At 39.0% G+C, this 72089-nt stretch overlaps 1 protein-coding gene across 2 annotated transcripts; it reads left to right on the top strand.

Annotated features, from left to right (window-relative positions):
• Positions 1–19075: 19075 nt before the first annotated feature.
• NDUFAF6 (NADH:ubiquinone oxidoreductase complex assembly factor 6) lies at positions 19076–60360 on the top strand (the record flags this gene model as incomplete). Of its 2 annotated transcripts, none has more annotated exons than XM_082674936.1 (9): positions 19076–19272; positions 23938–24037; positions 36281–36403; positions 41189–41245; positions 45004–45106; positions 48346–48479; positions 49534–49635; positions 52154–52210; positions 56831–60360. In XM_082674936.1, 9 exons carry the CDS (start codon positions 19076–19078, stop codon positions 56957–56959), a joined length of 1002 nt encoding a protein of 333 aa, XP_082531062.1. In that variant the 3' UTR covers positions 56960–60360. The 2 variants fall into 2 exon arrangements, with proteins under 2 accessions (XP_082531062.1, XP_082531061.1); XM_082674935.1 differs by having other exon boundaries at positions 19225–19272; positions 23938–24041.
• Between the last annotated feature and the right edge of the window lie 11729 nt (positions 60361–72089).

The following is a 72089-nucleotide window of genomic DNA, read 5'->3' as shown; positions in this document are numbered from 1 at the left end:
GTTTCTCCCCCAAATGCGGAAGCCTAGGTTTTTCTAAGCTCATTTTTATAGGTATTGGTTTGCTATGTCTTATTTAGATCACAAGCTCCTTACAGAGAAACTCTATCTTACTAAAAAGGCAATTAATACTATTGGGTAATTCCTATTTAAACTGTTTAAGATTTAAACAGAAAAACAATTGTCTGTTTATTATATGGGCGACACTAAGATTTACACACGTATATTTATAGTTGTGGGAATATCCTGAACCCCATGCTTCTGAACACAGACAGCATCACTGTTAGCCAACATATAATACACATATACACACATACATACATATATAAGTAAATATCATTCACTCAAGTGATTGCCTTTGATTTAAACAATTCTGTCTCAATTTTACTAGCACAGAAAAGATACTTGACCATCTGCATGTAATTTGTAGCTGAAACCACCCTTTTGTGTAGACAAGTTGGCTGTTCCATGGGGTCAATAGAAACCAGATATGGTTGGACTTAGATCATCAGCCATTTTGCCCTGGGAACTACTAGGTCAGTGGGTCATAGAAGAGAGAGGGCGGATGGTGCAGCAGGATCCTCAAAGCAGCAACTGAAATGTCTAGGGACTTTGGTCTTCCTAAGACGCTGAGAAATCTCACCATAACCTCATAAGCTCCGGGCCAGCGCAGGTAGAAAGCCGATTAATGAAGGTTAAGCAGCCTGGGTCTGCAGGTGAGCTTCTCCTTTTTGTAAAGGAGAAAAAGCCAAGTGGAGATGTAATTTCAGCAGAGATGGCGAAAGAGGGCAGAGAAAGGAGTGTTTAGAGAATAAACGGAATTGACAAATATATTCCCTTAATAAACACTCAGAAAAACCATTTTGAATGTCAGCTTCCTCCTTGATGTATTTAAAAGTTTATTAAACAAGTAATAACTATCTGTTTCTTTTAAAAGTGACAGATTTTTAAGCTGTTTTGCTCTTCTTAACAAAACACAGAATGCCCCTCCCCCAATAAATACACTGCACTGAATTCATATGATTGCAATTTCCCCAGCACATAGACCAGAAATGCCAAGTGGCCTCACGTGTTGTTTTTCTGAAAAAGAAAATGGAATTGCCCCTTTAACAAATACAATCGGTAAGTTGAAAACAATGAAAAGAAAAATATATCCAATTGAAAAAAACATTAGATCCTAAACACTGAGCTTTATCTACTTTAATAACATAAATGCTAGTTTATCTAGATGGGTGTTACCACCTAGTATTACAGTAATTCTGAATAATGCAAACCCAAGTTATAATTACCTGGAATGTTAACTGTTTTTACTAAGACAGTCGCAAAGTTTTTTGTTGTTTACTTGTTTACTTTTGTAACTGGAGATCTAGATTACAATTTTCAAGGGCTCTGTGGACCAACCGTCTGATGCAAAGCTAGGGTCTTTAATTAGGATAAACTGGGTGGTCCTTTTTTATCCTAAAGTTAGGACTCCACTGCTCATCAAAGTTAGAAGTTTTTGTAACAACGTTTGCAGGTTTTCTCCCCCCAGAATTTCTTTCATTTCTCTTTAACAACAAAAAAAGAAAAGGAATGTATTCCTGAGGGAATTTGCGATTGTTCCCCCAGACAAAGCCAGTCATCAGCTTAAGTGAAGCAGTGACTGTGTGGGGGAGACAAACTGGCAATTACTTGGTTTTAATTCCTGAACTTGAAATTAAAATGAGAAGTATTTCCTTTCAGCGTCTTTTAAAAGAACACTCACTGGTGTGAAACTTGGGCAGCGGCAAATGAGGGGTCTCTGGCAGTGCCAGCCAGGCTCTCCAGGGGAGCAGGTACTGACAGAGGGAAGGGGTGGGAAAGGGGAGGGAAGCCGGCTGGGCAGGGGAGTCATCCGACCCAGGCGGACTTGACAAAAGCTTTGTCAGGACCAGGGGCGCTCAGGCCACCGCCTGCACGGTTAAGTAGTCCTCTATCTGGTGGAAACATCTGGGCCCTGTGCACCGCCCGCCTCACTCCCTGCTGGAGCGGCTGGGGAAGGGCTATCAGCCCCCGCGCTGCTCCGTGCAGGGCGCATGGGAGCACGGCCGCGGCCTCCGGTGTCCCGCTAGCCGAGGGGAGCCTTTGTTTTCCCTCCCAAACCCCTCAAACCTCTCTTGTTTCCCCGGTCCTCACCTCCTCCCTATCCCTGGGAAAAGTCTAGATTTTTCTCACTTTGTTAGGCAGAGCACTTCAGTATGATAAAAATAACTTTTCTTTTTTAGTGGGAGGAGTCATCTTTTCTATTCAAAGAGGCCAACCTGGTATCTTCCCTGGATATAAATATAAAATATTAAGCTACTCCCTTAGTATGAGAAAATAGTTGTGTCAATTCTTGTTCTAAGTAGCACCTTCCCCTTTTTATTATACACACAAACAACTAAGGATGCTGGGAGCAGAGTGACATTTGGAAGCAAAAGCAGAGACTTTTACTGCCTTACATGCATGCCCATTTGACTTCTCACCTTCTAAGCTCGCTTTTGGGGCTTAATCGTTCATGTACATCAGAGACTGGTTTAGGGTGGTTTAGACCGGTAGAAGCTGAGGAGTTACTTTCTTAAATAGTCATGACTAAACAGAATGCTAGGGAATCAAACCACACCCTTTGCCTACAACAACACCCTACAAACAACACCCTTTGCCTACAGTTGACATTTGATAAATGTTGCTTTTCTATTTAATTGGTAATTAATTCTGTTGAGAGCAGGAACTTTACTACACAAACTCAGAAGTACAAAAATATCATATTCTTGATTTGTTTAAAACCAAATGGTAGGACTTTCCCGGTGGCGCAGTGGTTGAGAGTCCACCTGCCGATGCAGGAGACACGGTTCGTGCCCCGGTCCGGGAAGATCCCACATGCCGCGGAGTGGCTGGGCCCGTGAGCCATGGCCGCTGAGCCTGCGAGTCCGGAGCCTGTGCTCCGCAACGGGAGAGGCCACAACAGTGAGAGCCCGCGTACCGCAACAACAACAACAACAACAACAAAATGGGACCCCTATGTCTTTCCCATGTTGAAATTCTGGAGCTTTATTGATATGTATGATCTTGAAGCTTGCCTTTTTTGTAGGATAGATTCCTAAAAGTGGGATTTTTAGGTCAAAAGGTCAGTGTATTTTGAATTTGAACATATAGTTCTGTGTACTATCTCACAACAAGAAGTATGAGAATGACTGATTATCCACACCCTCACCAGCCTGGAAGTTATCAATCTTTTCAACTTTTGCCAAGCAGATGGGCAAAAATTCAATTTTGCTATTATTTTAATTTGCATTTCCCTGCCTACTGGCAGCTGCACTTCCTTTGATCCATTGACTCATCTGTCTTCTTATTGATTTCTAAAAAACCTATGTAAGTAAGGGCTCTTAACTCTTTTTGTGTATGTGTATGCTGCAAATACATATACACTTAATTTATCACTTGTCTTTTGACTGCCTGTGGGCTAACAAAGACACAGACCCCTACCCCTCAGCTCATATTCCAATGGGGGCATCAGATGAAAAACAGATAATGATAATACAACTTGATAAGGTTGTACACAGATAGTACATCTCAATAAATGCCTGAGGGGGCACTTCTAATATCTGCAGCAGGCAAAATTTGTTTTCACATTAATATTACTTTTCAATTGGTAATGGAAACAGTGTAACTCTATTGAAGGCCACTGGCTTGCATTTATCATGAAGTCAGGCCAAAAGGTTGCTACTGTTAATTTTGCCAGAGCTTGACCACTCTTAACCTTATTCAACTTCTAACACTTCTCACATGTCCTCTCTCAACCTATCACTCCCAAATTCCATTCTTCCTCAGAGTGTTTCTATCCACCCTTCTATTTTCATAGGAATGGTATTTGCTAGTTTGTGATATTTTTTTAGACATCTCCAGTGAGTGTTAGACTCTTAATATACACATTAAAGCCATCTAAGAAGCATTAATTTCTTCAAATAGCTGACTATCCAAAAAGAAGTTTCAGACTTTATATTTTAAAATAGGAGAGCCCATTTTCCTGTATAGTATTAACTTATTTAACAAAGTTTGATTACTTACCTCCTGTATACTAGGCACTGTTTTAAAAACTGTGGTTATAATATTACATCTACATGTTCATGGGACTTATGCTGAGGGAGAGAGAGACATTAAATCAGTATAAACATAAGTTCATAATGTCAGATACATACTATAAAGAAAAAATAAGATAGCATAAGAGAGTGTTATGGGTTGAATTGTGTCCCGCCAAAAGATGTTGAAGTCGTAGTACCTGTGAATGTGACCTTATTTGGAAATAGGATCTTTGCAGATGATCAAGTCAAGATGAGGTCATTGGAGTAGGTCTTAACCCAATATGACAGGTGTCCTTATAAAAAGGGGAAATTAGGATACAGTCAGTGATAGACACTCACACAGGGAGACTGTCATGTGAAGATGAAGGCCAAGATCTGAACGATGCTTCTGTAAACCAAGGAACACCAGTGATTGCCAGCAAACCACCAGAATCTAGGAACAAGGCATGGAACAGATTCTCCCTCACAGCCTTCAGAACAAACCAACTCTGCCAACACCTTAATTTCAGACTTCCAGCCTCCAGAACTGTGAAACAATAAATTTCTGTTGAATCAGCCACCCAGTTTGTGGTACTTTGTTATGGAGCCCCTAGGAACCTAGGACAGAGAGGGAAAGTAAGATTTTTAGATGGGGTGATGAGGGAAGTTCACATATGAACAGAGAACTGGGAGAAGCATGTACCAGGCAGAGGGAACCTCAAGTGCAAATACCCTCTGGTGGGAGCATGCTTGGCAGGTATAAGGATCACCAAGGTCAGGATTCTCTTTTTTTTGCGGTACGCGGGCCTCTCACTGCCGTGGCCCCTCCCGCTGCGGAGCACAGGCTCCGGACGCGCAGTCTCAGCGGCCATGGCTCACGGGCCCAGCCGCTCCGCGGCATGTGGGATCCTCCCGGACCGGGGCACGAACCCGTGCCCCCTGCATCGCCAGGCGGACTCTCAACCACTGCACCACCAGGGAAGCCCAAGGTCAGGATTCTTGATGCACAGTGAGCAAAGCGGGGGAAAGTGGGGAGGAGATAAGGGCAGACCATGTAGGGACCGACTGGCCACGTGTGGACTGTTGGCTTTTTCTCTGAGTAAGATGAGAAGCCATTGGAGGACTGTAGGCAGAGAAATGACATCATTGTTGTCACAAGTAGCATATTTAGTTTCTGTTAAGTAGAAAACAAGGTCCAAGTTCCTAATTTATGGTTTCAGTTATGTATCTGTATTAGCCAGTAGTCTTGGAGTTGTAAGTAACAGAGGTTCAACTCAAACTCAACTAAGCAAGGGAGGGAACTTATTAGATCACATAACCAAAAAGCCCATGAGTAGTTTAGGCAGAGCTGGGGATCAACCCCTATCATCAAAAATCTCTTTCATTTTCTCCTTCTTTCAGTTCTGCCTTCCTCTATGTTGATTTCACTTGCAGATAGGTTTTTATTGTTATGTGGCAAAAGAACCCCTAGCAGCTCTAGACTTTCATGCTTCTTAGTATTGGAAATCCCAATTTATATATAGTCCTACAGTAAGCAATCGTGATTTCTAGAGAGAGCTTTTTGTTTTGTTTTGTTTTGCGTTACGCGGGCCTCTCACTGTTGTGGCCTCTCCCGTTGCGGACGCACAGGCTCAGTGGCCATGGCTCACAGGCCCAGCCACTCCACGGCATGTGGGTTCTTCCCGGACCGGGGCATGAACCCGTGTCCCCTGTATCGGCAGACGGACTCTCAACCACTGCGCCACCAGGGAAGCCCCTAGAGAGAGCTTTTTGATCGACTGGATTGGATCACATGTCCACCTCTTTGGCAAGGAGCTGACCCACAGGTTGAATGATATGGTGGTTGAGGAGAGTTTACCAACAGAAAGCGTTATGTCAGGGCCACCATTCTGCACAGCTTCAGAACTCTAATTCATCTTATAGTGTATGTGAACGGGACCTCTTGGAGTTGGGGAGTGCACAACCCAGGAGAGGCCACAGATGGTGGTCCTTGGTTCTGTAACCTAAAGAAGGGAGAAAGGAAGCTGTGTGGACAAAACCAGCAGGTATACCCTAGTACATCTAATTATAACTTTAAGAAAGGACTTATGTTTTTTTAAAGACTATTTATGGCAAGGTCTTGGCTGAGCTTTTCCCTTCCTGGAACAAAATATGACTCATAAAATGCAAATCTACAGTAGATATCTAAATACATTTATTTTAACTTATCTAGGGACATACTCTTGAACTTAAGGAATGCCAATAATCCACCTTTGATAACAGCAGTATAAATCGACTTATAATTCATAAATTCAATGGCTCTTCCTTTCTAAGAACTTTGTGCATTCATTTATTACATGACTATTTGTTGGGCCCCTAACATGGATAGGCACTGTGTTAGGAATTGCAAATATAGTGCGGGAACCAAACAAACTTGGTTTCTGTGCTCATGGGTGAGATGGACATTGGACAATGAACACATATATAAATATATACTTTATGTTGTGATAAGTATGAAAAAGGAAAAGAACTGGGTTCTATCAGAGAGACCTGACAGGAGGTGGGAGGTTAATTTAGATTAGGATCAGGGATTTATCTGAGGTTGTGACATTGAAGCAGAATGCTGAAGGGTAAATAGGAATTAGCCAGATGAAGAGTGGGAGAGGCAGGGAGAGTATTCCAGGCAGAGGGAATGGCATGTGTGAAGGCCTTAAAGAGTTTGGGTATCGCCAGACATCCCTGGCCAGCCTCAGGGACATTAACACAGACACTTATAATTCCATTGTTTGCTGCTTTCCATAAATTTCTTTTCTTTTTTTTAAAGTCTTTATTGAATTTGTCACAATATTGCTTCTGTTTTATGTTTTGGTTTTATGACTGTGAGGCATGTGGGATCTTAGTTCCCCGACCAGGGATTGAACCCTCACCCTGGAAGGCGAAGGCGAAGTCTTAACCACTGCACCACCAGGGAAGTCCCCGTTATATTTCAAATTAAATAAATCACACACATTCCCTTTTCATCATTATATGGTAGAATGAATATTTAGATTTCCCCCTCTGATTATTATTTGCATATATTAGTGTATTAAAATATGAAGATCACAAAGTGACAAAAAGTGATCAGAAGGTAGAATTTATTAAAGGATGATTGTAATTATATCATGCTGACAATATGTTTTCAAGTGTTTCATAGTAATTTAACATTTTGGCTTCTATAACTTTGTGGTAGGAAAGAAGATGATAAGATTTAGAAAGGAGACTTACCTGGTGGCGCAGTGGTTGAGAATCCACCTGCCAATGCTGGGGGACATGGGTTTGAGCCCTGGTCCGGGAGGGTCCCACATGCCGTGGAGCAACTAAGCCCGTGCGCCACGACTACTGAGCCTGCACTCTAGAGTCTGCGCGCCTAGAGCCCATGCTCCGCAACAAGAGAAGCCACTGCAATGAGAAGCCCACGCACCCCGATGAAGAGTAGCCCCTGCTCGCAGCAACTAGAGAAAGCTTGCACACAGCAACGAAAGCCTAATGCAGCCAAAAAAAAAAAAAAAACGTTTAGAAAGAGCTGAGGACACCAGGTATATACAGGAGTTTAGTATTTAAAGGTAATTCTCTGAAGTTCTCTCCTGGCATCTGCTAAGTGAAGGACAGAAACCTGGGTACTAACCACTGGTGAAGAGGTAGAACTTGGACGTGTGGTCTAGGCCCTTGATTAATCAGACTCCCAACGGAAGACAGACGGCACACTCAGAAGAGGCTAATTTGGGATGTTTTATATACAAAGGGACTGTTTTCAAAGGTGTGTGTGCGTGCAGGCATCTGGCTCTTCTTTTTTTTTTTTTTTTTGGTACGCGGGCCTCTCACTGTTGTGGCCTCTCCCGTTGCGGACGCGCAGGCTCAGCGGCCATGGCTCACAGGCCCAGCCGCTCCGCGGCATGTGGGATCTTCCCGGACCGGGGCATGAACCTGTGTCCCCTGCATCGGCAGGCGGACTCTCAACCACTGCGCCACCAGGGAAGCCCCTGGCGCTTCTTAATGAGCCTTTAATACCTAGGCCCAAAGAGATGAGGAGAAGAGATGTTTCCTGGACCCAAGAGACAGACACAGAGAGAGAGACAGAGACAGAGACACAGAGTCATGTAGCGCTGCCACTCTATATGAGAGGAGCAGTGACCTTTATTTGAGAAACACAGCCAGCTGGAGGCAACTTTATAGGGAGGAAACAAAGGAATTAAGCAACCTGACCTCCTTCTCCTTCCCTTCCTTTGACTTCTAGCTGAACCCAACCAGAAAGCAGAGTCATGAGCAGCTACTAATGTGGTCCATACAGGGTCAATATTCCAGGCAGAGTGTAGGATGGAGAAGAGGAAGAGTAGACCTGTTTGGCCTGAAGGAGTAAACAGAGATATTTTTCCGTAGTTCTCAACAGGCTTTCTACCAACCCCCAGGTATATAGCTAGCCAATACCACGCTGCCTAGATCCATCTAGTTCTTATTAACTATATTTCATAGTTCATAGAGGCTGGATATGTATTAAAAAATACCAGAAGTGCTTACCTGCTGATTCCTAGGATACGCTGCAAACTGGACAAGTAGTGTCAACTCCTGCTTTTCTAGGTTGACAGTTATTTGCTGCTTTTTTTTAAATAGGTAGCCAGTCAACTCCTAAAAATGCACAGTCCAATAGACTTCTGCAATCATGTGCTCTTAGAACAATTCCCTAATTAAGTGATGAGATCTTTGAAGAAAGGCATTTTTATCATAATGCTACCACCTTCATTACTCATCCTGGCTTTTAAATATTACAGAAAATTTCAAATATGAAAAATATTATGGAGAATAAGATAATGTATACTCATGTCTACCACCCTAATTTAGAAAATGTTAATATTTTGATGTTTGTTTCGGAATTTTTAAATAAACCATCACAGAGTGGAAGGCTTCTTGTCACTCATTACCTCCATTCATTCGTTAATGCCTTCATTCATTAACTTTCATTTTAAAAAGACGTATTGAGCAACTACTTACTCTACTATAAATCCAGGGAGTAAAAATAAATAAGATCGAGACTTGTTTCCTTTCCTGAAGGTGCTCCCAATCTAGTAGTGTGGGAGCAGATAAGAAAACACCTGGGGAGAATGTGTGTGGAAATGGGAAAGAAGGAATGTAGATCCCAGACACCGGGATCAAAACACATGTGTAAAGATGCTCTTTAAATACAAATTGTATTGAACTGATCTTGGAACAGTTGTGGGTGGCAACCCAATGTGGGTGCCAAAAGAGAAAAGAAGAAGAGAAGAAACAGGAAGAGATGAAGAAAGAAGACAAGAAGAAAAATAAATGACATCATAAGCTCTTGGGGTACTAACTATTTCCCCCTACCTATCCATGGCATTGTTCACAAATACGCCATTCCCACAAGGGCGCTTGATTTAGGGACTGTGGCTTAGGAAGGTATTTGCAATTTCTGGTACAAAACTGAAACTCCATTCTTTTCTCTCCTATATTGGAATGACATTATCATAGGGATAACCTGGAATCATCTCTAATATATATGAAAAGCAAACTATTTTCAAACTTTGATTTTTTAATTCTGATTCAAAATAATTTGTGCAGAGGCAACTCACCATAACCACATGACAACCATGACAGGTCATGTCTGCGTCCTGTGCAGGGGCCACCATCTATCTTCCTTCTTCACAGACATAATTTTGTGGAGTATTTAGCCGTGTTATCCCCAGAACGGTTGACCGTATATTTGTGGTAGGTGGGTGAGAACACAGAGAGAAACAAACAAACAAACTAAAGAATCAGCAGCTTCTGCGTTGAAAAATTGGCAATGCGAGGCCACAGTGGAAACTGAAGAGTAAAATGGATAAAACTGCAATTGCACTAACACAGTGACCATTTTGCCTCTTATTTCTCCTTTGTTTTGTTTTTTGTTTGACTTTGGCCAATTTGATTACAATCTCTAGTGCCTAGTCCATAGTAAGCATATAGCCAGCATTAAAATGCTCAGAAAAAAAATCAGTAGATAACTTTCTTTCAGGACTAAAACTGTATAGTTGTGTATTTAAAAAAATAGTAATTGAGGATAAATACACTACACTGAGAAGCATGATGCATTCAAGTTCTTCTTCCTCGTAATTGACAATAAGTTCTCCAAAATCAGGTTACCGGTTGACTATTAAATGAGTAGTGGAAACTTTTCACAAGGGGAACTATTCCTTTCAAGCTTGAATTTCTTCACATTCTGCCATTCTTAAAGTGGCTGGTTTGCTCTTCCAATAAGGAAGAGTGCAAGTCTATACAGCATCTTGGTGCAAATTAGGAGATGCCCCCCTCGGGGCTCATGCAGTCCTGCCACATTGTGCCTGTGTGAGAGGAAGGCTCCCTCACTCTTGGCAGCCCCAGACCGCCATACACCAGCCCCACTCACCCCCACTCCCAGGCATGTTTACGCAGTGCACGAACTGCACAACCAGGTGCCTTGATGCCAGTGCCAAAAAAACATGGCACTGGCATCAGAACAATACACTGAACACCTCCCAGTGCTGGGCACTCAGCCAGGTACTGGAAATAAAAAGAGGAATAAAACAGAGTCTACTTTTGGAGACTGGGAAGAGGGCCATGTAAACAGATTACCACAATAAGACCTAGTAAAGTGATCAAAGAGAAACACACAGAGATTGCTGTTGAATCACAAATGAAAGAACCACTCATTTCTCTTGGATGTTCCTGCGGTCAGGGAAAATTCAGAAAGGAAGAGGCATCTGAATTGGGGTTCAATGTGTGATGAGTGGACGTTTATGAGGTGGGAAAGGGGATTGGGACTTTTGGTGATGAGGGCGGGCTCGAGAGTTTTTTCTGGTACCCACAAACTCAATTAAGCTGCAGTTGCAGCTTTATGCTTTGATCTAGGTCTTGGGTCCCACCATTTTTGTTGGATTTGTCTATGTCTCTTTTTGCCTTTGAAGTGATCCAGACAAGCTCAGCAGTGGGGCTTGTATAAACAGAGTAATAAACAGTGTTCATTGGCCAGGACTGTCCCCCTGCATAGCTCTCTCTCGGGCACCTGAGGAGGCAGCAGGTGACTGGTCAAAGGCTGGGGGTTTGGGAGCGTGGCCAAATGGCCTCCTTGAAGATACAGCACACAAGGACGTTCCAGGAAGAGGGAGCAGCATAATCCCACAGTATTTTGTTTGCCAGATGGAAATATCCTTAGTGACAAACATTTAATTTGCCTGCAGGTGTGACCTTTGGTTATGCAATAGAATTGTGGATTAGCTAGAATGTAATTTTTGAAAGCCCTAGACTGCTGTTTCCCTAGAAGGATCAGTAAGTTTTGCCCAGAAAAGCTGTTCCAAGACCACAGATGACATTTCTAACTCTAGTAAACCTTTTCCCTTGTTAGCACATGCTACTGGTTGCTAGAAAACACAGCTCCACGCAAGCCACTGTCGCTCTCAGAGAAGCAGCTCTCTGTGTGTCCTTTTGGCAGGAAGTCAGGGATGTCTTTTCTGGGTCATTAAGGGAGAGCAGTCATACACAGGCATCAGACTGATTGTACTGGGGTGCAAGGGTCAGAGGCAATGAACTTACTTTCTTCCCCTAGAACTTTATTTCTTCCTCTGACATTGCCATCATGTTCTGAAATGACGGTGTTCTCTGAACCTGTTTGTGGAGTTCAAGGCAGACTAGAAGCTTCACTGGGCACTGTTCTGTACAATAGCAACACCAACAATAAACCCGCTGACGCCGTTTTTACTGATTAGCTCCAGACTAGCTATTCCAGGCCACACACTCATAAACCAAGTTCTCCTTTGATGACCCTAATGTTGAAATAAAAGATGGCGGTGAGTCATACAGCACCAGCTCTCAGGAACTGCCCGAGGGCCCTCACTGCAAGAGGGCAGCCACAGAGAGTTGAGGGGTGTGTCAGTCCATATTTAAGGATGTTGCTAAAGGGGATCACATGTTGACGAATATCGTTGGGAAAGTATCATATACCAAAATACCCTTAATCACTCCATAAAGACTTCACATTCTTTAGCTCAGGAATGTGAAAAAATACCCCCATTCCACCAGTTGCTTATGCCAAAAATCTAGGCCATGATTTATTTCTCTTTTTTCTTCATTACCTCCCCCGATTGATCAGTCTGTAAGTCAACCTCCAAATTACATACTGATCTCTCCACCTCTTTTTATCTCTGTGCTACAATCCCAGTCCAAGCCACAATAATCTCATGCCCAGACAACCTCAGGAGCCCACCTACTGGTTTCTCCATAGTCGCTCTGCCTCCCCTCCACCTCTGACTTCTGTACGGGAATGTCTTTCTAAGTATAAACAAATGGTTCTGTATTATTTAATTTATTCAGTGAATATATGCAACTTTTTTTTTTTTTTGGCGGTGCCACGTGGCATGTGGGATCTTAGTTCCCCGACCAGGGATCGATCCCACACCCCCTGCATTGGAAGCGTGGAGTCTTAACCACTGGAGCACCAGGGAGGTCCTATACAACTTTTAAAATAAAAAAATTACATACAATAAAACATGCTGTAAACAACTAAAAGTAAACAAACTGGAAAAGTATTTGACAAAAATATGATAAACACTTAAAATAGATTTGATAGACATAATATATATAAGCTTCTATGCTCGAAAAGTAAAACATTAAGACCATCAGCATTAAAATGCATAAGGAAAGTTGTACTTTGAAATAAACTTTGATTTTTAACCAAAAAATGGGTAATGATGTTAATATCAAATCACTGAAAATTAAATACAAATAGGTAGCAAACAAAAAATTTTCTATCTCACTAATAATCAGATAAGTGAAAATTAGAAGTGAGATACCACTTTTTCCCTATGAGAGTAGCAAGGCTTTTTAAAATATTTAATAAATCTATCATTTTCATCCACAGTTTGTAGGAGTATATAATTTCTTTGGTAAGAATTTTGGCAATGACAGATATCTCAAAAGCTCACCTTTTATTTCTAGGAATTTATCATAAGGCAATAATCACAGCTATGGGAAAAGATTCAACTAAATATAATGGCTTATCTAAGAATGATTTATAAAAACAAAAATCGGAGAAAATATAAGTTAGCTACAAATTTAACATAATTCCAATCAATATATCTTCAGAATTTTTTTAGTAGAAAAAACTGATCCAAAAAGTCAAATAAAAAAATAAACAAGAATGGCCGGGAAAACTCTGGGAGGGGATAAGAGCAATGAGGACTAATAGTACCAGATACATATGGGAACATATTTTAAGCCGTCAATGGTTAAAAGAGTGTGGCACTAGAATGTTAATGGAGAGACAAATGGAAGAGTATAGACAAAAAACACATACATGACTTTACTCTGTGAAAAAGGAAGCATCTCAAATCAAAGGAGGAAACGGTGGGCTACTGAATAAATGATGGTAAGACAGCTAGATAGGTATAAAGAAAAAAGTTGGATCCATGCCTTTGTAACATTACTCCCTCCAAAATACACACACACACACACACACACACACACACACACACACACACACACACATATAAATTGGACCTGTAGAGCCCTGTAGAAGGAACCAAAGTACTAGAAGAAAACAAGAGAGAAAAATTATTTAAAAAAATTTAAAATCAGGAAGGCCTTTCTAATGATGACATAAAAGAAGCCATAAAAGTAAATATTGATAAGTTTGACTATATAAAAATATATTACAAAATTTCTACATGGCAAGATTCCACAAGAAAAACCAAAAACAAACTGGGAAAAAGCTGTGATCTACCATCTTAACCATTTTTAAGCATACAGTTCTGTAGCATTAAGTATATTCACACTGTTGTGCAACCTTCGCCACCATCCATCTCCAGAATTCTTTTCATTTTGCAAAACAAACCCTGTACCCATTAAACAGTAATGCCCCATTCCTCCCTCTGCATTCTACTTCCTATCTCTATGAATTTGACTACTCCTGGTACCTTGTATAAGAGGAATCATGTAGTATGTGTCCTTTTGTGACTGACTTATTTTGCTTAACATAATGTCCTCAAGATTCATCCATGTTGTAGCATGTGTCAGAATTTCCTTCTTTCCTTTTTGAGGCTGAATAACATTCCATCGTATGTGTATACCACGTTTTTAATCCATTCATCAGTCAGTGAACATGTGGGTTGCTTGGCAATTTTGAAAAATGCTGCTCTGACTATAGGTGTACAAATATCTCTTCAAGCCCTTACTTGTATGTATATATTTTTTATAGGAATGCAGATGTTGGTCCCCAAGAGAGAAGTAATTTGTCTCTCTCTTTTTTTTTGAAATTTATTTTATTTTTGGCTGTGTTGGGTCTTTGCTGCTGTGCGCAGGCTTCCTCTAGTTGCGGCTAGCAGGGGCTACTCTTCCTTGTGGTGCGCAGGCTTTACATCGCCGTGTCTTCTCTTGTTGCGGAGTATGGGGTCTAGGCATGAGGGCTTCAGTAGTTGTGGCTCGGCTTTAGAGCACAGGCTCAGTAGTTGTGGTGCATGGGCTCAGTTGCTCCGCAGCATGTGGGATCTTCTCAGACCAGGGCTCAAACCTCTGTCCCCCGCGTTGGCAGACGGATTCTTAACCACTGCGCCACCAGGGAAGCCCACTTGTATATTTTTATTTTAATTTTTTTGCGGTACGCGGGCCTCTCACTGCTGTGGCCTCTCCCGTTGCGGATCACAGGCTCCGGACGCGCAGGCTCAGCGGCCATGGCTCACGGGCCCAGCCGCTCCGCGGCATGTGGGATCCTCCCGGACCGGGGCACGAACCCGTGTCCCCTGCATCGGCAGGCGGACTCTCAACCACTGCGCCACCAGGGAAGCCCCCTATTTTTATATTTAAAATATTTTGCACCATGGAAATTGCATTAGGACTCAACTGCGGAATAACAAACCACCCCAAAACTGGATGACTTATAACAACAGCGATTTATTAATTCTCCTGGTTTTGTGGGTTGGCTGGGCTGTCCTTCTGCTTGTTCACCTGGCCTCAGTCATGTGGTGGAATTCGACTGGGAGATCTGGTGGGCACAAAGGTCCAAATGGGCTTCATTCATATGTCTGGCAGTTGGTCTTGGCTCTTGCCTGGTTTTCTTCCATGTGACCTCTTCTCCTCTAGTAGGTTAAATCAGTTTCCTTAATGGCAGACTCAGAGAAGTGTTCAAGAGGGGAATTCACAGGGGTCTGTGACCTTGAATAGGAAAAAAAAAAAAAAAAACGACATCTGTTTTTACTAACTGCTAACTAAAATTTAGAATTGGCTTCAGTTATGAATATAGGCAACAAAGCACAAAAGTATTGGGAATAACTGCGATCTTGTCACCAAATGAAATCACAAATTGTTTTTCAATATTGTTTATGTTCATCACCACTATGAAACTTGAAATTAGACTCACTGCTAAATCTTATTATTTAACAGTTAAAGAAGCACATATATGCCATGGCACAAAAATGATTAAGGAACTCCTATCTGAAAGAGAAGGGCATCTTGCCCCTTCCCCTTTCACTCTCGCTGCTGGCTGGCGTGTGGAACTAGCAATGGGCCATCTTGGACACGCAGGTGAGAATTACACCTCTTCAGATGATAGAACAGCCAGACTGGAAGAGCCTATGTCTCTGGGACCCTGGAATCTCCATGCAACCCCGAATTGCTTACACCCAAATTGCTACTTCAAAGAAGAATAATGTCTACTTTGTTTACAGCAGTGTTATTTTGTGTCTTTATTTGAGCAGCTGAACCTATTTCCTTATTAATACAACAGCAGTTATCATATTTTGTAATTATATATTGATTTGTGATGATTTTTGTTTGTTTAAATGTCTTTACCAGTAAAGAATAAGTTCTTTGAGGACATGGTAGGTATTTGTTCACTCTGGAATCCTAGCAACTGGTACAGTGTAGGCACAGAGTAGATTCTTAATAAATGTTCCAAAATGAATGAAATAATAGCATAAGAAAATGTGTATGAGCATATTAGGCTAATCAAATAACATTGTACAGGCAGTATGTAAAAACAAGCAAAAAGCCTCTGCATAGAAAAAAGGTTGGAAGAAAATACAAAATGTGAATAGTAACTGTTTGAATTATAGGTTTTAGCATGATGTTTTCCTACTTTTGCCTATATTTTCCAAATTTCCTTTAATGAGATTTAAGAAAAAGAAAACATATATATAATAAAAAACATATAACAAAACAAAATGGACCGAGGAGAAGTTAGTTGATCCCTGAGGGCCATGGAGAAGTTGGAGGAGGTGTGTGGAGTATTCTTGTCTGGGGAGATTTAACCAGCTGTGGTCTGGTGCAGACCCTCTCAGACCCTTTAGATACTCAAGGTGTCATATAAAAGCCAACAGGCCAGCTTGACTCTTAACATAAAGAATGAAACTCACTTCTTAACAGAGGCCATGGAAAAAGTAAGAGGTGGAGCAATATTCTGGAACAATAATGCATAGCTCTTTACAACGTAGCAACAACCATAGGACAATCTTTATTGGGCTAAAGCTTGGAAATAAATTTTATTATATTTCATTCACATTACACAGATGAATCAGTTATAGTCACCATGAAGAGAGTCATAAACTCAAAGATGACAGAGTAAGCAACTGCCACAGCTAAAGGCCAAGTTAACAAATTGTGCTTCTGTGGGCATTCATTTCTTAATGTTAATTTTTTGGTTAAGCACTGAGCTTCTGCCTTGATTATAACCTTGATTGAAGAAAAGTGTACGCATATTTCAAATACACTGATTTTAATACCAAGAAATTATACTAAGGAAGTATTTTCATGTATTCATAATTCTAAACAAAATTAACTTCAAGATTGGCAAATAATGGATGTTCAATAAATGTTAATTGGTGACAGTGTGTTATCCATAGAATAATTTTAAAGGTTCTTAACTTTTCCTCTATTGCCATTAATTGAAATTCTGCCTTCAAGTTTAAATATCTAAAGGCTCATAACATCTTTAGTATGCATTTATGATTATGTGAATTATTAGAAATGGCTATATTTTTTGATATAGATTGACTGGCCTGGAGACAAGAAAACAAATGAAAGAGGTCCATCAGAAAGATGTGAAATTGGGTACAGGAAATAAAACAAGAGAAGTTAATAATAGCCAATGATAACTGTTAAGAAATAATTTTTAACAAAACTGTATAGTCATGATCTCATACAGCTATAAAGTCCACACATGTTAAAAATTTCATTTAACTCATTAATTAGTGGGGGAACCAGTAAGATTTTGCAACCAATTCAAAGAAGTATTAAAAAAAAAGTATTCAAACTACTAGACATCTATAGGCAGTCAGGAATGCTTAAGTAAATCTGCTTAATAGATATGAAACTGGCAAAAACAGATAATATCCATAGAACAATAATCAACTGAATCTCCTATGGATATAATTTGCATAAGTTATGGACAAGAATTATTTGCATTATTGTCAATATTCTGCAACTTACAGAATTGTAAAATAGTTCAAAGACAATGAAAGGCACAAAAACCCCATAAAATCAGATAAACTGGACAATGTCTAACTTTCCCTTAAGACACCCAACAATCCTTTTGGTCCCTTTAAACAGCCTTTCTTCATGGTTTCCCTACACAGATGACTTGTTTTGAGTGCTATTTATGGGCCAGGCATTGCCCTAGATGCCTTGAAGATATTAACTCATTTAATTCTCACAAGAACTTTATGAGGCAGGTTCTATTACTATTACCATTTCACAGGGGAGGGATCTAAAGCACAAGAAAAGGTAAGTCTGTCACCCAAGGTCACAGTGATAGTAGGAGGTAGAACCAGGATCTGAATCCAGGTAGTTTTGCACAAGTTATGCTGCCATGGATGTGACTATATGAAGATAAAAAACTTCACAGGACCTGACAAGTTAGATAACATTAGATATAGAAGCAAGAAGAGGTAATGGTGACTCCAAAGTGTTTCCCCTGGTTGTGAGAAGGGGGACGCTGTCCAGATAAAAAGACTAAGAAGAGGAGTTAGTTTAATTTGGTTTTTAGACATATACTTTGAAGTAATGGCAAGATGTGGAGATGGAAAAGTCCAGCTAGGCAGGAGGCCATAACTAGAGATGTAGATGTGATTTTTTTTAATTGAGCATGTTTATTAAACTTTGGTATCAGAAACACTAGTGTGTGTCTGTCAGAACTAAAGGACAGAAGCCCAGAGAGAAAAGAGAATATTATGCAGGAGGGACTGAGGTCCTGCATAGGCTGAAGAGAGCCAGTGTCAGGGAGTAAAACCAAAGCAGGGTGAATTGGCTGGAGTTCTTAGGTCCAGACAACAGAGTACTCTCCCATGGGTTTAAGGAGAAACATTAAAATGGAGTCACAAATGCAGATAGCTAGGGTTGAGGCTGAAAGGTAAAAAGAGGCTACTATCGTGGAGGAGCTTTATCCAACACGCAGTAAAACTGGTCAAGCAGGGAGGGGTCATGATCAGAGACACCCTTTAGAAAGAACAAGTGTGGCTGCAGCGCGAAAAATCTGGTCAAATCTGGAGGCAGGAGGTGTTACTGGGATCCAGATGTAGGCAGCTGCTGGCTTGGACCAAGTCAGGTCGTGGCAACTAGACCCAACGATAATATTTGAGGGGCCTGATGGTAAGAGTGCCAAAGGAGGCTCATACACCATGTGAATAAGGGTTTAAAAGTTATAAATCAAACTAGTAAACCGTCAAATTATTCTCTTTCCTACTGCCCCTCGATGAATATCAATACATCTTCAGAAGGACCTGGAAGGAAAGGGGAGAACCCGGGCGAGATCCGTCGAATTTAGGCGGGGCTTTCCTGGAACCTATAAGGCCGAGGAGCGAGGCGGCGGCGGCGCAGATGCAGGGGACCACAGCGACACCTGTCTCATCTCCGACGGGAGTCCCGCGGTCTCCTTCCCGCCGCTAAGAGGTGCGCGGACAGAGCTGCCGGGGGCGTGGCGCGGCGTGGCGAGGAGAGGCGTGTCCGCGCGCTAACAGCGCGAGGTTGAAGGGCACGGCGGCGTCCCTGTCATGGCGGCCTCCACGCTGCTGTCGGCGTGGGGCCCTCTACGGCCCGGCGTCCCCGGCCTGTGCCGCTGCCGGCAGCCCAGGGGCCTGTGGGCGCACGCATGGCGGCTTCCGGAGCCCGCAGGGTCCGGGCGGAGCGTGGCCGCGGTCACCGGGCCTGGCATCTCGGGCACTGACCGCTACTGCTTGGAGCTGCTGCGGTGAGCGAGCCGGACTGCCCCCGGCCGGGAGGTCGGGGAGCAGGCCGAAAGGGACCCTGGTGGGCGCGGCGGGCCTCGGGGCGGACCTGCACCTTCCCTGTGTCCCTCAGCGTGTGAGCTCGGGTGTATGGGGGAGTGAGGCAACAGGAGCTTTCACACTGGTCACAAATTTGTGGCAAAACGCCTTCGTCTGTCACCTTGCCCGAGCCTTAACTTTACCTAATTACACGCTTTGCATGAATAGCTTTTTAAAATTCGAAACATGGCTAGTAACTAATTTTAATTAAGCAGTAGTTAACTTTGAGTTCTTCCTGTGTGTCAGGCACTATGCAAAGTAGTTTACAAGTAAATTATCTAATTTTCGTTACAAAGTATGAGGGAACAGTTGTAGACCTACCACTTACAGTTATGTGGATTAGAGCATTTGGAACAACGGCAACATTCCCATGCATTTCAGTATTTTGTTTCGTTTTTAATCACTTTTTGAAATAGTGTTCCTACCCCACCTTTTTTACTTGTTGATTGCTTGTAGGAGAAACAAGGTAGCATTAGTGGAAATCAGGTCATTAAGAATTGTAAAAGCCAAAAAGATTATATTCATCTATATAATTTTTAAGTTATCATTTTTTGATGATAAGACATTTAAATTACCAAAACGTATACCATCCATATCCACTCATTCAGTGCAATTTTTCTTTGACACCAGTAGTATCCTAACTTTCCTATCCAGGGTTGAATCACTCTTACTAATTTCTTATATATTCTTTTAGAAATAGTCTGTGGATATCACATAACAGCTTTCCTCAAATATATATTTATAAATGGCCAGATCCTTAATCTGTCCATATTGGTATTTAAGTGGAATGGAGACTGTTGACTCTAGCGATTTATCGAAAAGCAGGCAGCAGGCAGACCTTATCTGAGTTTATTAATCCTAGCTCTGTCACTTGGGAAAATTAATTACTTTAAGAGTCAGCTATTTCCTCATATGTAGATTTCTACTTCTACTTTATAACATGGTTGTGAGGATTAAATTACATGATGTATATAAAAATGCTGTTACATAACAAATGCTCAATAGATAGTTTAAAATAAAAACAAAATGAACTTGAAAGGAAGATTAGAACTTTTAGCTTCTAATTGTCCATTAATCTTTGCAAGATTTGGCCTCGAAATTGTGTGTGCAGGGTTGTTTTGGACATGTATCTTATGCAAGGCCTCCAAATATCAGACAAGATACTAGACTATAACTTCAGATTAGCCAGCCGAGGATCTTCTAGGAATCAAGGTTCCTGGGAAAATCTCAAGCCTAATTTACATAGGCTTCTTGGGGTTTGGTTTGAGGAGCACCACCTCAGGCCTTGGGATTAGTGTTATAATAAGATGAGGAGGTGGCAGTGGTGATATCTGGAAGTGCAGTTCTCCAGCCTCACTGAGGAACCACTTCTTCTTTTGTGCTTCAGTGGCACAGGTCCATGGAATTAGCATAGCAGTCCTAGCACTAGATATGCTTACTTCTCATATGTCTGTCTCTCCCTGCTAGATTGAAGTCTATACCTATCTTCAGTGTCTAGCGCAGTGCCTGGCACGTGCTAGGCACTGAATAAATGTTTGAATGAATGAATGAATGAAAGGTTATTGACCCTGCTGCTGTATAAAGCCATCATAGCATAGCATTTCTCATTATGTGGAACAGTTCTTAGGTAACTGGACCTTGGTTAGCTATTTATAGGTTATCTTTGTATACCAGTAATCAACGTTGATAACAGTGATCCTGATTGATGAAGAAATGGTTAAATAGTATATCCTATTTAATGTAAAGAAGAGGGTAATATTGTTTAGAAAAATTCCCAAAGTATTTTAAAAATTGTTAACAGGGCAAACCATTAGCTGTGTAGAATATCTTATTTCCCAGAGACTGTTACAGTTCTGTTATGTCTTCATTTCATTTTTCATTTTCATGTAAGAAACTTGAAGTACTTCACATGTTGATTATTTTTAAGGAGATACGAAACAGGTAGACTATCAAGCCTCATTTTTCAAGTTAGGAAATAGACATGACTGGTATCATTTCTGTCAATAACTAGTTGAATGATGGAAATTAAGATTGTAGTTTGATTCCTATTCAGTGTTTTCTTACTGTCTCATATTAACTTTCACGTGTTTTAAACACTTTTGAAGTTTAGAGACTGTTTATAATAAAATAAAATTTAGAAATGTTTACATCTATATATATTTACAAGTATAAGCTATAAAGTTTTGTCTGAACTCTCCATATTGTAGCTGAAACCGCATACGGTGAGATTTTTTAGTAGAGCTGTCTTGTGATAACAAGGTTACTGCTATCCATTCATGATCTCTCCCTTTTGTTTACGTGGAAGTTGGGGGAATTGTGAAGGTTTAAGTTCTCTGTTAGCCGCAGGACAAAGTGTGAACCAATTGAAAAGTGGGAGTAGTCTGAATTTCAAACCTAAACTCCGTGGAATGAGGTTGGACCCATTTTATACTGAGTACTGTTTTATAGGAAATACTGTTATATTAAGGTTCCAGTGTATTACAGTGAAAGTAGCCTTGTCAATAGGCAGTCTGGTAAGCACTTTATATTTATGTATGTATGTATGTATGTATGGCTGCGCTGGGTCTTCGTTGCTGTGCGCAGGCTTTTCTCTAGTTGTGGTCAGCGGGTGCTACTCTTCGTTGTGGTGCATGGGCATCTCATTGCAGTGGCCTCTCTTGTTGCGGAGCACCGGCTCTAGGCACGCGGGCTTCAGTAGTTGTGGCACATGGACTTCAGTAGCTGTGGCTCATGGGCTCTAGAGCGCAGGCTCAGTAGTGGTGGCGCACGGGCTTAGTTGCTCCGCGGCATGTGGGATCTTCCTGGACCAGGGCTCGAACCCGTGTCCCCTGCATTGGCAGGCAGATTCTTAACCACTGTGCCACCAGGGAAGCCCTGGTAAGCACTTTATACTTAAGTCATCCTAGAATGAATATAGTTAAGGATTATATATTTTAACTTTTCATTTTAAAGTAATTTCAAATTCACATAAAAGTTACAGAAATAGTACACAGAGCTCCAATGTACTCTTCACCCAAATTCCCTCACTGTTAACGTTTTGAACCACTTGAGAATAAGATGTAGATGCCCCATTACCCCCCTTATTATTTTGGTTAAAATTGATCCAGTATTACCATCTAATCCACAGACTCCATTGACATTTTGCTAATTAGTCTGTTATGTCTTCCGTGTATCCAGGATCACGTGCTACATTTAGTTGTCACGTGTCTTTAGTCTTCTCCAATCTGGAACGGTTTCTCAGTCCATATCTTTCATGAACTTGACTTTTTTTTTTTTTTTTTAAGAGAACAGGACAGGCTACTTTGTAGACTTTCAGTTTGGGTTTATTTAATATTTACTCATGATTTACACAATTTTTGCAGGAATATTACAGAAGTTATGCTGTTCTTTTCTCAGTATCATGTCAGAAAGCACATGGTGTTGATTTATCCTATTACTGTGGAGTGAACTTTTTGTTACTTGGTTCTCAAGTGTCTTTCAGGTTTCTCCCTTGTAAATTAATAAGAATGTTAGCAAATAATATTTATTTTGTGAGAAGATACTTTAATACTATGTAAATATTCTTTTTCTATCAAACTTTCACCTGTTTAACATTTTCAGACATTTAGTGATATTTGCTTGAATCAGTTTTTACTTTGATAGTTATCAAGTGGTGATTTTAAAAATTCAATCATGTCTTCTAGGTTTATCAGTTGGCATTATACTGGTTGTCAAATTTTTCCTTCTCTTTGCATTTATTAATTCATTTATATTGGTATGAGCTCATGGGGTCCTGTTACAATCTTTTACTGTCATTATTTTTTTGATGCTCAAATTGTCCCAGACTTGGCCAATAGAACTTCATCAAACCAATTTCTTTGTCCTTTTAACAAGTCACTCCATTCTTTGAACATTTGTTTACTTTCTGCTCAAGAAGATGTTTCAGGCTTATTTGGTATTTTCCTTCCACTGGAGAATTTGGTATTTGGTATTTTCCTTTGGTATTTTCCTCCACTGCCCTGGAGACAGTCATTCCTTCAAGGAGCCTTAGTTTCTTTCAGTGGAGAAATCAAGGTGTGTTCACTGATACTGCAGGTATGGGGGCGGATATCATTGTTTCTAGGCTTTGTCAGCAGATGCTGTAGGGAAATAGAAGTAAGTGTGAGTGTGTGCGCATACACACAGGCGCACCCTCCCACACACCCCCCATATTGTTCTCTGTCTTTGTCTTATGTATATATCTATCTATGCATTCAAAACCGTGAGTTCATACCAATACTTGCTGGCACTGTTTTCTTGATTTCTACATCTGTAACTCATTTGAATTCTTACTAAAACCAAAGTGATTCTGAAACAGTTAAAATTATATATATATATATATATATTATATAAGTCAAAATAAATTAATAGAGATTGATGATTCATTTTAACTGGTCTGGGATTGGAAGCAGATAAATGTTTTATAATTGTAGAGAAACAGATATAAAATATAGGAAACTTGGGGGCTATTTTGAGTTGAAGCCTTGTTTTCGGTTCATTTTGGTCAGTATTTTTTTGTGTGCAGTTTGGAAAGTGAAAAGTAATTATCTTTTTTTGCTTATTTATTGTAGGAAACGAGATTATGAAGGCTATTTATGCTCCCTGCTACTCCCTGCAGAATCCAGAAGCTCTGCTTGTGCACTGAGAGCTTTCAATGTGGAACTGGCTCAGGCTGGTATTAAAATACCTTAAAAATTATTTGTAAAAATAGTGATGTAATATGTTTAATGCTGAACAATAAAGAAATATAGTAGTAATTTATATGTTAGATGTGTTTAAGGTTTCTGCTGGTGATTTCTTTCTCCTGCTTAACAGTTCAATTCCAACAATAAAACTAGCTAATGAACTTAATGTTTTTGGAAAGACCATCCTGGAATTTCTTTTTTTAAGGATATTATAAAACTATTCAGTTAACATTGCACATTTGTTAATTGAATAGGTTAATCAGAGTATTACTGCTTATTCTTTACACATTTGCATAATTTACTTGTATATAGCAGTTCTTCAAAGCACTTTTTAAATTGAGTTTTTAGCTTTAAAGTGAAATGGAAATTGAAGCAATTATAGCAAACCCAGACCTTATATCATACTAACTTTTCTAAAGAATTACAAACAAAGGAGCGACTCTTCTTTTTCTTAGACTGGAAAGAATGTGTGCTGATATAAGATAAATTGAAATGGAGAATGTAAATGAGGGAGTTGAGATAGAATTGCATTGATCTTCTCAGTAAATGAAATGGAGAGGTTGGTTATTGAGAGTGAGGGAGCACGGGACGGTTTGGAGTCTTCAAGAGTATGACAAGTTTTGACACAGCCTCTCTGGTGAATATGCTAGGACGTGAAGTAGGAGCACATGAAAGGATGTGAGTATAGTACTGAGGCATAATTGTGGTTAAACACTATAAATCTGCAGACAGTAATAGAGTCTGGCTGTTTGTCCTTGGTGTATTTCTAGAAGTCATGGGTCTATATTTTTTTACTTCATCCTTTTTCAGGTATAAACTATACTTCAGCATCTTAAGTCAGTCACAATTTAACGATAAATAGTACCCAATGTGATCTTCCATTATAACTGTAAAATAATTAAAATTCCATTTTTAATAAATAAATCTTCCACATTTTCCCTGATTCTCTGTCACCTTATAGGAATGTCTTGCTTTTTTTTTTAAATTTAAATAAATTCAACTGTGCAGGTAGCCTTGCACCTGTGTGCCACTCCAGGCAGTGTCCACCTGGCTTCCCCTTGGTCCCACTGCCCTGCACAAGATGCCACTTCCGTCTCCTGATGGCTGTCTGTCTTACTCCTTTTTTGTACACAGTCTTGTTCATTCATTCATTCAACAAGTATTGTCCAAAATATGCTAGGCACTATTTTCAGTACTGGGTTATAGCATTGAATAAAATATACAAAGTCCCTGTATTCAAGGAACAAGTAAATACTGTACAGAAAAATTAAGGAGGATAGGGAAGGCTAGGTATAGCAGGGGTTCCTGTTTTAAGTAGGGTGATCAGGAAAAACCTCACTGAGACGGTGGCATTTTAGCAAAGATTTGAAGGAGGCAAGGGAGTGAGATATGTGTCTGAAGAGTCTTCTAGACAGAAGGAGCAGCAAGTGCAAAGGCCCTGAGATGTAAGTGTGCCTGACATATTCAAAGACAAGAAGGCCAGTGTGGCACAACAAAGAAAGGAGGGAGAGTGTGGGAGGAGATTAGGTTAGAGGTATCTGGGACAGAAAAGTAAGGTCTTGGAGACCACTTCAGTCACTTTGGCATTTACTCTGAGTGAGATGGAAAACCATTGGAAGGTTCTGAGCAGAGAAAGACATCACATCTTTGTCATGTTTCTAAAGGATTACCCTTAAAAAAATTTTTTTTATTAAAGTATAGTTGATTTACAATATTAGTTTCATGTGTACAACCATGGTTCAATATTTTTGATAGATTATGCTCCATTTAAAATTATTACAAAGTATTGGTTGTATTCCCTGTGCTGTACAGTGTATCCTTGTATCTTATTTATTTTATACATAGTAGTTTGTACTTCTTAATCCCTTATCCCTATCTTGTCTCTCCCCTCATCCTTCTTCCCACTGGTAGCCACTACTTTGTTCTCTATATCTGTGAGTCTGCTTCTCTTTTTTTGTTGTTTTATGTTTATTCATTTGTGTTATTTTTTAGATTCTACATGCAAGTGATAATGTATATTATTTTTGATTAATTTGGATATATATCCAGGATTGGAGTTGCTGAATCATATGGTAGTTCAGTTTTTAGTTTTTTGAGGAACCTCCATACTGCTTTCACAGTGGGTACACCAATTTACATTCCCACCAACAGTGTACTAGAGCTCCCTTTTCTCTACATCCATGCCAACATTTCTTAATTTGTGGTCTTTTCCATGACAGCTATTCTGACAGATGTGAGGTGATATCTCATTGTGGTTTTGATGTGCATTTCCCTGATGCTTAGTGATGTTCAGCATTTTTGCATATACCTCTTGACCGTCTGTATATCTTCTTTGGAAAAGTGTTTATTCAGGTCATCTGCCCATTTTTTAATTGAATTGTTTGTTTTTTTTAATATCGAGTTGTATGAGCTGTTTATATATTTTGGATATTAACCCCTCAACAGACAAACCATTTGCAAATATTTGCAAATGTTTTCTCCCATTCAGTAGGTGGTCTTTCCACTTTGTTAATGGTTTCTTTTGCTGTGCAAAAGCTTTTAAGTTTAATTAGGCCCCATTTGTTTATTTTTGCCTTTGTTTTCTTTGCCTGAGGAGAAAGATCCAAAAAAATATTGCTATGACATAGGTCAGAGGGTGATCTGCCTATTTTCTAGGAGTTTTATGGTGTCCAGTCTTACATTTAGGTCTTTAATCCATTTTGAGTTTATTTTCATATATAGTATGAGAAAATGTTCTAATTTCATTCTTTTACATGTAGCTGTCCAGTTTTCTCAGTACCACTTATTGAAGGGACTGTCTTTCCCCATTGTATATTTTTGCCTCTTTTGTCAAAGATTAATTGACTATAAATATATGGGTTTATTTCTGGGCTCTCTATTCTGTTCCATTGATCTATGTGTCTGTTTTAATGCCAGCACCATACTGTTTTGATCACTGTACCTTTGTAGTATAGTCTGAAATCAAGGAGTGTGGTATCTCCAGCATTATGCTTTTTTATCAAGATTGCTTCAGCTGTTCAGGGTCTTTGTGGTTCCATATAAATTTTAGGATTATATGTTCTAGTTCTGTGAAAAATGTCATGGGTATTTTTATAGGGATTACATTAAATCTGTACATTGCTTTGGGTAGTATTGACATTTTAACAATATTAATTCTTCCAATCCATGGACATGGGATATTTTTCCATTTCTTTGTATTATCTTCAGTTTTCTTCATCAGTATTTTTTAGTTTTCAGAATATAGGTCTCTCACCTCCTTGGTTAAATTTATTCCTATGATTTTATTCTTTCTGATGTGATTTTAAATGGGATTTTTTTTGCTTTTTCTTTCCTATAGTTCATTATTGGTGTATTAGAAAGACAAAAAATTTCTGTAGATTAATTTTAGATCCTGTAACTTTACTGACTTCATTTCTTAGTTCTAATAGCTTTTTGGTGGAGACTTTAGGATTTTCTTTCTTTAGTATCATGTCATCTGCAAATAGTGACAGTTTTACTTCTTACCTTCCAATTTGGATGCCTTTTATTTCTTTTTCTTGTCTAATTGCTGTGACTAGGACTTTCAATACCATATTAAATAGAAGTGGTGAGAGTGGGTACCCTTGTCTTGTTCCTGATTTTAGAGAAGAAACTTCTCACCATTGAGTATGATGTTAGCTATGGGGTTGTCATAATTGGCCTTTATTATGTTGAGATGTTTCCTCTATACCAACTTTGATGAGCGTTTTATCATGAATGCATGAATGTTGAATTTTGTCAGATGTTTTTTTTCTGAGTCTATTGAGATAATCATGTGATTTTTATCCTTTGTTTTATTAATATGGTGTATCATTAATTGATTTGTGGATATTGAACCATCCTTTCATCATTTTAGTAAATCCCACTTGGCCATGGTGTATGATCCTTTTTACATATTGTTGAATTTGGTTTGCTAATATTTTGTTGAAGATTTTTACATCTACATTCATTAAATATATTGGCCTATAATTTTCTTTTTCTGTAGTGTCTTTGTCTAGTTTTGGTATCAGGGTAATGGTGGCCGCATAATTGGGAATCTTCCCTCCTCTGCAGTACTTTGGAGTAGTTTGAGAAGGATAGGTATTAGTTCCTCTTTGTGTATTTGGTTTAATTCCCCTGTGAAGCTCTCCAGTCCTGGACTTTGGTTTGCTGGGAGTTTTTTGGTTACTGATTCAGTTTCATTACTAGTGATCTGTCTGTTCAGATTATCTATTTCTTTTGGTCTAGTTTCAGAAGATTGTAGTTTCTAGGAATTTATCCATTTCTTCTAGATTGTCCAATTTATTGGCATATAACTGTTCGTAGTTTTCCCTTCTGATTTTTTTTGTGTCTGTGGTATCAGTTGTAATTTCTTCCCTTTTATTTCTTACTTTGTTTATTTGGGTTCTCTCTGTTTTTCTTAATGAGCTTGACTAAGGGCTTATCAATTTTGTTTATCTTTTCAAAAAACCAGCTCTTGGTTTCATTGAACTTTTTTCTTTTTTTTTCCTGGTCTCTGTTTTATTTGTTTCTGATCTAATCTTTATTATTTCTTTCCTTCTGCTGACTTTGGGCTTTGTTTCTTCTTCTTTTTCTAATTCCTTTAGATGGTAGGTTAGGTTGTTTATTTGAGATTTTTCTTGTTTCTTGAGATGGGCCTGTATCACTATAAACTTTCCTCTTAGAACTTCTTTGCTGTGTGTCCTATAGATTTTGGAAGGTTGTGCTTTTATTTTCATTTGTCCTGAGGTATTTTCTGATTTCCTCTTTGATTTCTTCATTGACCCATTGGTTTTTTAGTCTCCATGTGTTAGTGTTTTGCCCATTTTTCTTCCTGTGATAGATCTCTAGTTTCATACTATTGTGGTCAGAAAAGATGCTTGATATAATTTCTATCCTCTTAAATTTTTTCAGACTTGTTTTGTGGCCGAGCATGTGATCTGTCCTAGAGAATGTTCCATGTGCACTTGAAAAGAATTTGTATTCTGTTTTTGTATGGAATGTCTTATAGATATCTATTAATTCTAACTGGTCTAATGTGTCATTTAAGACCATTGTTTACTCATTGATTTTCTTTCTGGATTGTCTGCCCTTTGATGTAAATGGGGCATTAAAGTCTTCTACTATTTCTGTGTTTTTGTCAATTTCTCACTTTATGTCTGTTGATATTTGCTTTATGTATTTAGATGTTCCTATATTACGTGCATATATGATAATGAATGTTATATCCTCTTGCTGTATTGGTTCCTTTATCATTATACAATGCTCTTCTTTTTCTTTTGTTATAGCCTTTGTTTTAAAGTCTATTTTGTCTGATATGCGTATTGCTACTCCTGATTTCTTGTCGTTTCTGTTTGCATGAAATATCTTTTTCCATTCCCTCACTTTCACTCTGTGTGTGTCTTTATCCCTGAAGTGAGTCTGTTGTAGGCAGCATGTTGAATGGTCTTGTTTTTTTAATCCAATCAGCCACCCTGTGTCTTTTGACATTTAAAGTAATTGTAGTCCACTGACATTTAAAGTAATTAGTGATAGGTATGTACTTATTGCCATTTTATTACTTGTTTTCCAATAGTTTTTGTAGTTCTTCTCTGTTAATTTCTTCTTCATTTTGTTTCTTCCATTGTGGTTATATGATTTTCTTTTGTAGTATGCTTGGGTTTGTTTCTTACTGGTTTTCGTGTATCTATTGTAGGGTTTTTTTTTTGTTGTTTTTTTTTTGTGTGTGGTACGTGGGCCTCTCACTGTTGTGGCCTCTCCCGTTGTGGAGCACAGGCTCCGGACGCGCGGGCTCAGTGGCCATGGCTCACGGGCCCAGCCGCTCTGCGGCACGTGGGATCTTCCTGGACCGGGGCATGAACCCGTGCCCCCTGCATCGGCAGGCGGACTCTCAACCACTGAGCCACCAGGGAAGCCCTATTATAGGATTTGATTTGTGGTTACCATGGGGTTCATATATGTTGACCAATAATTATATCTACATGACTTAAACTGATAAGTCTTGTAAGTTAAAACGCATTCTAAAAGATCTACGTTTTTTACTCCCCTGCCTCATATTTTGTGTTTTTTATGTCATATTTTACAACTTCATGTCTGTCTCTTTACTGTTTATTATAGTTATGGTTGCTTTTACAGTTTCTTTTTGTTTTATAATCTGCATACTGGCTTTAATATTTAAGTGGTTGATCCACAGCCTTTACTATATGATTTGTCTTTATTAGTGGGATTTTTTTTCGCCTATAAATTCTTACTTCTTGTAGCCTTTTCTTTTCCACTTAAAGAAGACCATTTAATACTTCTTGTAAGGTTGGTTTAGTACTGATAATCTTTTAGTTTTTTCCTTATCCAAGAAGTTCTTTATCTCTCAGTTCTGAAAGATAACCTTCGTGGGTAGAGTATCCTAGGTTGTAGGTTTTTTCCTTTCAGCTGTTTAAGTATATCATGCCACTCACTCCCTTATGGCCTGCAAAGCATCTGCAGAAAAATCAGCTGATAGCCTTAGGGGGATTCCCTTGTATGTTTTTCTGCTTTTCTCTCTCTCTCTTTTTTTTTTTTCTCTTGCTGCCTCTAAGATTCTCTTTAACTTTTGCCATTTTAATTATGATGTGTCCTGGTGTGGGTCTCTTTGTGTTCATCTTGCTTGGGACTCTGTGCTTCCTGTACCTGGAAATCTGTTTCCTTCTTCAGCTTCAAGAGTTTTCAGCCATAATTTCATCAAATACATTTTCTACCCCTTTCTCACTCTCTTCTTCTGGAATCCTTATAATGTGAATGTTAGTACACTTGATGTTGGCTCAGAGGTCCCTTAAACTATCGTCATTTTTTAAAATTTGTTTTTCTTTTTGCTGTTCTGATTGGGTGATTTCCATTATTCTTTCTTCCAGATCACTTATGTGTTCTTCTCTATCACCTAGTCTGCTGTTCATTCCTTCTAGTGCATTTTTCATTTCATTTATTGTATTTTTCATCTCTGACTGGTTCTTTTTAATATTTTCTAGTTCCTTGTTAAAATTCTCAGTGTGTTCATTCATTCTTTTCCCAAATTTAGTTAGCATTCTTTTTACTATTGCTTTGAATACTTTATGTGGTAAATTATTTATGTCTGTTTCATTAGGGTTTTTTTCAGGGTTTTTTCCTTGTTCTTCCATTTGAAACATATTCCTTTGTTTTCTCATATTGTTTAACTTTCTCTATCTCTATGAGTTAGGTGATAAGATTGGTTACCTGTCCCAATCTTGAAGGGGTGTCCTTGGGTGGGACTGCCCCTATGCAGTCTGCTTGCCCAGTTACTTTGGTGGTAGGGCTGGATCTGAAGTGAGCATAGGTCATGTCTTCTGGGGTTTGCTGGCAGCTACCACTTTGGTGGGAGGTAGGGCTGTAGATGAAGGGGCTATAGCCAGAGCCAGGTGTGAGCTGAGGCTTTTCCTTTGCTCTTCCAGTGGCAGTCACCATCCTGTCTGGGTGGGGTCTGGCGCCCAAGGTGCTGGAGCACAAGCCCTGAGGGTTGGTCTGAGCCGGCTCCCATCCTTCTAAGTGTGTGCACTCCTCTAGCAATGGCACCTCAGCCCTTGTCGAGGCACCTGGTGTGGGCTGGGGTGCATGCTGGAATGGTCTGGGAAGCCAGTCAGAGCCCCAGGCAGTTTTCAGCCTGCAGCCTGATGTGCGTGCTGTTAATGGCTGCCTTCACGCTATTCAGAGGCAGAGTCAGGTCCAAGCTGGCTTCCTTTTCTTTAAGTGTGTGCACTCCCCTTAGCAATGACAGGCTTCGCCCTAGTGGAGAGCAGTGCTGGAGCAGGAGAGGCTGGAGCAGGCAGCTGGTCAGAGCCGCAGGCAGTTTTCAGTCTGCAGCCTCCATGCTATTCCCGGGAATAAGTAAGTGTGTGCATACTCTTCACAAGCAGAGTCTTGGTTTCTTACAGCCCTCCAGTAAGTCCCACTGGTTTTCAAACCAGCTAAGGGTAATTGTGTTACCGGTGTCAGATCCTTGGGCTGGGGTGCCTGGTGTGTGGCTCAAACCCCTTGCTTCCCAGGGTGGTTCCCTGAGCCTGTGTGTGATATCCCCCTCCTTTTCTGTGTCCCCTGCTAAGGGCCTGGGTCCCAACCTAACTGGTTCTCCTCCCTTCCTCCCCAACTCCATGTGCATCTTTCTTCACAGCCTTGGTTGTAGAAGAGCCTTTTTGCCAGTTTCCACGTTGTTTTCAGTGATGTAGATGTATTTTTGATGTGTTCATGGGGGCAGGTGGGCTCAGTGTCCTCCTACTCTGCCTTCTTGATCTCCCTCCTAAAGGGATTAACTCTTTTTTAAAAATGTATTTATTTTTTCTTTTCCGTTATGGTTTATTACAAGATACTGAATATAGTTCCCTGTGCTATACAGTAGGACCTTGTTGTTTATCCATTCTGTATATAATAATTTGCATCTGCTAGTCCCAAACTCCCAATCCATCCCTCCCTCTTGGCAACCACAAGTCTGTTCTCTATGTCTGTGAGTTTGTTTCTGTTTCATAGATAAGTTCATTTGTGTCATACTTTAGATTCCACAAGTAAATGATATCACTTTGGTAAGTAGTAATTGTCTTTTTTCTGACTTACTCTATTTAGTATGATAATCTCTAGGTCCATCCTTATAGCTGCAAATGGCATTGTTTCATTCTTTTTTATGGCTGAATAATATTCCATTGTGTGTGTGTGTGTGTGTGTGTGTGTGTGTGTGTGTGTGTATACACATATATATACACATATATACATGCCACATCTTCTTTAAAGGATTACTCTTGATGCTGTATTGAGAATAGACCATATGCCATGGGATCTGAACACTAAGCATTGCTAAGAGACCCACCCAGCACCAAGACCATAAAAAAAAAAAACAAAAAAAACCCCAACTTTTTATTTGGAAATAATTTCACATACACCAAAGTAAGAATAGTACAAATACCCATATACCCTTTTGTTAATATTTTGCCCTATTTGCTTTATCATATTGTGCCCCTCTCCCCTTCTCCCTCTCTCTCTCCCTCTCTCTCTGTGTATACGCGTGCACACACACACACACACACACACACAAATATGCACACACATACATGCACTGGTTTTCTTATGAATCATTTTACAGTAACTTGACTACACCATGGCCCTTATCCCTGTAAACTTGAACTGTATTTCATTACCATAAGAATATTCTCTTACATAACAGTTATCAGTTTGAGTAAATTTGAGATTGATACAGTACATTTATTTAATGTACCTTCTGGTTTCCACTTTTGTCAGATGATTTCAATGATGTCCTTTATGGCATTTTTTAACCTTTCTGTACAGGATCCAATCTAGGATAATGTATTGCATTTAGTTTTCATGTCTCTTTGGCCTCCTTTAATCTGGAACATTTCCACAGCCTTTCTCTGTCTTCTCTTATTACATTGACATTTTAAAAACAGTACTGTTCCTTTTCAAAAATTGAGTATTTCTCATTTGGAGTTTATTTTTTGTCATGATTATATTTATATATATCTAGTCTAATGCTTAACTACCTAAACGGTGTATGTCCTTCTCAGGGAATCACAAGGAGGCATTACATGTCTGTATGCCTCTTATTAGCGATACCAATTTTGGTCACTAGTCAAGATGTTAACATTTCTTTCCTTGTTAAATATAAGGAAACATTTTAAGACCATGGTCCTCATCAAAATTTACCTCACATATGGCAGATAGGTATATGAAAATGTGCTCAGCATCACTAATATCAGAGAAGTGCAAATCAGAACCACGATGACATATCCCCTCACACCTATAAGGATAGCTGTTATCAAAGAGACAAGAAATAACAAGTGTTGTAGAGTGTGTGGAGAAAAGGGAGCCCTTGTGCACTGTTGGTGGGAGTGTAAATAGGTGCAGCCACTGTGGAAAACAGCATGGAGGTGCCTCAAAAAACTAAAACTAGAACCACCGTATAATCCAGTAATTTCATTTCTAGATATTTATCCAAAGGAAATGAAAATATTAACTTGAAAAGATACATGCACCCCCTTGTTCATTGCAACATTATTTACGATAGCCAAGACATGGAAGCCACCTAAGTGTCCATTGGTGGATGACTGGATAAAGATGTGGTATATCTACACAATGGAATATTACTTAGACATAAAAAAGAAGGAAATCTTGCCATTTGTGACAACACAGATGGACCTTGAGGGCTTTATGCTAAGTGAAATAAGTTAGAGATAAGTCATAAGTCATCTCACGTAAGTCATCTCACGTATATGTGGAATCTAAAACAAAAACAAAAGCAAAACAAAAAAAAACCCAAACTGATAGATACAGAGAACAGATTGCTGGTTGTCAGAGGCAGTGGGTGGGAGATGGGTGGAATGGGTGAGGGTGGTCAAAAGGTAGAAACTTCCTGTTATAAGTAAATAAGTCATGGGAATGTAATGTACAGCTAATACTGTATTATGTGTTTGAAAGTTGCTAATAGAGTAGATCTTGAAAGTTCTCAACATACACAAATTCCTAATTATGTGTGGTGATAGATAGTAACTAGACCTATGGTGATCATTTCACAATATATACATACATATACAAATCATGTTGTACACTTGAAACTAAGATACTGTTATATGTCAATTATAGCTCAATTAAAAAGTAAAAAATTTACCTCCTAGATTTAGCATGCATTGGTGATTCTTGCTTGACCCAGCGCCATTCTTAATCAGTAGTAAGTGAGGGAGAGAGTCTAATAATCTTCTTTTTTTTTTTAATTTTTTTTTTAATAATCTTCTTTTAAAAAGTTACTTAGTGAATAAATAAATGAGTTTATTTAAATGTACCACAGTAAAGTTCACTTTTTGTGATGTACAGTCCTATAGGTTTTGAGAACTGCTTCGAGTCACATATTTACCACTAGAGTCGTGATACAGAGTAATTCCATCAACCCTTATGTGACCCTTTGTAGTCAACCCCTCCCCTCTCCCACAATCTTTTACATATCCTTCTGGTTCCATTATAAGAGCTGTGAGTATGCAGAGCATGGGATAAACTTCTACCTTTTTGAGCCATAATTTCTGTGTTTGTAAAGTGGGTGTATTCGTAAGGACCCTGTGAGTTTGTTGTGAGGATTGTGATCAGATAACCTCTGGTACAGTACCTGGTACTTGTTGACTTTTTTTTTTTTTTTTTTTGCGGCACGCGGGCCTCTCACTGTTGTGGCCTCTCCCGTTGCGGAGCACAGGCTCCAGACGCGCAGGCTCAGCGGCCATGGCGCACGGGCCCAGCCGCTCCGCGGCACGTGGGATCTTCCCAGACCGGGGCACGAACCTGTGTCCCCTGCATCGGCAGGCGGACTCTCAACCACTGCGCCACCAGGGAAGCCCTACTTGTTGACATTTGATAAATAAATATTAGTTCCTTCTCTGCTTCTTCTAAAAAGCCTCTGGTTCTATTTCCTAGGTTTATCTTCAGACTCAAAAATATTTTTACTGTCACTAACCCAGTGAGAATTGTTTTTCTTCTCTTCCACTTATTATTGAAAAACTTTGTTTTGGAAAACTTCAGTCATATACAACATGAAGTATATTCATATGTAGAGAGAGAAGCATAATGAACCCCCATATACCTCATTACCCACCTCCAACTGTTACTAACTCATGGCCAATCTTGTTTTCTCATCTTTACTCCCCACCCCCCTCATCCCCACCTCCAGGTTATTTTGAAGTAAGTCTCAAATTTTTCCATCTGCAGATATTTCAGTTTGAATCTCTAAAAGAACTCACTTAAAAAAATAACCACAATACCATTATTATATATTAAAAATTTAACAATAATTTCTTAATATCATTAAACGTCTGGTGTTCAGATTTTCCTAGTTGTCTCTGTCTCTTTAAATTAGGATTCAAATAGGTCTACATGGGACTGGTTGATCTCTTTCTTAAATTTCTTTTAAACGAAATGATCCCCCTCCCTCTCTTTTGTTTTTTCTTGCAAGTTTTTTCTAGAAGAATTGCTCCTATTTTTGAATGCAGACCTCGAAAATATTTTTGAATAAGCACCAAATAATTTGTAACTTTTACTTAGGAAACTCATAATGATGATAATTTAAATGATACATAACTTCAAGGAAAAAATTAAATGTAGAGAAACTTAATTTTTGGCTGAATTATATGATTATGCAGTTACAAATGCTGGTTTTTGAGACTGTGAACAGTGCATTTATTAAAGTTTTAAACACTATTTACAGGTTAAGGACTCTGTCTCTGAGAAAACAATTGGACTGATGAGAATGCAGTTTTGGAAAAAAACTGTGGATGATATATACTGTGACAGTCCACCACATCAGCCTGTGGCCATTGAACTATGGAAGGTAAAAAAAAAACAACCCCCCAAAAAGACCCCTACTTTTCATTTGTAAGAATGTTATTTGAGCATACTTTTTGTTACATACAATTTGGATAGTGTCAATGGGGAATCTATCCTGAAAATAATTTTAGGCTCATGTAATGTTCAGATATATGTTAGATTTGACAGAATTTAAAATCACGCACGAATAATTTGCACACATCTTCAGTGTATTTCTTTATAAAAGGAGGAAGGAGAAATCTGATCTCTATATGTTATAAGTTATTTTCCACATATTTGATTGCAGAATTTAAGCCCTACAAATTTTGAAGCAGTGGCAGGTACATTTTCTGTCTGCCCTGCAGCTCCTTATTCCAGTGCTTTAATCCGTACTCTGGGCAGTAGAAAATCACGCATTGATCTTTTGTGACAGGAGACGTGCTCTCATCATTGTCCAGACACAAATCTAAAACTGCCTTGTCTAGTTTGATAGAATTGCATATTTGTTGATGAATTTTAGGTGTCCGAGAATGGAAACCTATGGGCTAGGGTATTATTTGTAAACTAGATGTATTTAGTAATTAGTTTTACATTAAAGCTGTATGGATTCTTCATTCACAAACAGCCATGCACAGTTTAGAAATACGCTGAACTGTGAACAGAGAAAGGGAATTAGGTACCTTTCATCACTGATGTGTCCCTATTGTAATATGATGAATGCCAAAAGATAGTTTCCATCACAGGAGCCACTGACAGACCTGACAGTGGTACGCCTCTTCTCAGGTCTGCGCCCCAGCAGAGGCAGGCCCCATTTGTGGGCCCCAGATTGACTTCACAGAGCCTCAGTAAGGATGGAAAGCCAGGCCCCTCCACTGGGGACTGAGAAGAAAGAGTGGATGGGAAGCTTGTGAGTATTAGATTAGTTGTTTACCTTTATTCATCCCACTTCAAGAATCTCATCCTAGGTGACTCAGTTTAGAGAAAAGTTTCTCTAAAAATCCAGAAACTCTTATTTATTTTATATACAAACCTGACTGCATTAGAGGTTTATGCTAAGACGTGCACTGAAGATTCTGACCTTTGTCAGGAAATAATGTGAAAGGTCAGAGATTTCTTTAACACAAATTTATCTTGCCTTCGCTTCTCTTAAAAAAATTCTGGAAAACATATCTAAATTACACAATGCTTACATATATGCCAATTTGTCCAGTTTTAATAGCTGCTTAAATTTTGTTGATTAATGTTGACCAGCTTTCTTTTTTTTTTAATTTATTAATTAATTTATTTTTGGCTGCATTGGGTCTCTGTTCCTGTGCACGGGCTTCCTCTAGTTGTGGTGAGTGGGGGCTACTTTTCGTTGCGGTGCGTGGGCTTTTCATTGCAGTGGCTTCTCTTGTTTTGGAGCACAGGCTGTAGGTGCATGGGCTCAATAGTTGTGGCTTGCGGGCTCTAGAGCGCAGGCTCAGTAGTTGTGGCACATGGGCTTAGTTGCTCTGCAGTATGTGGGATTTTCCCGGACCAGGGATTGAACCCATATCCCTCGCATTGGTAGGCAGATTCTTAACCACTGTGCCACTGGCTGGAAGTCCCTGGCCAGCTTTCTGATATGACAGGTATTGAAGGTTGATACGAGTATTTGAAAGAAGCAGGTAGTGTTCAGACCAGTTGTCCTGATTGCATATTCCCTACCCCTCCCCGTTCTGTTGGAACATACCCTATTGCGCCACTGTCCAGTCAAACTTTCAGTTGATTCTTTGAAGAGTTTCAGCTTCTTTAGAAGATTAAATAGGGAAACAGTGACATGTTGTCCAAAGAGTACATTCTTGCCACACTGTTTCATTGGTGCCTTTAGGGTACAAAATAGTTGAATATCTATAATTTCTAATATTTATAGCCAAGGTTTTGGTTCTATTTGGCTTCTATTTCCAAAGTTTTGATAGTTTTGTTCAGCAGGTTTTCAGCTTCTTATAAATATTTATTTTTTATCTTGATCTCCGATTTCCTTCAGAATCAGACAAGAGAGCTCTATTTTGTGGTCAAGGAACTGCAGCTGTTATAGCGTCAGTCTTGAGTAAATAGGAGTCTGACTTTTCAGTGGTTAAGTATTTATTGAGTACTTTTCTATGCCAGGAATGGTGCTTGATGATGTGGTTACAAAGATCAAACAAGTCCTGCCCTACTCAGACATGTGCAAAATAAAACAAGAGCAGAACTCCAATGACTGAGGTATCCCAGGCTGATTCCTGGGACTGGGGAGAGAGGCCTGTAGAGAGTCGTGCTATGTAATTGTAATAATGCTGAGAGCACTTGGAAACCAACTCCATGTAGCCCTTTTAGCTTCTGTTAAGTTCCTGTAGGGCAAAGTGGGCTCCATTCTCCACAGATCCACCCTTTGTCACATAAATGTGTATTGATGATCATGTCAGCCTTTACATTTTAGTATCAGTGACATCGTAGAGTCTCAGTTGAAGTATAGGATATATTCCTAAGACTCTGTTTCACTACTATATTTATTTATTGTGAAAATATATTATACTTAGTGTTGACTTGGTAAGAAAACAATGTTTTAAAAACTTATTTGGAAAAAACTTCAAAATTTCAGAAAGGTTACAAAATTAAAAATAGTATAAGAACATTTCTATATCCTTTGCCTAGAATTACCTGTTGTTAACATTTTATCCCATTTGTTAATCATTTTGCGTGCTCACTCAAGTGTGTGTGTGCTAGCATGCTCTCTCTGTATATATTTTCACACTCATAAGTTTTTAAATCATTTGAGTATAAGTTACATACATCATGTCCCTTTGTCCCTAAATACTTTAGTATTTCCTAATAGAGACATTCTCTTATATAACCAGAATAGTTATTGACTTTAGTAAATTTAACTTTGATATAACACTTTTCATCTAATTTTCCATTCATATTCCAATTTTTTTTTTTTTTTTTTTTTTTTTGGCGGTACGTGGGCCTCTCACTGTTGTGGCCTCTCCCGTTGTGGAACACAGGCTCCGGAAACGCAGGCTCAGCAGCCATAGCTCACGGGCCCAGCCGCTCCGCGGCATGTGGGATCTTCCCGGACCGGGGCACGAACCCGTGTCCCCTGCATCAGTAGGCGGTCTCTCAACCACTGCGCCACCAGGGAAGCCCTCATATTCCAATTTTGTCACTTGACCCAGTAATATCCACTAATGTATTTTTCCCCTCCAGTGTAGGATCCAGTCAGGTACTTTTTTTTGTTATGTCATTTTAGCTTTAATCTGGAACATTTCCATAGCTTTTCTTTGTTTTCTATGACATTGATATTTTTGAAGAATGTAACCCTTTCTTTTTTTCTTTCTTTCTTTTTTTTTTTTGGTAGTAGAACATTCCTCATTTTGGATTTGTCTGATGTGTTCTCATGATTAAATGATTCAGGTTATGCATTCTTGGCCAGAATACTGCATAGGTGATGTATTCTCAGGGTATCACATCCGGAGACACATTTTGTCCATCTTTCCTTTATTGGCATTGTTCATTTTCGTTAACAGTCAAGATGTTGCCTGGTTTTCCCAATGTGTAATCTACTGTATAATTATAGTTCCCTTTGTAACTAACCAACTTTCAGACAATGCACATACGCTGTTCCTCATCAACTTCTTGTGAAATTTCCTGCATTCATTGATGGTTCTTGTCTTATCCAGTCTTTACTATTATGATTGCAGAATGATAATTTCGCAACTCTGATGCTCTGTTCACATTTACCACTTGGCACTCTACTATAGGCAAATGCTCTCGTTCTCCTATATTATTTATTTGTTTATTAATTATTGGTATAAACTCTACTGTTTTTTTCAGTAGTTTATAACTTATTACTATACTTAATTATTTTGGTGTTCAAATAGTCCCAGATTTGGACAGTGGGAGTCCCTTCAAACTGGCTTCTGTGTCCTGACATGCCTCCCATTGTTCTTTTGAGCACTTTCTATTTTCTGGCGCAATAAAATAGAATCATCTTGAATCTCCCTTGCTCCAGCTCTGGAATCACCCATTTTCTAGACTCTTGTTTGCTTTGCGGGGAGTGGTATTAGAGGCCAAGATCTGAGCACTAGGTGTTCTCTTTCCTACTAGAGTGTCTTTACTTGTAAGATAACACTGTACCCTGCAGATTGTTTTCTTTGGAGCTTTATTACTGTTTTCTTTTTGGAAAGTGTTTATTTTCATTAAATAGAGTCTTCATTTTTATGGAAAAAAGTTTGTGTGTAATAAGTAAGCATAGAAGTTGGGGCATATCACATAGCAGAGAAGCTCCGCTCTGCTTAATTCTTGTTTCGTTTTTGTTTTGAAAGTGGAATCACTAAATTACCAATAATATAAGAAAAAAAAGACAAATTAGTGGAAAAGTTTTGGATATATATTATCCTTACTTGGAAATGTTTTGAAATGTTTTCTAGGGACATTCTCTTTTTTTCCCTAGTTCTTTAACATAGCTATCTATCTGGTGATGCGTTATTACGAATGCTCCCTTACCTAGTTTTTTTTTTTTGCGGTACGCGGGCCTCTCACTGTTGTGGCCTCTCCCGTTGCGGAGCACAGGCTCCGGACGTGCAGGCCCAGCGGCCATGGCTCACGGGCCTAGCCGCTCCGCGGCATGTGGGATCTTCCCGGACCGGGGCGCGAACCCGTGTCCCCTGCATCGGCAGGCGGACTCTCAACCACTGCGCCACCAGGGAAGCCCCCTTACCTAGTTTTGTATTTGGTTTGTTTATGTTATTCAGGTGTACAGAAGTCGTTTCCAGTACTTTCTAAAACTTACAACTCTTGTTTTTTTTAGGCTGTCAAAAGACATAATCTGACTAAAAGATGGCTTATGAAAATCATTGATGAAAGAGTAAGTTGAAATTGCTCAAGTCTTAAGTTTTTTCTTCCTTTTTAATCCTTAAGCTAATCTTCAGGGAGGAAATGTTTTAGTATGTATATTAATATTTGGAGAAAGGAAACTTTTAGAGAACTGTACCATTTTATCCATTCTCCATTACTGCATGCCACCCACCTCAGCCGCCCACCCGTGTACCTAGAGACAGACAAGCAAAGACAGGCACCCAGGCAGAGGCATGCGTGTGCACACCACACTCTACTAGTTTGTTTTTTTAAAAAAGAAAATTTTTAAAACAGAAATTTTCAGGCTTATATAAAAGTAGAGAGAACAGTGTAATATACTTCCATGTGTATGTCACCCAGCTTTAATAGTTATAAATACATGTCCAATGTTATTTCATTTATATTCTACCAACTTCCCTCCCTAAACCCTATTAGATTATTTTAAAGTAAACCCCAGACATGTTATTATTTGATCTGTACATATACATGTATCTTGAAAAGATAAAAACTTGTATAAAACAGATAATCAACAAGAACCTGCTGTATAGCACAGGAAACTCTACTGAATATTCTGTAATAACCTAAAATGGGAAAAGTGTTTGAAAATAGATGTATGTATATGTATAACTGAATCACTTTGCTGTATGCCTGAAACTAAACACAACATTGTAAATCAACTATACTCCAGTATAAAATAGAAATTTAAAGAAAGAGAGAGAAAAAAACTTGTATAAAACATAACTATAATATGATTACCAGACCTTTAAAAAGTATGGATAATTCCTTAATGTCATCAAAACTCGAGTAGTTGTACACATATCATTATGCATACCCAGTGCTTGGATCTCTGTCCAAATAGAGGGAATAAGGAAAGTTCAACAGTTCTAGCAAATGGAATCTTATACTGAGTTCTTAGAACTAAGTTCTAGTTCTAACCAAGCATGCAAATTGCTTGATGACCTGGGCTGATTTGTGTAATCTTTCTGACACATTGTTGGCTAAGTGTCCTTGTTGGCCTGATATTTATCACATATTGTTGTCCTGAAAATGTAAGTTTACTTAGTTTATTTGGATACAATCTATTAGTAACCATAGGCTATAGTAGTAATAATATAAGCAAAAATGAGATAATGACTTTAACATTTAAAAAATTGCTCAGTTGGCCTATAGAATTAATTAGTACTAAGAAAATGTATTTTTCAGGTGTCTTCAGTTTTCATGAGGTAAAGAAAATTTGAGAACTCAAGACAGAGATAATGGAAAATCTCTCTTTTTTTCTTAATGAAAAAATAGCAGTTTTTCCATTGTTTAATGGAAAATAACATTTGGCTTTTGTATGGAGGGATATTTAAAAGTAAAGGACTGGGGTCAATCTCCCTGCATTGATCTGAAGATTCAGTATAATCCTTATAAAAATTCCAGCTGCCTTTTTTGGAGAAATTGACAAGCTGATCCTAAAATTCATATGAAAATGCAAGGGACCCAGAATCATCAAAAGAATCTTGAAAAAGAAGAACAAAGTTGGAGGACTCACATTTCCCAATTTTGAGACTTAAGTATAAAGTTACAGTAATCAACTGTGTAGTATTGACCTGCCATAGACATATAGATCAATATATACTGATCATATAGATCATCTATATTGGCATGGAATAGAATTGAGAGTCCAGAAGTAAACCTATATGTTGATAGTCAGCTGATTTTTGACAAGGGTATGAAGATAATTCAGTGGGGGAAAGAATAACCTTTTCAACAAGCAATGCTGGGATAACTGGATATCCACATGCGAAAGAATGAATTTGAACTCCTATCTCATACCATGTACAAAAACTAACTCAAAATGGATCAAAGCCCTAAATGTAAGAGTTAAAGCTGTAAAAGTCTTAGGAGAAAACCTAGGCATAAATCTTTTTAACTTTCTGTTGGGCAGTGACTTCTTAGATATGAGACCAAAAGCACAAGCAATAAAAACAAAGATAATTGGACTTCATCAAAAGTAAAAACTTCAAGAAAGCAAAAAGACAATCCACAGAATGGGAGAAAATATTTACCAGTTATATATATGATAAGGGACTAGTGTCTAGAATATATAAAGAACTCTTATAATTCAACAATAAAAAGACAAATAACCCAACTTAAACATGGGCAAAGGATTTGAGTAAACATTTCTCTAAGGAAGATATACAGATAAGTAATAAGCACCTTAAAAGATGCTCAGCATCTTTTCATGAGGGAAATGAAAATCCAAACCACAATGAGATACCACTTCATACCAATTAGGATGGCTATAATAAAAAGAATGAACAATAACGAGTGTTGGTGAGGATGTGGAGAAATTGGAACCCTTCATACGATGCTGATGGAAATGTAAAGTGGTGCAGCTGCTTTGGAAAAACTGTTTGGCAGTTCTTCAGAAAGTTAAACATAGAGTTATCATAGACCTAGCAATTTCACTCCTAGGTTGGTATGAGAAATGAAAACGTATCCACACAAAACTTGTGCACAAATGTTCACTCGTAATAGTCCAAAAGTGGGAACAACTCATAGTTGAATGAATAAACAAAATGTGTGTATCCATACAGTGGAATATTATTCAGATTTTCTTCAATTAAAAGGAATGAGATACTAAAAGATGTGCCAACATGGATGAACCTTGAAAACATGCTAATTGAAAGAAGCCAGATACAAAAAGCCACATATTGTATCATTGCACTTTTATAAAATGTTTACAACAGACAAATCCATGGAGACAAAGTAGGTTAGAGGTTTGTCAGGAGATAAGGAAAGGGAGAACTGGGAAGTGACTGCTTAATAGATACAGGATTCTTTCTGAGGTGATGAAGAGAAAACATTCTGGAATTAGTGGTGATAGTTGCACAACTTTGTGAATATACTACAACCACTGAATTGTATACTTCAAAAGGGTAAATTTTATGGTATATGAATTATGTTCCAGTTTGTTTTTAAATGTAATGGAGCTGGAACATATTTTTTCCCCTGGGATTCATTGTTGGTGCCAGTTTCTCCTGATTGTAAAAAAGGAGGAAGGGGTGGAGGAATAATATTACCTTGGCCATCAAGTCTTTGTAAATGTATTATTATAAAAGTTGCTAGATGTTCTAAGATTTACATTTTTCTGTTTCTTGAATATAGTGTGTTCTGGTAATCAACCGTTGGTTTACTGAGCATAGTTTCTTTTATGGGGAATGGGGTGCAGGGCCTGCTTGTGATCTCCTTTCTTTTTCTAGGCACCTTTTCCCTATTAAGAGCACGGGCTTAATGGTCAAAATATGTGGGTTTGAATCTTTTCCCCACCACTAATTCGCTGTGCGACCTTGGGCGTATTCCTTAACTTGTTGGTAACTCAGTTTCTTCATCTGCGAAATGAAAAAAGTATTAATTCCTTTTGAGGGAGTTGTTAGGATTAAGGAGATAATGTCTGAAGTACTTAAGTAAGAGCTCAGTTGTCAATTTCTCATGCTACCTCAGGCTTTTAGAAGGAAGTAAAAATTAAGCCAACCCCATGTCCGTGGTGATTTGTGCATTGAGGTTATTCCTGAGGTATTATTTTGAGGGGCGATTTGTAAGTATTGAACATGCAGGACTTTAATATTTTAATTTTATTTTAATCTTATTTTATTGTGTAATAAACAACTTATACTAAAAGTTTTTATTCTTTATTACTCAATTCTTTAGGGCAAAAAAATTGTGCCTTTTAAAAATAAAATATTGACAATTCGTCAAGCAAATAAAGCATTTTGTTTGTAGGAAAAAAATTTGGATGACAAAGCATATCGTAACATCCAGGAACTGGAAAATTATGCTGAAAACACACAGAGCTCTCTTCTTTATCTAACACTAGAAATATTGGGTAAGTTTTTTTTTTAATACTTCTCTTTTTTAAAGAAAACACCTTTTTTTTTTTAAATTGAAGTGTAGTTGGTTTACAGTATTGTGTTAATTTCAGGTGTACAGGAAAGTGATTAATTTCAGGTGTACAGGAAAGTGATTCAGCTATACATATATATGTATTTCAGATTCTTTTCCATTATAGTTATTAGAAGATAATATAGTTCCCTGTGCTACACAGTAAATCCTTGTTGTTTATCTATTTTTTTTTTTTTTACATCTTTATTGGGGTATAATTGCTTTACAATGGTGTGTTAGTTTCTGCTTTATAACAAAGTGAATCAGTCATACATAAACTTATGTTCCCATATGTCTTCCCTCTTGCGTCTCCCTCCCTCCCACCCTCCCTATCCCACCCCTCCAGGCTGTCACAAAGCACCGAGCCAATATCCCTGTGCCATGCGGCTGCTTCCCACAGCTATCTACCTTACTACGTTTGTTAGTGTGTATATGTCCATGACTCTCTCTCGCCCTGTCACAGCTCACCCTTCCCACTCCCCATAACCTCAAGTCCGTTCTCTAGGAGGTCTGCGTTTTTATTTCTGCCTTACCCCTAGGTTCTTCATGACATTTTTTTTCCTTAAATTCCATATATATGTGTTAGCATACGGTATTTGTCTTTTTCTTTCTGACTTACTTCACTCTGTATGATAGACTCTAGGTCTATCCACCTCATTACAAATAGCTCCATTTCGTTTCTTTTTATGGCTGAGTAATATTCCATTGTATATATGTGCCACATCTTCTTTATCCATTCATCCGATGATGGGCACTTAGGTTGTTTCCATCTCCGGGCTATTGTAAATAGAGCTGCAATGAACATTTTGGTACATGACTCTTTTTGAATTTTGGTTTTCTCAGGGTATATGCCCAGTAGTGGGATTGCTGGGTCATATGGTAGTTCTATTTGTAGTTTTTTAAGGAACCTCCATACTGTTCTCCATAGTGGCTGAACCAATTCACATTCCCACCAGCAGTGCAAGAGTGTTCCCTTTTCTCCACACCCTCTCCAGCATTTATTGTTTCTAGATTTTTTGATGATGGCCATTCTGACTGGTGTGAGATGATATCTCATTGTAGTTTTGATTTGCATTTCTCTAATGATTAATGATGTTGAGCATTCTTTCATGTGTTTGTTGGCAGTCTGTATGTCTTCTTTGGAGAAATGTCTATTTAGGTCTTCTGCCCATTTTTGGATTGGGTTGTTTGTTTTTTTGTTATTGAGCTGCATGAGCTGCTTGTAAATTTTGAAGATTAATCCTTTGTCGGTTGCTTCATTTACAAATATTTTCTCGCATTCTGAGGGTTGTCTTTTGGTCTTGTTTAAGGTTTCCTTTGCTGTGCAAAAGCTTTGAAGTTTCATTAGGTCCCATTTGTTTATTTTTGTTTTTATTTCCATTACTTTAGGAGGTGGGTCAGAAAGGATCTTGCTGTGATTTATGTCATAGAGTGTTCTGCCTATGTTTTCCTCTAAGAGTTTGACAGTTTCTGGCCTTATATTTAGGTCTTTAATCCATTTTGAGCTTATTTTTGTGTATGGTGTTAGAGAGTGATCTAGTCTCATACTTTTACATGTACCTGTTCAGTTTTCCCAGCACCACTTATTGAAGAGGCTGTCCTTTCTCCACTGTACATTCCTGCCACCTTTATCAAAGATAAGGTGTCCATTGTTTATCTATTTTATGTGTAGTGGTGTGTTATCTGTTAATCCTGTACTCCTAATTTATCCCCCTCCCCTTCTTTCCTCTTTGGTAACCATAAGTTTGTTTTCTAAGTCTGTGAGTATGTTTCTGTTTTGTAAATAAGTTCATTTGTATTATTTTTTAGATTCTACATATAAGTGATATTATATAATATTTGTCTTTATCTGATTTACTTCACTCAGTATGATAATCTCTAGGTCCATCTATGTTGCTGCAGATGGTAATATTTCATTCTTTTTTATGGCTGAGTCATATTCCATTGTGTGTGTGTGTGTGTGTGTGTGTATACACACACACACATGCATGCCCCACATCTTCTTTATTGACTCTTCTGTTGATGGACACTTAGGTTGCTTCCATGTCTTGGCTATTGTAAATAGCACTACTATGAACATTGGAGTGCATGTATCTTTTCGAATTAGTTTTCATCTTTTCCAGATATATATGCCCAGGAGTGGGATTGCTGGATCATGTGGTAACTCTATTTTTGGTTTTTTAAGGAACCTGCATACTGTTAAGAAAACACCTTTTAGACTTCACTCTTTCACAATTTGACAGTCTAACCAGTTTAACACTGAAGTTTTTCTTTGCACCAACTAGAAAGGAATAGCTTTTTTTTTTTTTTTTTTTGAGTAAGAAGGGGAATATAATATATACCTTTCTTTGGAATGGAATGTAGACTAATCACAATACCCAGGCTCTCATAAAAGGACTTTAGCTACCTCATGAGAATGCTGGTAATTGCAGATGATTCTATTTTTTTATGCATCTCCTACAATTTGGAAGGCCCATGGCCTGACTCCTTCCTTCTCTGTCAATAATCCTTCCCCATGTTTAAAAACAAAAGGTAGAAGAAATAAAACTGTATATCTAAAAGTTTTATGAGATTTGTCTTAAAAAAAACCAATTATGCCACTTACATGGTATTTTTCCTACTTTGATTTTGTTCTAAGTTGGTGAGGTCTTATTGTAATGAGGAAATTATTTGGGACAAGGACAATATCATCCGTTTGAGGAAGGTAATATGTCTTTATGTCACCCTAAAAGAACAACCCAAGTCCCTACCAAATTTCCCAGGCCTGTTCTGCCTGCACATTCAGTGACATGTTTGCCAACACAATGAAAGGAGGGAGCAAAGAGCAGAATGTTTGTTAAGCATATACTTAAAATGAGGTCATATGGAAATTGCACTGAGGAGAAGAAATGCAAGACTTGCAGTGTTTTTCCACGATAGCTAATTAAAATTCCAAATGTGCTCTTGGTGTGCTGTACTCTGAGGAAAACTCTTTTATTTAAAAGTTGAAGTTCAGAAACCTGTTTATGGTAAATGGTCAGCTTGTCTTTGTGCCCAGTTTTGCTCTCATACATCCTGTTTTTCAGATATAAAACATGGGAGAAACACCTTTTACATGTTTAGGTCATTTCTCTATGCTGCTTCTGTTGACTTGTTACGCATTTAAAGAGAAAAGAGCAGCCCAGTTGATTTCTAAAATCATAGGTATAAAGGATCTTCATGCAGATCATGCCGCAAGTCACATTGGAAAAGCACAAGGCATTGTAACTTGCTTGAGAGCAACGCCGTATCATGGTAGCAGAAGAAGAGTATTCCTTCCCATGGATATTTGTATGCTGGTAAGGCCGTTGTTTGTACCCTCTAATTATTTACCTCAAGAATATGGGGAGGGACGTCCTGTCTTGGTTCTCTGCTTAGTCTATTCAAGTGACCGTTTTGAAACACATGCTTATTGCTTTTTTGCTCCAGAGTTATCAAGTTAGAATTTTATCAGTCAGGCATTTTAGGTCTGTGGTGGAGCTATGAGTAAGAAGGTTCAGAGAACCTCACTTGGTGTACTTACATGTTGATGCCTTACTCCCTTTCAAGCAATTTCAGTAATTATTCCTAGTGGTCACCTTAGCCTGTTCTTTATTTTATTTTAAAGGAGGAAATAATCCATTAAAAAAGAATACTGTTTATGAGAACTTTTGTTTTCTGGAGGAGGTTCATTATTGTCTGTTCTGTTAAACTTCTTATCTGTTTGTTTCTTGCTTTATTTTGTTTCACCTACAACTGTCATTAGTTAGCATCTTGTTGCATATTCTTCCAGGAGAGAGAGTGTCTGTGTGTGTGTCTATATACGCACTCACATACATATAGATATATTTTTAAAAATAAAATAGGGGACTTCCCTCGTGGTCCAGTGGTTAAGAATCCGCCTTCCAACGCAGGGGACGTGGGTTCGATCCCTCGTTAGAGAACTAAGATCCCACATGCCACGGGGTTACTAAGCCTGCATGCTCTAGAGCCTGAGCGCTGTACCTACTGAGCCTGTGCGCTCTGGAGCCCCTGCGCCGCAACTAGAAAGCTCTCGCGCTGCAGCTGCTGAGCCTGCGCACCACAACTAGAGAGAAGCCCGCACACTGCAATGAAAGAGCCTGCATGCCACGTGTGCCACAACTAAGACCTGGTGCAGCCAAACAAAGAAACAAACAAACAAATAAATAAATATTAAAAAAAAAAAGAAAGAAAACTGACATCATGCAGGCTGCACGGCGTGGCCAAAAAAAACCAAAAACCAAGAAAACAAAATAGGCATTATACTGTATATACTGTTCTATCACCAGTTTTCTTGAGCTAGTTTTAATTGTGCTTTTTGAATCCTGATGTAATGTACATTTTCCCACACAGCATGGTGTTTCACAAGAGGATTTTCTACGGAAGAGCCAAGATAAAAATGTGAGAGATGTAGTATATGACATGGCCAGCCAGGCACACTTGCACCTAAAGCATGTAAGTAGCCTCTTTTTGCCAAATCATTTAGGAAACTATCATTTCTAGCTGTGGCTACTCCTAGAGCATGGTTGTAAGTGTTCCCTGTTTGGCAGTCCATATCCATCGCTCACTGAAATCCCAATAGATTTATCTCAGGGATTATTATAAACTTTTTCTACTTTAAAAAAAATCTCCTTCTCCCTCTCAGCTTCCTCAGTTAGGCTCCTCTCTGATCCATCCGCTCACTATTTCTCTCTCAGGGGACAGTGTGTCTTTCTGCATTGTTAAGGCTGATGCCTCTTCTACTCTTCCAGGACCTTGCATCGTCAGCAGTTCCCAGCTGGTATTTTCAGTTGGCCTTTCTGATAACTTGCCCCTTTTATCTTCTGGTTTGTTGCTATTGCCTTCTGAAGTTACAGGCAGCCCATTGGACCCTTCTGTTTCTTATTTTCCCCTCCCAATTAACCTTTTTTGCATAAGTGTTCTACCTTCATTTTACCTCAAGGCCCTCTCCACCATGGTACCATTCACCATACTATAATTTGGCTTTCATCCTGCTTACTCTAATAATAATCTCTAGTATATAATCTCCTTACTGCCACATTTAAAGAAGTGTCTGATTTGTTGCATTCTTAAACCTTCTTGGTAGCTTTATTCTAAATGCTTCCAAGATGTGAGCGAATGTAACTTATCTAGGTTGCTCAGTCAAAATAGTTTTCTGAAACTAAAATTTACATGTAATTTATTAGAGCCCAGAAAGTACAAACAAGTGATTGCCATATTTAATATAACTTAAATATATTAAAGCTATAATACTAAAACTTACCAACTAATTAAGCTATAATAAGTCATTAAAAAATAAAGAGTGATTTAGAGAGGGTAGATGTTTTATATGTATATGTATGTATGTGAATGTGTGTGTGTGTGTGTGTGTGTGTGTGTGTGTGTATATACACACACATACATATACGTACACACATATAACAGAGGAAGAATCAGCTGGACTTGATAACTGTTTGGATTGTAGCAGAATCAGGAAGCAGGAAAGTCGCAGGCTGCATGGAGTTCAAATATAGATGGTGATGATGCCAGTCAGAGACTACAATAAAAAAGCAGTGGTGTGCTGGGTGCTGATCAGTAGCTGCTGGACATCATTGAATGTAAGGGGATTAGAGGGCATTTAGGGAGGTGGGCTAAAATGCAGATTGTAGGATTGTGACTTTAAGAGGAGGTCAGAACTGGAGGTACAGATTGGGGAGTCATCCAGGTGGAAGGCTTATGTTTAAAGCTCTAAGTGTGGCTATGCTGTTGTCCAAGGAGAATATACATTTAAACCATAAGACCAAAGGCAGAACCTTGAGCCCACCTCCATTTCTCAGGTAGGAGGAGGAAGGGCCATTTAATAGGAAGAAGCAGAAGGAAAGAATGATCAAAAGAAGTGGGAGAACTCAGAGTCAGTGTCTTGGAAACCTAGGGAGGAGCAAGTTCCAAGAATGGGGAATACTGAAATTTTGCATTTCTTGGAGAGATTGAGAGAAAAGATAGGTACGATGATTAGTAAATTGTGGATGGTCTTGAAGAGAGCAATTGTAGTAGGTGGGGTAAGTGAGTCAGGAGTAAGAAGCAGTATCTGACAGTATAAGCAAAGACCTTCAGACAGAAGTGGGCGTGGTGAGGGCTGGATGATGGGCGTCAGCCTAAGTGCATCAGGGCTCTGTAGTCTGGAGTAGTAGGGTGTTAGGTTGGATAGATGAGGTTAGATTCAAGATGTGTAGGCCTTTGAATTCCAAGATGAATATTTGGGACATGATCTATCAGGGAGTTAAGTTAAAGAAAGAAAAGGTAAAACAGTGACTTTAGGACATGAATTTGGCTGGCTCTGGCTCTGGGGCATGAATTAAAGGTTGGGGAACACAGAGGCAGGAAGATCAGCTAGAAGGATCTTATATTCATCAAGACAGGAGGGAGTGACATCCAAGCTGGGAAGGTGCTGGGACTTCCCAGGGAAGTCCCAAGGGACTTCTGTCCCAAGGGACAGTTGACCCTTGAACAATCACGGGGGTTAAGGGCTCCAACCTTCCACGCAGTTGGAAATCCATGTATAATTTATAGGTGGTCTTCTGTATCCAAGGTGGATTCAACCAACCAAGGATCATGTAGTGCTGTAGTATTTACTGTTGAAAAAAATCTGCATGTAAGTGAACCCATGTTATTCTAGGGTCACCTGTATGTCTTCATTTACCCCTTACCACAGAGCTGGGGGGGGGGGTCAAAGTTATAAGGCAGTTGGAAATGTCAAAACTAAATGTAAGAAAGAAGAGAATTCTTAATATAGTACCTTTTCCTGATTCCTTTAGGTTTGGCAAATTAATCTCAACCGACAGGAGATGAGAACTATTTTCTTGCTTTCGAGAGCGTCCCTAGCAGTGCTGATTTAAACTACTGGTGTTGCTTTATGTTCACTTTCAGAGGGAGAGTGTTTATTTCCAGAAATGTTTGTATTTCAAACCAGTTTCCTTTTGTCTTCCTTTTTTAGGCTAGGTCCTTCCACAAAAGTGTTCCTGTGAAAGCATTTCCTGCTTTCCTTCAGACGGTAAGTAGATTAACAGAGAAGGTTGTTTAATTAATGAAGCAGATGTGTATAATTTTTTTTTCTATTTTATAAGGTTCCCAGTGCAGATCTTTAGTTTGGAGTCTTTGTTTGTTTTCCTCCCTGTGGTATGTTTTGTTAGTTACATTCTGCTTTTGGTGAAGGTCATGCCTCTGTTCCCCAGAGGCAGGTGAGTGGAATTGTCATTAGCACTGGCTGCAGCCATACTGCATCGTTTTGAATCTGTTTTGCCACTTACTAGCTGTGGAACAAGTTCCTTAATCACTATGTACCTCAGTTTATTCATAGGTAAGATGGGAATCATAGGAGAAACCACCTCATAGGAGTGTTAGGCTACTTATAGCCATATAAGTATGACTTAATAGTCTATTATATTTTTTCTCCTTAGTGACCATATTGTAGCACTGGTTCCCAAAAGTGGTTCACAGACCAGTGCCGAGCTGGCTGCATCAGAATAATCTGGAAGGCTTCTTCAAAAATACAGATTCCTGGGGTCTTCTTACTAAATAAGACTCTTGAGGTTGGGGAGGGGAGCATTTCTAAGAGGATCTGTGATTTTTAAAAATTCCCCAGGTGATTCTGATGTGTAGCCTGGTTCAGGAACCATTGTGGTAAAATGCATAAAGAAATGAGAATAGCTTCCGGTTAGTAGCACCTACTGTGGGACAGGTTCTGAGCTAGGTCATTGCATACGTTATTCCTAGGTGTGGTTTACTTCATTTTATAGATAGAAACCAAGGTTCAAAGATCTGTGATGTTTGAAAATGGAAAATTCATGCATTTTCTACAGTACCAAACATACCTTCTACATTTTTCCCTAAAATATATTTAAAGATTCATTTCTATCCTTTCACATCTTCTATCCTGGGTCTCAGATCTGAGTGTTTGAAATCATTTTCTTTCTTTTCTGGGTTCACTTATTATAAAAGTAATATGTTAATGTTTTAGATGTTCACATAAGAGGAGGCAAAAGAAATTAGAATGCTCTCACAATTCTATCCTTTCCAGAGATAATGTCTGTTCATCTTTCTGGACTTCTTATGTTCATGTAATTATATATGTATTTTTTGTATAAATGAGGTGTCGAGCATCTCTTTCTGTGTCAACACATTGTTCTGTATCACCATTTTTAATTGTTATTTATTTGGTTATTTGGTGATGTACTATCATCTCTTTTGTCTCTCTTTTTTTTTTTCTATTTTTTTCTTTTCTTTTCTTTTCTTTTTTTTTTGGCTGCACCACACAGCATGCAGGATCCTAGTTCCCCAACCAGGGATCAAATCCACACCCCATGCAGTGGAAGTGTGGAGTCCCAACCACTGGACCTCTGGGGAAGTACCCATCACCTGTCTTGACTTATAAGCTCCAAGAAAGTTCAAGACTTTGTCTGTTTTGTTCACTTTTGTGAAATAGGTTGTTCTCAACTCTGCTTGTCCATTAGAATCACTTGGGGAACTTTTAAAGCAAAACAAAGCAATATTGGGCCTGTCCCCAAACCAGTTAAATCATATCAAAGAGGTTGGATCTAGGCACTGATACTTCTTAAAAGTTCCCCCAGTAATAATGAAGTGCAGCTAGGCCTAAGAACCACTATCTTAGGCTAGTGGTGTGGTCCCCGGGCCAGCAATATATGCCTCGGATATTGTTAGAAATGTAGATCTTGGGATCCACCACAGACCTAATGGATCAGAAACTCTAGGGGCTGGAGCCCAGCTCTGTTTCCGTCCTGTGCCAGGAGAAAGTAGAGGGACTACATGGTAATTTCCGAGGAGCTGCTTCTATCCTACACCCTCATTCCAGCTGGGGCACATCTCTTCTCATTTGTTTTATATATGGAGCATCTGTTAATTACTTTGTTCAAAGAAAAGGTTTTGCTGTTTAAAAATGGTTTGAAAATGACTAGTCTAGGGTAGAGTATGTTGTGCTCTATAGATGAGGTTTTAAGAAGCTATATTCAGAAATTGTAACATCTTTTTTTTTTTTAAGTGTCGGTTCATTGGTTTATTTATTTATTTTTGGCTGTGTGGGGTCTTAGTTTCTGTGCAAGGGCTTTCTCCAGTTGCAGCAAGCGGGGGCCACTCTTCATCGCGGTGCGCGGGCCTCTCACTATCGTGGCCTCTCTTGTTGCGGAGCACAGGCTCCAGATGTGCAGGCTCAGTAGTTGTGGCTCACGGGCCCAGTCGCCCCGTGGCATGTGGGATCCTCCCAGACCAGGGCTCGAACCCGTGTTCCCTGCATCGGCAGGCAGATTCTCAACCACTGCCCCAGGGAAGCCCAGAAATTGTAACGTCTTTGAGAATTTTGCAATGAATTTGTTACTTTGAACAATTTATTTACCATTAACCATGAACCAAATCCTAATTTGTGAATGCCCAGTTGAGCTCTAATTTTGAGGTCATGTTTCATCTGTATTTTAATGGAATTTTCTCCTAATTATAAAAGCATTACATTCTCATAATAGAGATTTGGAAAATATAAAAAGAATATTAGAAGAAAATAACAATCACCTACAATTCCCAGACCCAGAGGTAAATGCTATGTACACTGTTCTTTCTTTTAAATGAATTTCTGTGTATATTTAAAGTCACACTTTATATGGCAGTGTCCTATTTATCAAACATTTAACCACATCATTAGAGATATTAATACAATATTTGATGGCTGTATAATACTCTCGTGCTTGTATCTTAATTTCATTAACTATTCTTTATAATTGGATATTATAAAACTATTAAAATGAACATAATAAAGTTCTTAGAGATGGAAAGTTAATAACAGTATATGATTTAATTTTTTAAAAAAGCAGGTTACAGAACATTATGAATAACATGAGCTCTTTTTTCCAAAAATAAAAGAGAACATGTGAAAGTACACTAAAATATCTTCAAAGTTTTTTCTCTTAACGTGTTTTTTATTTGATATCTACAAATGAATATATATGTATGCATGTATTATAAAGGATAACATAATGAACACCCATGAACTCACCACTTAATCCAGAAACTAGAATGTCACCATTAAATTGCACTCATGTGTTTTCCCAATCTCATCCCCTTGACTCTGCCTTCCTCCTCCAAGTAGCTATCCTGAATTTTGTATTTATTATCTTGCTTTTATTCTAGAAAAGCTTTTCCCTATTTTATGTATTCCTAACCAAAATGTTGCTTCTTTTTGGCTGCATTGGGTCTTCATTGCTGCACGTGGGCTTTCCCTAGTTGCGTAGAGCGGGGGCTACTCTGTTGTGGTGTGCGGGCTTCTCATTGCGGTGGCTTCTCTTGTTGTGGAGCACGGGCTCTAGGCATGCGAGCTTCAGTAGTTGTGGCATGTGGGCTCAGTAGTTGTGGCTTGTGGGCTCTAGAGCACAGGCTCAGTAGTGGCACATGGGCTTAGTTGCCCTGCGGCATGTGGGATCTTCCTGGACCAGGGATCGAACCCATGTCCCCTGCATTGGCAGGAGGATTCTTAACCACTGCACCACGAGGGAAGTCCCTTAGGTTTTTTTTTTTTTTTTTTGAGCTGTTTATGTCTTCTGGGTTACACACACACACACACACACACACACACACACACAGAGTGTTTCTAAGATTTATCCATATTATTGCATCTAGCTACATTTATTTCATGGCAGCTTAATATTTCATTGTGTGAACATTTATTTTTTTGTCAAAGAACTTCAGGATTGTTTCCAGGTTTTTTGCATTTGTGCACATTAATGCACATGTTTCTTGCCATACATATATATAAGTGCAGGGTTTCAAAAGTAGAGAGTGAATTTGTATGTACACTCATCCGTTTATAGTGTATAGAAGTCTGGGAGAACACACAGTCCTTTGGACAAGCATATGCTCTCTGTGGGTCACACAGGTTGCGCTGCAGAACTCTAAGGGGAGCTGTACACGTGGGCTGAGAAGGCGGTGGGGCCGCTTCACATTGTGCAGTGCAAAAGTAGGTGGCTTCTCTGTTTAATAAAAATTTACAAATTAATAAGATTGAAAAACATAAAGAGCACTGCCCATCATCAGTGTTTTCCATCGTGGCCCCCGGTCCCAGAGAAAGCTTTGTCAAGTTTTGTGTGATGGGGGGAGCATGGTGTGACGTTTATAGGGACCTGTGATTGTTCTCCCTGGCTGCAAATTGTTTTCCAGCAAGAACATGGACACCCTTTAAACTTTTTCACAAAATAATTTTTTAAAGAAACAACTTGAGCTCCCCCTCATGGCACTGTGTGTTTCTGTGTGTGTGTGGTGGGGGGGGGGTTCATTTTCCTCAGATGAAACACCCCTTTTGTATTCTACAGAATCTAGTAATAAGACCTGGCAAATAATTTCTCTGTCACATTTTGACCAGAACACTAAATTATGATCAGAATTGGCTTGATGTTTCTAGTACTAGATCTGTGACATAGTTTTACTGGCTTCATAGAAAACTTCTTAGAAGATGTCTTTATTCTCTCTCTCTTTTAAAATTTTCATTTACATTCTTAGTATGTAGAAGACCATCTCAGGAAAACTAAAATAGCCTTAATACCTGCTGGGTTTGTTTTTGTTTCTTTTAAAGACTTAATCATTCTGTGATCTAGTGACCATTATTCTCTTTTTTCAGGTTGCTCTGGAGGATTATTTAAAGAAAATTCAACAAGTGGATTTTGATATATTCCACCCATCTTTACAGCAGAAGAATACTTTACTTCCATTATCTTTGTATATTCAGTCATGGAGAAAAAGATATTAAAATAATTTCGTGGCACTGATATTTACTTTTATTAGTTTTACAAAAGTGTACTAGTTTAGGGTTCTTGTTTACAAACAACAGGAACTGTTTACTGTTTAAGGAGAAAATTCACTTATTGGATGAGTGTGTAGGTCACAGAATTAATGAGAAGTTGCTGTGGGGCCGTGATGCCCAGATTCTGCTGCAGGCACCGCCCTTGTCACCAGCAGCCCAGACAGTGTCTGCTGTGCCATCCCTGCAGAGTCCGAGCCCCAGGAAGGAGTATCGTTTTAGCTGTGTTCAGGCTGCAGGCCATGCTTCAGCCACCAGAGGGCAGGGGGAAGCACGTCTCCTCCCGTCCTCACCCTTGGAGAAGAATGGGGAAGGGGCTCAAGAAGTACTAGGTTTGCATGCTGAGCAGCCAAAACCCAGGCGTCCAGGACAGCTGGGAAATGCATTTATTTAGGGATCATGAAGAGTGAAGTTAATATTTGAGGAGTGTCAGTCGCTGTGTTGAGGGCCTTGTATCTCTAACATTTAATCTTTACCACCCTGTGAAAATTTGTCCATGATGGTAAAATAACTTCTTTCAAGAGCTCGAACCCTAACTTGACTTTAGATCTGGCCGATTTGAAGGCTTTTACTTTTTTGTTTACCCTTTTGCTTCACTCTCTATTACTGAGCATTATCATCATGAACAAAACTGTATTAACAAAATGTGTATTAATGTAGGGCTTCCCTGGTGGCGCAGTGGTTGGGAGTCCGCCTGCCGATGCAGGGGACACGGGTTCGTGCCCCGGTCCGGGAAGATCCCACGTGCCGCGGAGCGTCTGGGCCCGTGAGCCATGGCCGGTAAGCCTGCGCATCCGGAGCCTGTGCTCCGCAACGGGAGAGGCCACAACAGTGAGAGGCCCGCGTACCACACACACACACAAAAAAGTGTATTAATGTAAATTAAATTAACAAAATTGTATTGAACATTCATTAAGGGGATACTACATTTTTAAAAACTACTATACTAGTTGAGCTTCCCACTAAAAAGCTCTGTGCTGTATACTTTACAGTGTTCTCATCTGATCTTCAAAACTGTGAAACAAGGAACATTTTTGGTAATTAAAAATTTTTAATTATAACATACATACTAATTGCAAAAACCAAAATTGTTTACATTGCTGGTAGTTGGCAGATCTGGACTCTGAATGAGTCTCTGACTCCTAAAACCAGAATTATGCCCTAGTTTCCTTTTCCTTTCTTTTTAGTGGTCATGTTTCCTGCGCACTTCCACCTCCGCTGTACCATTTCTCTATGCCATCTCAAGCCTTTGGTTTCAGCTATGAATTAGTGCCTACTTCAATTGTGAATTAATGATGGCTTAAAGTATTACACTTTTGTAAATAAAATTCAAATGGAGAACTGCCTGAGGGCAAGAATACATAGTTTTATTCATCTTAGGATTCCCCCAGCACCTCGTATGGCTTCTGATTTAGAGCAAGTGGAGATTAATAAATATATAAATGAATGAACATACAGTGCTGTTGTTTATGTTAGTGTACTTTTGGTTTATACTGATGCCGAAAGAATATCCTCTTATTTAATCCTGTGGCTTTAGAGAGCTTAAAGCTTATTTAAAAGAGGAAAATCCAGGGAAGTGGGACACATTTCCTCTTGGGATTCTGAATGGTCCAGAGTTGAAAATTCATTAGAGATAGTCTTTATTAGTAAGAATTGTCTGTGGCTCTTAGCAGGTTAAATCTGGCAGCAATCAATCGCTAAGCATCTTAGTTCCTATCTAAGAAGGGTTAAAAAGAGGGGTTTAAACACTCAACTGGATTACTGGATTTTTTACTGGCTCAGAAGCCAATTTACTTTAAGTAAATAATTTCAAAATAGTTTCTAAGCTGTTTGAAATTTGATGCTTAGAGAGTTGGATGAACTGACGTTTCCAGTCTCCTAGAGATTAAGATAGGGTCTTATTCGGTGACATTTACTGTACTATTAATTTCCTGGCATAAAAGATACTCCCGTAGATGGTGCCAACATTGTTTTTCATTTTTCAGATCTCTTTTTTAGAGCATTTAAAGGAGTCAGATACATTTTCAAACCATTTAAGATGTATTTTGATATTGAATAGGTAGAGAGCAACAGATAACAAATGTTAAGTATTAATCTCAATGTAGGTAAAGTTGCTTATCATAAAATGCATTTGAGTAGTTCCAAATCAGCTGGCATTATTTTTTCTATTGGTTAAATCTCTCCTTTTGATGAAATTAAATTACTCTTGAGAAATACAACAGCAGTTAACCCTTAGCACGAACTTGGACAGGTGATGTGCTCTTGTGCTCCTAAGCTTTAATATTCAGAGCAGTAGGTCTTTATTTTCCAAAGGATAAAACTGCCTCAGTTCAAGGTCACACAGCCATTAGAACTAGAGCTGGATGCCAAACCCACATTAGTTCAATGCCAAAGCCCACAACCCATATATTTTTACTATTCTTGAGATTGTAAAATGAACAGCCAAGTTAAAAAGCTCAAGGGTGCAACTTTTTTCCAGAAATAAGTGTTACTGCATAAATTTCAGGTACAAATTAGGTTAAGAAGTGTAATTACTACATAAATTCCAACTACAAATTAGAGAAATAAGTAAACAACTGAAATAGATATTAAGTGCTGGTCACTGGGTATATATAGGAAGGACACGTAACCACTTTGGAGGTCAAAGTTTTCTCAGAGGAGGGGGCGTGTGAGGAGTTTCAGGAAGGTCGGGTAGGAAGCAGGGTTTGAGAAGGGGGTGCAGATGTTGTGGGGAGGTCCTGGCCGAGGAAGCAGTCGCAACAAAGGCCAGGAGGCCAAACCAATAGCCTCTCTAAGATTTCATGTTTTGGCTTCAACTTACCTAAGTAAAAAGAATATAATGTAACGTCCAGAGTTCTTAGGAAAGTTTGTGAATAAAAAGTGACTACATCTCCTGGTCTAGTGAAACATTTTGACTTAAGATCACAGACTTGGGAGTTTATATTTTGCCTGTTTCTCCAAATGCCTAGGTGTCCTTGGATTTGTTTTAGCTCATATAAATAGGACTTCCCTGAAGACATGGCCTGATTGATTGCCTTGTCCAGAAAGATCCACAGAGTTGTAAACATTATGCTGACAATTATTGAAAACAAAACAAAACATTGTCCTACTGTTTGGAGGACTAATAATCCACATACACCCAGAATTGGGAAGGATGTCGGAGGTAGACTGGAGGGAACGGAGAGGAGATGGGGAGTCATTGTGAAAATACCTTAAATAACACTTAACTCTACCTGCTTCCTCCTATAATGAATATGTATTTCTTGGAGTATAACTGCAAAGTTCTTTCTAAAGAATTAAGATCTTCAAATGAGAAAGATGGTGGTAAGCAAGGACTGTAATGAAATTTATGGAGAGGTGAACAGATAGATGGTCAAATTTTTACATCATGTCTGTTTATACCAATTTAAAAAGTTTGATCCAAAAGAATAATGTTTGGCACATTTTAAAATATGTAATTCATTATGTAGTTTAAGCTGAATAAAGGAATTTTGAAAGTTTAGATACAGAGCAGTATAGTGCTATGAAGTACTTCTTTTAAGAGTGTGGGCTGTGAAGGAGCCTGACTGGGTTCAGTTCCCAGTTTCACCACCCTAATAGATGTGTGACCTCAGCAAGTTATGAGAACCCTCCTGTCCCTAAGTTGTGCCTTTGTAAAATGGGCAAAATCATAATATCCACCTACACAGTTGCTGTGAGGAGTAAGTTAATACGTGCAAAGTGCCTAGAAGAGGGACCTACACGTAGTAAACATTAAACGACGTTGTTAATCTTAGTATACAGAAGTCGCAAACCGGCAGCCTGAACCAAGTCAGGCCTTCAGGCATATTCTGTTATTCGGGCATGGCATTTGAAAAAGAGTGAGCAATTGAATGCCTTTAGACAGGACAGGTACTCTCCATTTGGCTACAGGTCTCAGCATGAGCTACTATCTCACACCCAACCTGATTCATAAATTCGTGTTACCTGCTTACTCTGTAAGCACTCGAGTTTGCAAGCAGTGGTTTAGGAGAATTTGTGGATGATGGATTAATAAGTGATCACCAACCAGAGGCTGGTTTCACTAAGCATAGCCGTGCTTTCTCCCTGCAAGCCAAGTGTATTTTAACTATTGTTTACACATCTGTCCCTCACTCAGCCAAAGTTCTTTTGAGTGCAAGACAATGTTCTATTCATCTTTGTGTCCCCAGAACCTATCATAGATCCTGATGCTACTCCATAAACCTTTATGGTCTGAATGAACATACCAGAGTATAAGGTGGGATAGTGGGATCCGAGAAAATGGGTTGGGACTGATATGTACAGGACAAACTGGAAGTTCATGTCAAAGATGTGGTGGGCAGGGCTTCCCTGGTAACACAGTGGTTAAGAATCCGCCTGCCAATGCAGGGGACAAGGGTTTGAGCCCTCGTCCGGGAAGATCCCACATGCCATGGAGCAACTAAGCCCGTGTGCTACAACTGCTGAGCCTGCGTGCCACAACTACTGAAGCCTGTGCCCCTAGAGCCCATGCTCTGCAACAAAGAGAAGCCACTGCAATGAGAAGCACATGCACCGCAACGAAGAGTAGCCCCCATTTGTCGCAACTACAGGAAGCCCGTGAGCAGCAGCGAAGACCCAATGCAGCCAAAAAAAAAAAAAAAAAATGTGAGTAGACAGTGTATATGGTGTTCAAGCAACTATTATCAGGTATAATTGGAAAGCAGGGTGTGAGGAAAGAAAAGTAAGGCTGGAAAGGTAAATCATAGACATATTAAGGTGTTTGGATTTGAATAATGGCATGAGATTTGGAAATAAATCACAAAAGGTCCATAATACATTTTGTGTATATGCTTATGAATATTGTTTGCGTTATTTCTAGTGTAATCGTATCTTTGATAAGCGTACCTTTTGAATCAGATATGAGATAGAATATTTTTATTCTTATTTGATAAGTCTGTGGGTTGACTTTTTATTACCCTGTACAAATACTGTTTTCCTTTGAGTTACCCTTCTCTCATTAAACAAGTCCTGCCTTGGTGTTCTGTGTGTTTTCCTTTTTATTTTTAATCACGATTAATCTTCCCAGCTGCTTAGTTATATAATAATAACCTGTGTGTTTAAACACAGGCCTACAGATTGAATTTCTCGGAGAGCAAGTTTTAGAGCTTTTTAAAACCACAAGATCTCTTTTATGGGTGCTACAAAGATTCTTTAGGACTCAACATTAATGATTTGAGAAGCTATTTTACTATATCTTACATTTGTTTCTTGCTGCAGTGGTTTTATCCTATGTTAATCTTCTAAGTGGACTAATAAACTGAGAAAGTTCTCAGGCAATATAAAGACACCTCCTCCACTCCTTTCTTATAAGCTATTCCATGTGGTCGTTAGAATTAGATCTGTTTGAGTCTTGGTTAGGGAGAGTGTGTAATTCTCTCTTTACTGAGAGATCATTTTCTAAAATTAATGTTTTTTTTCTTTTTACACAAGTAACTTACATGTGCTCATTGCAGAAATCTTGGGGGAAAAATAAACACAAAAGCATAAAGGAAAACCTTTAAAATCAACTATAATTTTACCAGGTAAGAAATAACCACCATTAACGTTTTAGTCTCTGTCCTTCCAATATTTTCCTTGGCATACATGGAATATCACAAAAGGTGATAATTGGTATATTTTGTGTAGTTTTTTTTAGTCTGCATTTTAGCTTAATAATACAATTTGAAAAAGATCATATTGGAAAAATATTCTTAATTTTTATCCTAAGAACATTATTTTAATTTAGTGGGAATATGTTATCTTTCTTATTTTGCAATTGTAATCCAAATACAGCTAAGGCCTCCAGCCTTCTGAAGTCAAACCTTCCTTTAATAACTGAAGTCATTTAAGCCACCATTCCATGTAGTGTTCTGTGAAAAGCCAGCATAATAGCCTTTGTCAATATTTATAAGGATTTCCTGGGTAGAATGGAACACAGGATTTATGTACTTACATCACTTCTCAGAATAGTTTACTTTGTCTTATTACGGATGAATTTGAACACCTTTTCATATATGTAAAAGCCATTTGATTATCCTTTGATTTAATTCTTTATATTCTTTGCCTACTTGAAGATTATAAGAAAATCTTTTCTCCCACGATTTCTTTTAGTATTTTTTGTGTTTTGATTTCTTACATGGAATGAATTTGAAGCAAGATGTGAGGTATAGATTCACGTGAACCAATATCATCAGCCATCTTAGGCATATATTCAATTTCCATCTGTATTTGACTCTGAAGTGTATTTTAAATACATTAGAGGAGGTCACTTCTTGAAGAAATGTTCTCATAACCCCCTTTTATTAAAAATAAAAAACTCTTGGAGAAGTGAGTGGTCACACTTGATCATTCTTCATAAATCTTTTTTTTTAAAGTACTGTTTGTCCAAAATGGTATATTCTGAAGCATCAATCAAACTTTAGTCCACCCCATCAGCTTTCTCTTTCACCCTCTTGGTTTCCTTTTTTTCCCCCTCCTCAAACAGTGAAGAGGCAACAGAAGAGAGGAGGAGAATAAATTAGAAGCCAGTAAACCACACTGCAAGTTACCATGCCTCTGAGCAAAAACTTGAAATAGAGTTCTAAATCATCTTGACACTCTTTTAAAATTTTTTTTTCTCTTGGCTTTGGACAGATACGAAGTAAAACAAGATTTCCATTTTGTTTTCTGATTGGTTAGCTCAGATATGAACCATAATAAACAAGAGAAGTGGGCACTTTTAGTCGACCAAGGAATATGAGGCAGACTAATAATTTAGCCCGTCCAAACTCATATTCATTTAAATAAATTTTCAAGATTAATTTAGTGTGGATGGAGCTGGTGCTGGTGAGGACTATTTTCCCCACTTTTTCTGTGGACGTGGGACCAGTTCACATCTACTGGTTATGTGAGGAATTGCTTGTGGGACCTGAGTTAATAGAAACGCATTTCTGAGTTATTCTAGTGATGTCCTGTGTGCACTGATGCCCCACACAGCTGCTCAGCTCACCTTGTAAACTTGCTTTGGGGAGCTAGTTCTTATTCTCTCTGACTTTTTCATGTCTGTGCCTGTAAGTGAGAGTGAGAGAGGATGGATGAGCAATAGAGGAATTTATGCTGTGTTGCCTGAACGTCAGAGGGAAAATTAAGCCACTGTGTGCCTTTGAGTATGGGCTCTGACGGACCAATCCAGCTAGGTCCTGGTGAAAAACTGGAGGTCAAAGATACCTATTTTGCTCCCACCAGAAAAGATTTACTATTGCAACTAATCCACCCCCCAAGTCAGCTGCACTGGTCCAGGTTCATAGAATGTTCCTAGAAAATGCATCGAGCAGGATGGAGAAACAGGAGGGAAAAGGAAATTGGGGCAGGCGTGGCTCTGAGGGATGGCTGCTTTGCTGAAAGGCCACTCTCCTGTCTTATCCACAGAGCAGTCCATAGGCCACCGGGAGGCCTGAGCTTGGTTCTGCAGTTGCCCAGAGCTCCTAGATGTGGAGAACTTATTATCTGGGGCAAAGGGCATCTCTCGTCCGTGGTAAATTTTCTCCCACTATTAAAGAAAAAAAAAATCACTTGGCTCTTCCTTCATCTTTTCCCCTCTTTGTTCAAAGGGGAAAGGGGAAGGGTCCTTTTTGCTTTGTGTGTGTGTGTGTCTTGAGTTTTGAATTTTTTAATCTTGATGCAGACTCCCTAGATGGGAATTTTTTTCAATGACATTTCTGGGATGTAACTGCTTAGATATTTAGTAGTGATTTAAATCACCATTGAGGTTGACATGACACTTTCTGTTTGGAGTTTTATCTCTCCTGAACCAAGGAAACCACACTAGGGAGTAGAGAATGCAAATTAAATGCTAAGTGTGACCCTAGCCTGGCGCAGGCCTTTTCATTCTTCCTGGGTGAACATCAGCGATTTCTTCTGCTACTGTAGTCACTACTTCATGCACATTAGTGAGCACATTGGTGGTTCCAACTACTCATTGTCTACACCTGGAATGAGTTGTGCAATGGGTTTTGTTTAAAAAAAAAAAATAGTCGGCAGTCATTCAGCAAACTAGCTGCCCTGTTAGGGTGGGAAAGCAAAGATGTCTATGATGCCAGGGTCCAGTAGAAAGAGAGCTGTAAACAAATAAGCAAAATAAAGCATCACCGGATCCATGATAGAGGTAAATACATAGAAGGTATGTAGGGATCCAAAGAACAGTGTTAATCTATATTGTAAGGAGAAGACTCTAGAAAGGAATTTCTTAGAGGAAATGATGCTTAAATGGAACCTTTAAAGTAAACTAGGTATTCACCATGGGGATTAGGGTTTGAAGAGGTGTTTGTGGCGGATGGAACCGTGAGACTATAGCATATATCTACCACCTGCTGTCTTATGAACCAGCATCTCTCATTTCCCGAAATTATTTGAGCTGGAGCTGGGGAAACAGACACATAGATGGCAAGAGATGTGAGTCTCAAGAACCACTGGTGGCCATGCTTTCAGCCACGTGGAAATGTGATAAATGAAATTCCTATTTAGAAAGAAGTAGAAATAAAGGAAAGAGAGTGGAAGAGAAAGTCCTGAAGACATCTAATTCATGGTTCCATTGTACCTGATTTCCACTGGCACCCCTTGTCCTGCCGACAGTTGGGTTTTATGGGCCTTCCAGGAAGTTCCTCCCTTTCCCTTAAGCAAGTTTGATTTGAATTTCTGTCACTCATAACCAGAGCAGTCTGGTCAGTTGAGGGGCTGAGAGCTTGAAGACACGAAATGTATGTGCATATATCTTTTGCTGAATAACAGGCTCAAATTTCATCTTGCTGCTGTGTGACAATAGTGATCAAATGTGTGCTTATGAGTTTGTGTTCCCAGAGAAGGTAAATGACAAACTTTCATCGGAGTCACTGTACATGTGCTTTAATGTAGGAAACTGTAAACAGTACTATTCAGTTAGGAGAGAGAATTTAGGCTAAAATTGGGGAGCTTCCAATAAAACAATATTTTGGCCAACCTTTTGCGAAAACATCTGGGAATGTGAAAGTATCTTCTCTGTAAATCCAGATTTTCATAACTTTTGTTTATTTAAAGTGAGTGCCTCCCCTGCCTTAACTTGCTGTGCCCTCTCTGGGCAAGAAAGAAAGAAGTTATCAGAGATGGCAGATGCAGTCAACATCATTCCCAATGAACGTGAAATAAATTTCATTTGAAATCTTTGCTTTTGATAAAATAACTCCAAAAAACCCCAGTATTTATATCTAGATATTTAAAGTATCAATAGATCTGATTAGTGGATTTTTTTAAATGTGAAATTTGGATATAATCCTATCTTTGCATATGTTCTATGAGCACTTGAAAAGAATATGTATTCTGCTCTTGTTGGGTGAAATGTTTTATAAACATCAATTAAATTCTGTTGCTTGATGATCTATATTCTTGCTGACTCTATGTCTAGTTCTATCAATAGTTGAGAGAGGGATGTTGAATTCTCCAACTATAATTGTGTATTTGTCCATTTCTTCTTTTAATTCTATCTTTTGCTTCATGTAGTTTGTAGCTCTTATCGTTTGGTGCTTCCATCATATTTAATATTGATATGTCTCCTTGGTGGATTAATCCTTCTGTCATTATGTCATGTCCCTCTGAATTGCTGGTAAACTTCTTTGCTCTAAAGTGTTCTTTATTGATGTTATTATAGCCACTCTGGCTTTCTTTTGATTAATATTTGGATGATATGTCTTTTTCTATCTTTTTACTTTCAACCTACATATATAGTCATATTTAAGTGAGTTTCTTGTAGACAACATTCGATTGGGTCATATTTTCTAATCCATTTTGCCAATTTCTGTCTTTTAGTTGGTATATTTATTTTTAAATTTTTTTTTAATGTTTATTTATTTATTTGGTTGTGCTGGGTCTTAGTTGTGGCAGGAGGGCTCCTTAGTTGTGGCTCGAGGGCTCCTTAGTTGTGACTCAACGGCTCCTTAGTTGTGGCATGCAAACTCTTAGTTGCGGCATGCATGTGGGATCTAGTTCCCTGACCAGAGATTGAACCCAGGCCCCCTGCATTGGGAGCATGGAGTCTTAATCACTGCGCCACCAGGGAAGTCCCTCAGTTGGTATATTTGGATCATTTATGTTTAATGTAATTATTGATGTTAGAATTTAAATCTGCCATTTTATTTTCTGTTTGTTCTATTTCTTATTTTTCTGTTTTATTTTCCTTGCTTTTTTATGGATTACTTGAACTTTTTCTTGAATTATGTTTTATTTATACTGTTTCAATTTAATTTCATAATTACGTTAATCTGTACATTTTCCTATGGCTATAGTGTTTTTGAGTGTATCTCTTTGTAGCTTTTGTAGTAGTTGCTCCAGGTATTACTTTACATATGCATAATTTATTACAACCTAATGGTGTCAATATGTTATCAGTTCAAGTCAAGTGTAGAAACCTTATCTCCCTTTACATTTCTTTGCCTTCCCCTGCTTCTAATTGTCTTAAATATTTCATCTACATAGAAGAACATCATACAGTGTTATAATTTTTGTTTCAATGTTCAAAAGTAATTCAGAAAACCTAGGAGGAGGAGGAAATGTATTTACTCATATTTTTTACTCTTTTTGTGCTATCTTCCTTTTTTATATTCCAAGATTTCTTCCTTTTCCATTTCCTTTCTGTTTAGAGAACTTCTTTTAGCCATTTTCTTAAGATAAGTCTGCTGCTGCTGAACTTTCTTAGTTTTTCTTCAGCTGAGGTCTTGATTTCCCCTTCATTCTTGAAGGATAGTTTCACTAGATATAGAATTCTGGGTTGACAGTTCTTTTATTTCAGCACTTCAAAAATGTTATGCCGGGCTTCCCTGGTGGCGCAGTGGTTGAGAGTCCGCCTGCTGATGCAGGGGACATGGGTTCATGCCCCGGTCCGGGAAGATCCCACATGCCGCAGAGCGGCTGGGCCCGTGAGCCATGGCCGCTGGGCCTGCGCGTCCGGAGCCTGTGCTCCGCGACGGGAGAGGCCACAACAGTGAGAGGCCCGCGTACCGGAAAAAAAAAAAAAATGTTATGCCATTTCCTTCTGGCTTCCATGGTTTCAGATGAGAAATCTACTATTATTCAAGTTGTTTTTCTTCTTTATGTAAGGTATTGTTTCTCTTAGCTTTCAAGATTTTTTGTCTTTAGGGGTTTTTGTTGTTGCTGTTGAAATTTTATTATTATATTCAATGGCATAAAATTACATTTAAATAAATATAAGAAGAAATACTGTGTTTAGTTTTGAGAAGTGTAGCTTGGTATGGGGTTTCTTTGGGTTTATCCTGTTCGTGATTTACTTACATCTTGAAACTGTAGGTTTATGTCTTTTGCCAAATTTGGAAAGTTTTCAGCCATTATTTCTTCAAGTGATTTTTCAGCCTTGCTCTCTTTCTTCTCTCCTACTGGGATTTGGACAACATCACTGTTAGAGTTTTGTTATGGGCCCATAGGTCCCTGAGCCTCTGTTCATTTTTTTTTTTCCCAATCTATTTTCTCTGTATTGTTCAAACTGGGCAGTTACTATTGCTCTATATTCCAGTTCACAGATTTTTTTCCCCCTCTGACCCTTCCATTCTGTTGTTGAGCCCATTCACTGACTTTTTAACTTTAGCTGTATTTTTCAGTTCTTAAATTTCCACTTTGTTCTTCTTTACATTTTCTATTTCTGTGCTGAGACGTTACATTTCTTTGCTCAGACTATTTTTTCATGTTTTAAGCATGTTCATAATTGCTTGTTAAAGCATTGTTGAGATGGCTGCCCTAGAATCTTTGTCAGATAACTGTAATATCGCTGTCATTTTAGTGTTGACACCTATTGATGATCTTTTCTCTTTCAAGATTAAATTTTCCTGATTCTTGGTGTGATGAGTAATTTTCAGTTGAAAACTGGACATTTTGGATATTATGTTATGAGACTCTGGATCTTACTTAAACTTTCTGTTTTAACTGGCTCTTCTGATTCCTGGCAGAGGAAGGGAGGGGCACTGCCTTGTTGCTTCCAGGTTGGGGTAGAAGTCCAGATTCACAACTTGATCTCTGTTGACACTGGAGAGGAAAGGGGCTCCTAGTTACTGCTGGGCAGGGGTGGGAGGTTTGGATACCATGAGGCATCCACCAATATATATTACCCTGGCTGGGAGAGGTAGGACTGCCTTGTTATTGTTCCCCATGTGGCCACTACTGACACCATAGAAAGGTGGCCTCATTATCTCTGGGCAGCAGTGAAAGTCCTGACTCTCCGCTGCCTTTGACACCACCCCAGCAGGGATGGAGAGGGGTGCCTTGTTACTGCTGCTGTGGGTGGAATTCAGATGCCCCATGCGGTCTCTACTGACATCATAGGGGCACAACCCATTACTGTCAGGTGGGGATGAAAGTCTGGCTCCCTATGGGCTTCTCTGATACCATTTCAATGTGTGTGTGTGGCGGGGGGTTGCAGTTGCGGTCCTTTGATATACCCTGCTGGGCAGGAAGTCTAGGCTTCCACTCCCCCTTTGCTGGTGTGGGTGGGAGTGGAGCCACCATTCTTTCTGTGGCTCTTGGCTGGGATAAGTGGTTACAGTTTAAAAGTTTTTACTCTTGTTAAGTTGCCCCTTTCCTGGTCTTCTGACTTTTGTGGGGGACTTTTTGTTTGTTTGCTCCTTTGGGCATTTCTAGGGGATGCCAGCTTCTTCAGCTCCAGATCTGAGAACCACGAGGCTAAAAGAAAACCCAGGGAACTCATCACCAGGTTGTGCCTCAGATCCCAAAGTCCCTAGCCTGTCTGTCTTTTTCTCTCCACCTTTCAGAGTCTTCTCATGTCTTATATACAATGTCCAGGGTTTTAAGTTTTACTTAGCAACAGGGAAAAGTATATCTACTCCATCTTCCCGGAAACAGAAGTCAAGATACAATTTTAAAATATTAGTTAGCTTCATGTTTTTGGAATAGTACCGAGATCTATTTATTGCTGGTGTGTTAACTCCCTCACTAGAATTGTGTCTGGCACGTGGTAGAAACTTAATAATATTCAGTGACTGAATCTCTACTTTACCAATGAGAAAACTTAGGGACTTAAGTCATTTCTTCTTCTTCAACTGGTAATAGGAAGAACTAGGATCTGAACCTGGACAGTCTGATTCCAAAGCCTGAGCTCTCAGAAGCATCATTGGGGCACTCATGAAATTCAAGGCCCCTTTTGTTCTTTTAGGACAAAGGACAAGTGAGAGGGAGCCCCCACTTGAGACAGTGACAAAGTGGCAACATGACACTTTTCTACTGAATTAACAATGTCCTTGCATTCTGCAAGCAAATGCCCAGTGCTGTCAACTCTCTTTCATTCTATTCACTGCCAAGCTTCCTGCCTAGTGTCCTAATTATTCCTTAATTCCTGTGCAAATGGGGTTCCACTCCAATTTCTCTTCTGCAGCTGCCTTTTTTTCAGCCCCAAAGACCAAATGCAACAGTGCCTTCCCTTTATCACCCTTTACATTTTTTCTGCAGTGCTTCCTAATGCTATTCACCACTTCCCAAACTTCTCCCTACTCTTGACTTTCATGATCCTTCACTTTCTTGCTTTGCTCTCCATCCCACTGATTACTTTCTGACTCCAGTTTTTACTCCCATCCTCTGAATGGCAGAATTCCTCGAGATTCTTCCTTTCTTTTCATTGTCCACAGACTCACAGAGTTTATCCAAGCTCACAGCCTCAACAGGGCTGGTAAATACACTCATTCATTCATACATTCAATATTCATTTATTGAGCACCTGCTCTGTACCAGGCATTGTTCTATAGCAGGGAACAAGGTAAACAAGGTCTTTATTCTCATGGAGTTTATATTCTAGTGGAAGACACAGAAAGCAACAAACAACAACAACAAATCAGTTAGTTATGGAGCCATATGACATTTTTCAACAATGTGAATCAAACGTGTAAACTTTCATGTACATTATCTCAATTATCTGTTAATTCTAAAATTACTGAGGGTAAAAACTGTGTTACTTCCATAAAACTAATGGTACCACCTTATTTTGATGTATGAGGTTTACTTTAAAGATGTGCTTTAACATAGTTGGTGATTTAAAAAAATCTGTTGACTTTAAAATATTGCTGATTGTTACATATTAATTTTTTCTAAGGACTTTACAAATATCTAAAAGCAGTTTAATATGATCTTGATGTTACACAATGACTCTGAAACCTGTGCAGCCACGTACCACCCACACTGGCTGGGGCAAGTTACTCAGCATCTCTGCACCTTCATTATTCTTGCCTCCAGGAGCCCGTCAACTCATAAACCTCATATCCAGACAAGGACTCAGCTCGAGTTCAAGGCAGCTCCCCTGAGGGACCACTGTGTCCTAAGGGAAGCTCTTTGTAGTTTTGCAAGTCATAGCATATGGGACGAGAATGTGGCTCTGACACCAGGCAGCTTGAATTTGTGTGCTGGCTCCTCTGCTTCCTAGAGTGTGACCCTTAGCAAGTTATCTAACCTCTCTGTGCCTCTATTTTTTCACCCTTAATATGGAGTAATGATAGTGCCTAGTCTGTAGAATCTTTACGATGATGAAATGAGTCAATACCTATGAAGTGCTTAGAACAGTGCCTAGTACTTAATAAGTGCTCCATGAGCGTTTGCTATTTTAATCTATTTGTATACATACTTCTGTCACTTTAAGAGAAAACCAGGTCACTGGACTTCATCTGTTGGGATCTCACTGCCATTAAAGTTTGAATCTTGGACTTTTACGTTTTGGATGCTTTAATAAATTGAGGTTATCAAACACATAAACTTAAGAGAAGAAACACATTTTTATCTCTTCAACTTTAGAGAATGAGCTTCTAAAAATGAATGCTGGGTTTCTTTCCACTTTGAATTTTGAGAAAAAGAAAAGATTTGTATAAACAAAACAAAAGGCACATAAAACTCCATTAATTCAGAGGTATGTTTAAAAGAAATAGGCCAGATGGCAGGTAATTAATATACACTAAAACTGTTCATGTCACACATAAGAATTAAAAGGTATCAACACCCAGAAGCTGGGCAGAGAATTTCTGGTGTCGTAATTCACTTCTATAGCACT

This window comes from Grampus griseus (assembly GCF_964374135.1).
Source record: "Grampus griseus genome assembly, chromosome: 17".
Taxonomy (NCBI): Eukaryota; Metazoa; Chordata; class Mammalia; order Artiodactyla; family Delphinidae; genus Grampus; species Grampus griseus.
Note: the sequence above shows the minus strand (reverse complement) of the source record. Positions and strands in the feature narration are given on the sequence as shown.